The sequence below is a fragment of the Trachypithecus francoisi genome, unplaced genomic scaffold (assembly GCF_009764315.1).
Source record: "Trachypithecus francoisi isolate TF-2019V2 unplaced genomic scaffold, Tfra_2.0 Lachesis_group12, whole genome shotgun sequence".
NCBI lineage: Eukaryota > Metazoa > Chordata > Mammalia > Primates > Cercopithecidae > Trachypithecus > Trachypithecus francoisi.
The window spans coordinates 64,019,653-64,091,741 of NW_022681457.1; the positions used below are offsets into that span (position 1 = coordinate 64,019,653).

At 42.8% G+C, this 72,089-nt stretch overlaps 1 protein-coding gene and 1 long non-coding RNA gene across 2 annotated transcripts in view; both read right to left on the minus strand.

Annotated features, from left to right (window-relative positions):
* Nucleotides 1-6,236: 6,236 nt before the first annotated feature.
* Nucleotides 6,237-21,658, minus strand: ZNF599 (zinc finger protein 599). Its single transcript, XM_033225674.1, has 4 exons — nt 21,275-21,658; nt 17,876-18,002; nt 15,774-15,869; nt 6,237-8,720 (listed from the first exon to the last, which is right to left on the minus strand). Exons 1-4 carry the CDS (start codon nt 21,290-21,292, stop codon nt 7,195-7,197), a joined length of 1,767 nt encoding a protein of 588 aa, XP_033081565.1. The 5' UTR covers nt 21,293-21,658; the 3' UTR covers nt 6,237-7,194.
* A 42,414-nt stretch (nt 21,659-64,072) lies between these two features.
* LOC117092327 overlaps nt 64,073-72,089 on the minus strand; it is a 20,509-nt gene continuing 12,492 nt past the window's right edge. The window contains exon 3 of the long non-coding RNA XR_004440749.1: nt 64,073-66,865. This is a non-coding gene — a long non-coding RNA (uncharacterized LOC117092327). The remainder of the gene's footprint in view (nt 66,866-72,089) is intronic.

The window sequence follows — 72,089 nt, forward strand, 5'->3', positions numbered from 1 at the left end:
TGAAAACCTCTGTCCCCGTGGTGCCTATGGAGTGCCTCTCCTAAGGCATGCATTAAACATGGGATATTTATGCTTTTCTCCCTTGGATGTTAAAGGTTCTACTATGTTTCTGAACTTGCTGTCTGTCTAACCTATGATTCTCTGCCAAAATGTACACCCTACACTTCCATGTCTAACCGTAAATCTAGTAGAGGTTACTACTATCTATGCCATTCTAAAAATTAGTGGAAATTATTCCTTTCCTCAGGAGGCATCTGCCTCAAATCAGTCAACCCCTTCTCCCCCTACAAAGAGTACAGTTTACTCCCCGATGCCTTTTCCTACTCTCACCCTGTATCTCCTACTATGATCACTCTTTCCCCTTGATCACACACAAATACCACTAACTTTTACATATACCTTACTATCATTTCATACCCTCCAACATTACAACTGCCAAACCTGTCACTTTGACCTGAACGTGTTTCTAATGCACTTAAAACACTACCAAGACATTGCTAGTGACCCTAAAGATTTCAGAACTACTGTCTTGGATAATACCATATAAATAAATAAATAAACTCCCAAAGCGCCATTTGCTTAAATCCACCACCTGCCTTCATCCTCACCAGGGATGACTACATGTTATGACCAAGTCAACCTATTTGTGCCCAGGAGCCAGCCACCAGTGGCCAATTCCCTACCCTGAGGCTTTCACCCTCCTTACAATGATATTCTCATGGGTACAGCATACTCTGAATAATGGCACATTTGGGTTTTTTGGTGCCTCGAAATCACAGGCACAGCACCATATGTATTTTTCCTTGCCAATCACCCTGCGTGTTTTCCCTGATAAAATCTGGTAAACAGTGGTTACACTGGGGATTGCCATGGTTCAAAGACACAAGGCAAAATGGGCAGTGTTTATCCCTATCTTAATAGGACTTGCCATAGGCACAGGACCCACCACTGCTGACACCAGTACAGCAGCCTTTGTCGAATAAGATCAAATCATAACTGCCAAGCAGCATCATTAGGTGGCCCTTTCAGATCATATTCAAAGGCTGTACAAAGTACTGTCCTCAATACAACAAGCCTATGAGTCTCTAGCTCAAATGGCAATAAATAATAGGCTGGCTCTTGACTATCAGCCAGGGAAGAAGGAGTTTGTGCCATTCAGGATACCTCCTACCGTATGTACATTAATAACTCTGGACAGGTACAGGCCAACTATGAGGAATAGGTCAAGAGGTAAAGGTTTTTCATGACTTAGCCAAATATTCCAACAGATTCCCTTAATCCAAGGGTGCCTGGCCCATTCTCTTGGCTTTCTTCCACAAAGTAGGATGCCTTGTTACAAACTGGATACCAAACCCTCATCATATGCCCAATAGGACTGTTCTGAACTGTTACTTTTATTAAAGTTTACCTTCAGTGGCTAAGTCATGCTGTCCCGGGCACCTTTAACATCTCTGCAACCCACGTGGCAAGTGTTATCCATCTGATTAGTATTGTAATGATTAGTTCTGATTAGTATTGTAATGATTAATTCTGATGAGTATTGTTCTGATTAGTATTGAGGCACCACAGGGCAAACTGTAATGTAAATTTTAAAGCACTGTACTTTCCTGCTGCCTTGGTATTCCCACAGGCTGTGAGCCCCCAGCCAGCTATACCAGTGTGATTAGGCTGGCCCTGCCACAAGTTCTGTTCTCCCTATGGGGAAGTGCCTGGCTGCCAATAAAGGCACTTCCCCATAGGTCTTCATTCTCTTGGCTCCCTAACAGCTCAGTTGAGCCAGCCTCCTTGATGCTGTCTGTGCCCCCTTGGTTCCCTTGGTGTGCAATGACTGTCTCTCTAGGACCTGTTAATGTAATAAACTTTGTTCTTCGACAAGTCTCTCACGTGTTTCCTCCTTTGCCTACACCTGACTGACAGTCCTATGAGCACACAATTTAAATAGTTCTAACAACACAGGAATCATGCAAAATATTCAATCCAAAGGCAGAAGTGGGGTCAGGGGAGAAAATAAAGAGTACAGATTAAACAAAGAGAAAAACCAATAGCAAAATGATAAGTTGAAACCCAGCAATCACACTAAATTAAATGAGCTAATTAAAAGGCAGAGATTTTCAAAGTAGATAAAATGCAAGATCCAATAATGTTTCATACAAGAAAAACATTTTCAATATAATGACAAAAATTATTTAAAACTGAAAGGACATGGTTGGATTGGGCATGGTGGCTCATGCCTGTAATTCCAGCACTTTGGGAGGCCAAGACAGGTGGATCACCTGAGGTCGGGAGTTCAAGACCAGCCTGACCAACATGGAGCAACCCTATCTCTGCTAAAAATACAAAATTAGCTGGGTGTAGTGGTGGGCACCCGTAATCCCAGCTACTTGGGAGGCTGAGGCAGGAGAATCGCTTGAACCTGGGAGGTGGAGGTTGCAGTGAGCCAAGATTGTGCCATTGCACTCCAGCCTGGGCAACAAAAGCAAAACTCCATCTCAAAAAAAAAAAAAAAAATCAAAGGACACAGACACACCATTGTAATAGTAAGCAAAAGAGCACTAGAGAGGCTGTATTAATATCACACACAGTTAACTTCAGAACAAAGACTATTACCTAAATATATACCTAAAAGAACTTAAAAATGATAGATATGCAAAGAGAAATAGACCAATCCATAATTACAGTAGTTTTTTTAAAAAAAGAAAACACCATTCTCTACATAAGTGACAGAACAAGTAGAAAATCAGGACTCAGAAGACATGAGCAACACTCTCAACCATATTGACTTACTTGACATTTATAGAACACTCCACCCAACAAGATCAGAATGCACATTATTTTCAGTAATAATGTGTAAACATTCTTCCAAGATAGACCACATTCTGGATCATAAAACAAACCTCAATAAATAGAAAAGGGTTCAAGTCATGCAATGTATGTTCTCAGACCATAATCAAACTTCATAGATCAAAGAAGAAATCAAAAGGGAAATTAAAAATTATTAGAACTGATTGAAAATTATGTCAGAATTTATGGAATGCTACTAAACCATATTTGGAGTGAAATGTATAGCATTAAAGGCCTATATTAGAAAAAGAATGAAAGGTCTCAGCTTTAGAAGGTTGAGAAATTCTGACCCAAGTGTAAAACATACAACTGTTAAATTTTTAGAAAAAAGGAAAAAAAAATATTTTATGTATCTGCTAAAATTGTCCCATGACTTCACATAACAATTAGAATTAAATCAAAATTTCATGGTGCCCTGTCTGTGCATATGGCCTACTACTTCACTCCATCATTAATTTCTATTCTCCCTGTCAAGCCACACTACCATCCAGCTGTATCCTCAAGCTTTTGCCACCTTTGAGGTCTTGGATATGTGGTTCTCTCTTCTGTGCTCCTGCATGCTTCCTGGGTCTGCATATCACCTAACATACTGTACGTTCATTTTCCCATGTGTTTAATGTCCACCTTCCTTCTCTTACAGAGAGTAACACCACTCCACGGAGAAGTGCATGACCAAGGTCACCCAATGGGTCATGAAAACACCAAATGATCTGAAATCACAGTCTATCATCTAGGCTCTTAGCCACCAGGCTCAAGATTGGTACAGCCACAGCTACAGCATAGGTGGTCACTGTGAGGGAGGATGAGGTCTTCAGCTCTTTCCAATGAGTACAAAACTAAACTGCTGTCTGTATATATGAATGTGAATTCTGTATTTGAGAATTCACCTACTGAAATTTTGTTATAACTAACTCTCAAATCAATACTTTGAGGTTTTTGCATTTTTGCAGTCATTTACAGACATGTGCAGAGGGATGAAAAAAAATGATTCATCAAGCCTGCATGTCACCAGCTGAGGTCAAAGGTGATGCTTACTTTCTTGTTTTGGCATTCATAATATAGTGTCATTTTCAGTCATGTAGTGCACAATGGCTCACGCCTGTAATCCCAGCACTTTGGGAGGCTGAGGTGGGTGGATCACTTGAGGTCAGGAGTTTGAGACCAACCACGTGGTGAAACTCTGTGTCTACTAAAAATACAAAAATTAGCCAGGTGTGGTCACAGGAGCCTGTAATCCCAGTTACCTGGGAGGCTGAGGCAGCAGAATCGCTTGAAACTGGGAGGCAGAGGTTGCAGTGAGCCAAGATCACACCGTTGCACTCAGCCTGGGCAAGAAGAGTGAAACTCTGTTTCAAAAAAAAAAAAAAGATTCTTTTTTATACACTGTTGTCTGAGAGTTATACGCTGTTGTCTGCGAGTTCAATGTTTACAAATCAACAACACAATACAACCAGAAATAGGAGGAAATTCACCTGTCTGTACATGAGGCAGCTCCTAGAAGTATAAAAAGGAACATCTATAATGCATGATGAAGTTATAGAAAACATGAAAAAAAGGCTAAATTTATGGGTGAATCAGATGATGACCAATAAAAAATAGAGGACAGCATTATTGTGAGGCTTAAAGCCAAAGAAATTTATGGTCATGACACCTCAGTAAGGAAAATGCTAACCCTGCTCAGCTAGTGCTGGCTACTCACACATTTCAAAAGGCACAACAACATAAAAGGTACTAAACTTGCAGGCAAATTCTTCTGAGAGCTGTAGAAGAATTTAAATAATACCCACTAAATGTTATCCAGGAAAAGGGTTCTGAGAAAAGGCAGGTTTCAACACTGCTGAGAGTGGCTTGTTTTAGAAGGCAATGAATCTATATTGCACAAATGGCCTCTAAAGTCCCTTACTTTAAATCATTCAAAGATCCTGCAACCTTGCTACTGTGCATCAGTACCAATTGTAACTATAAGTGCAAACGACTAATGGTGTACAGAACCCCAAATCCATAGGATCTTAAAGAGAAAAACCTGAGCCATATTCCAGTCCACTGTAGGTGGAAAGAAAAGCATGGGTGACTTCAGAAATATTCTGGGATTGGTTTTACAACTGCTTCATCCAAGAAGTTGAATGCTATCTCCAAGGCAAAAACTTTGCCTTTGAAGTTTAGTTAATTTGAAATAATGCTCCAGTTCATTGCCATAAAGAACCTGAAAATTCCTACTGCTACCTAGATATTCTTTTTATGGCCACAAACACATCTGTCATACAACCCTTCAATTAGAGCATACTTAAAAGCTTTCAAGGTGCACAACATGAAGCACCTTTATAGCAAGGCTTGTGAGGCTCTCAACACCAACAAGGAAACCACGATTTTGGACTACTGGAAGCCAGTCACTGTAAGCAATGTTATTGAGGCATCAAAGTCAGTGATGATTAAAGATTGTGATGAAGGCCAGCCTAAGATTCCAAGAATTGTCCTCACAGCAGCAAAAATATCAAACTGAAATCCTGCCTTGGAAACATTTTCAATTACATGGAAGACTATGACCCTATACTCGAATGTAGCCTCAAATTTCAGCCCCTGACCTCCACTGCACTCCTTTATACTGGGACACTCAGGTGGGGCTGGGCACAGTGGTTCATGCCTGTAATCCCAACACTTTGGAGGCTGAGGAAGGAGGATCACTTGAGTCCAGGAGTTTGAGACCACCCTGCGCAATATAGTGAGACCCCCACCTCTACAAAAAACAAATGAGCTGGGCATTATGGCACATACCTGTGATCCCAGCTACTCGGGAAGCTCAGGTGGGAGGATTGCTTCAGCCCAGGAGGCAAGGCTGCAGTCAGCTGTGATCACTCCACTGCACTCTAGCCTGGGCAACAGAGTGAGACCCTGTCTCAAAAAAAGATAAAAACACTTTAGGTGAAAAGCCAGACAAGGCTGATGCCATTTTTCATGCCAGTTCAGGAGGGAAAACTGCTGATGCTGTCAACAAGTGGTAAAAGTCAAACTCCTGAAGTAAGATTGCCAGATGTTGATATGGCACCCTCAGAAACGCCTTCCTCTTCTGCAGAGTAAGTTGCATCAACCTCTTCCTTAGTTTTCTGGGGGTAAGTCAAAGTCAAAAAGTTTAACCATACAGTGTGCTGTCCCATCTTGCAGCTCCATCAAAAGTACAATTTTAATCTTTTTTTTAATCTTTAATGTTTTTCCCCCAGGACTATGTTTATTGGCATGACTGTACTGTATCGTATAGGTGTTCACAGTACCATTTACTATATGAGTACTGTACAGTGTACTGTGTTTATTGTATATGAATACTGTATATGTGTACTCTGTGTACATAATTAAGAGGTAAAGCAGTATAATAATATACTGAGTACATTACACAAACATGCTATAATTAAAATATTTGTATTATAAAGAATAGTAATTATAATTATTCAAGAAACACTGATAAGGTGTCTTTAAACAGACAAACAAACAAATACCCATAGAAGAAAGTTATATGTTGACTGGTTGATAAAAATATTTGGATCCAAGGCTCATAGAAGCTAACCCTGTATTTCCCCTAGCAACAATCATTCAGCATTCACTAATTCAGTGTGCACAGAAAATTCACAGAACCTAACTACCACGAGTAACAATTCACTGCATATACATATAAATGAATGTGTGTACATGTGCACATGTGTTACGTATTTCATGACTCAAGCCTTTATATTTCTCACAAAGACTTACACTCCCTCAAGGGTAGAGATGACAGTTTTGGAACAATGAATATTTCTAATAAATGTTGGCAGAGCTGCCCTCAATGGTCCAATTCTCCTTAGAGATATATATGTAAGACATACAAAGGGGATGAGACTTTTTCAATGTCTTATTCCCTGTTCCATCCCCCAACCCGCCAAATGACAAACTGTCATAAACAGGGAAATTGAAAACAAGTTATGCACGTCTTTTTCTTTTCTCTTCTAGATTGTTTCCTCCATCTCTCATTATTTTAAAATATGCTTGAGATGGATTTATAGTATTAATAAGAGGAAAGTTGTTGCTGACATTTTACCTAAATGCATGTTAACCACCAGGTCTCTCCTCTCAATTATTCTCAGGTACACTGACTATAAGGCTCTAAATTGGGTCAATCTTTAATATAATTCTTTGAATGATAAGTGATTACCTGCCACAAAAAGATTTCACAGGGACAATTTTGTTTCTTGTTAGTATAAATTCTCAGATACTAAGACATTTCTCTGGCCAAAAGATTTCCCTCAATAGTTATATTCAAAAGGAAAGGTATGTTACCACTGAGTTCACTAAAGGCGAACACACTTGTAAAAGTCCTTCCTGTATCTTTTAAACTCTGGTATGAATCTTTCGATGGTGAGTGAACAATGAACTGTGGCTGAAGGTCTTTCCACATTCATTGCATTCAAAGGGTTTCTCTCCAGTGTGAGTTCTCATGTGCTGAGTTAAAGCAAAGTTGTCACAGAAGGCTTTCTCACATTCTTTGCATTCAAAGGGTTTTTCTCCAGTGTGGATCCTATTATGCCGAACAAAATTTGCAGGTTGGGTAAAAGCCTTCCCACATTCTCTACAAACATAGGGCTTCTCTCCAGTGTGAATCCTCATGTGTCGAGTGAAGGAAGAGCTATAGTAAAAGGCTTTTGCACATTCTTTGCACTCCAAGGGTTTTTGTCCACTGTGGGTCCTGTTGTGTCGAATAAAAACAGAGTGGTGTGTAAAGGCCTTTCCACATTTACTGCACTCATAAGGCTTCTCACCAGTGTGAATCCTCATGTGTTGAATTAAGGAAGAGCTGTCACAAAAGGCCTTCCCACATTCTTTGCACTCAAAGGGCTTCTCTCCAGTATGGGTCCTCTTATGTCGGATGAAAGTGGAGCCATGAGTAAAGGCCTTTCCACATTCACCGCACTCATAGGGTTTCTCTCCAGTGTGAATCCTCATGTGCTGAGTAAAGGATGAGTTGAGGCAAAAGGCTTTTCCACATTCTTTACATAAAAATGGTTTTTCTCCCATGTGGGTCATATTGTGCTGGACAAATGTGGAGCGGTGCGTGAAGGCCTTTCCACATTCACTGCACTCATAGAGTTTCTTTCCAGTATGAATCCTCATGTGTTGAGCAAATGAGGAGCTGTAGTAAAAAGCTTTCCCACATTCTTTGCATAAAAAAGGTTTTTCTCGAGTGTGAGTCATATTATGCTGGATAAAAGAAGAGCGGTGGGTGAATGCTTTGTCACATTCTTTGCACTCATAGGGCTTATCTCCAGTGTGAATACGCTGGTGCTCTGTAAGGTGAAACCTGCGTTTGAAGGCTTTCCCACACTCAATACACTTATATGGCTTTTCCCCAGTATGAAGCCTCATATGTCGAATGACATCAGCCATATAACGACAGGCTTTCCCACACTCATTGCACTCATAGGGCTTCACTCCAGCATGAATCTGTTGATGCCGAACAAGGGCCCACTTCTTGCTAAAGCCTTTCCCACATTCCATGCATGTGTAAGGGTTATTCCTTGCATCAATTATGGGGTCTTTTCCTGGTCGTTGAGAGTCATGTTCATGGAGAGCATCTTGTGGAGTGACTCGTTCCTGTAAAACCCTTAAGCCCAGACTATCACCTGGCTCCAAATCATCATGTTTATAGCTCAACTTTCCAGGGCATATCTCTTTGTGCGGGTTTGTTCCTGTCCTAAAGTTCCCTTCCTGAATTTCTATTAGCTTTTCCTCATCTCTAGCTTGCCCAAACCTGGAATCTCTTGAGGATCTCTGTGCCAGAAGTTCCTGGAAAGAGGATTCCTCAGAGAAGGCCAGTTGAGAAACAGTAGGCTCTGTAGTCTTGGGTTTTGCTTTTTCACCTGAAGGAAATCCAATATAAAAAAATCAACATTAGTGATGTCAACATAGAACAAACAAAATCACCACTTTAGCAGAAGAATGAAGGTGACAACAGTGTCTCTGATGTCTACTGCATTTTTTTTTTTTTTGAGTCTTGTTCTGTCGCTCAGGCTCGAGTGCTGTGGCACGATCTTGGCTCACTGCAAGCTCTGCCTCACGGGTTCACACCATTCTCCTGCCTCAGCCTCCAGAGTAGCTGGGACTACAGGCGCCCGGCACCACACCGAGCTAATGTTTTTGTATTTGTAGTAGAGACGGGGTTTCACCATGTTAGCCAGGATGGTCTCGATCTCCTGACCTCGTGATCCGCCCACTTCAGCCTCCCAAAGTGCTGGGATTACAGGTGTGAGCCACCGCACCTGGCCGCCTTCTGCATTTTTACATCTCTCAAAACCAGGCTTGCAAATTCTTTCCTAATCCTTGGACTCTTGAGATCTTTAAAAGGAAACCCAAAGGAAAAGCAAGGGCAGAGGACAGAGAATCTGGAATGGAGACAGCTCCTCACTCTCCCAAATGAGGGAGAGTGGGTAGACTAATAATTACAATGTGTGTGATGAATGTGCTCTGACAGAGGCAGTCTCATGGCGCTATGACAATGCAGGGAAGGTACATTTAACATGGCCCAGAAGAGAGACAGAGAGGGATCAGAGGATGTCTTGGATCACAGCACCAAGAAAAGGTGCTATGTGAGCTTTCTTTAAAAAGAAGAGTAGGAGTTCCCAGATAGAGGAATTAGGAGGGAAACTTTGGCAGATGAAAACAGAGTGTACAAGGGTTGAAAGTCTTGAGAGAATGCTGATTGCTGAGTAATGTAAATGGAATGAGATGATGGAGATGAGGATGGAAAGGCAGGCAGAGACAGAGAAGAAACATATTCTCAGGATTCTTGCCTGTAAACGTGAGGAGGGTGAGAAGCATCTGGATGAACATAATGAGTCCACAATGTCTGAATAAAGACTAAATGAACATGCACAAAATAGGTAAGATCTACATGAAGAAAATTATAAAACTTAACACACTAAAGATCTATATGAAAAGAGATTAATCAATATAAAGTTGTCAGTTCTCCCTAAATTCACTTCTAAATTCAATATAACATCAGATAAAATCTCAATAGGGTTTTTCATAGATATTGACAAGCTGACTGTGGATAGAGACCAGTCAGCTGATACAGAGACTAGGATAACTCTGAAGAATAAAGCAGGGGACTTATTCTATGAGGAATTAGTATTATGATGAAACTATATGCATTCAGGCAGTGTGGTTAGGCATAGATATAAGACAAACAGTGAAAGGGAAAAATGAAATAGAGAACTCAGAAATGTATATATGTAACTTTGATATATGATAGAAGCAGCAGAGAAGGCCATTGGGAAAAGGAGGAACCATTCAATAAATGGATTTAGAAAAATTATTTGCCACATGGAGAAAAATGAAATAATATTCCTACCTCATACCACATACAGAATTACCTCCAGAGTGATTAAGATCCAACTGTCAGAAGCTAAACATTAAACACAAAATAAAAATGAATATCTTTTGAGAAAGATTTCTACAACAAGATATAAAAGCATAATCATAAATGAGTAATTTGACTAGAGTAAATAAACAAAAAAGCAAACAAACAAAAAAGGTAACATTAGTATCAGATAGCAAAGACCTAAGAAAATGAGGCAAAGAGTGGCATCACAAGATAAAGAGAAGACCATGGAACCAGGAAGAAAAAATCATCTTAAATCTGTATGCACCAAACACCAGAGCCTCAAAATACATGAACCAAAAACTGAGTTGAAAGGAGAAATAAACTCACAATTATGGTTGGGAACTTCACTCTACCCCAAAATGAAAAATGAACATATTATGCACTGATATTCCACAGAAGATATACATTGACCAATCAACATGTGTTCACCTTTCTTGGTAATGGGGGAAAAACAAATTAGGACCACAATGAGATGCCCTATTTTATACTCACTAGGTTGAAAAAACTAAAGGACCTGACAACATCAGCTATTGAAGAGTATGTTGTTCTATGAAATCGTTCAGATACGGCAAGGGAAGTGAAACGGGTACAACCGTTTTAGGAAACAACAGAGCATTATCCAGTAAAATTCTTCTTTTGCTTATCTTATAATCCAGAAATGCCAGGCCAAGGAACTTTACTAAGAGAAACTCCTATAGATGTGTCTGAGGACACATATATGAATTTATGGCAGCATTGTTTGTGAGAACAAAAAACAGTAAGCAATCATTTTTAAGCTCTCCCTGAAAATGAATACATTGTGTTATATTCATGCAATTGACTATAGCAGGAAAAAAATGAGTGAACCACAGCTATATGCATCATGAATGTTAGTAACTTACTGTTGAATAAGAGTGAAAACCCTAGAAGACAATATAAACCACAACACACTTTTTATAATGTTCAAAAAAAGCAAAATACACACACACAAGAATACAATGTAACAACCTTTTATTTTTTTAGAAGGTTTATCAGTTTTAAATGGCATTATAAAAAGACATATAGATATGTTAAATTTATTTTTCTGACTTTTATTGTGATAAAATATAAAATGTACCATTTTGAGATGAAACAATCTTAAAAAGTAATGGGAAGACAAAGATAAAGTGGGCAAATATTTTAAATCACTCAAATTACCAAAACTGACAAGCAAAAACAGAATATCTGAATAGCCTGTATTTATGGAAAAAACCTGAATCTTCCTACAGAATAAGCAATGGGATAACAAATCTTAAATTGGCCATGTATGCAAGGGAGGCAGCACAGGAATGGGAAAGGAAAGAAACACATCAACAGATGCAGGAAGCAGGTAATGTTCTTGTACTTGGCAAAAATTTGTAGGTGTTCATTGCGATCTTTTTAAAGGAGGATGAATAAATATATTAATAAAATGCAATGAAAGAAAATAAAACAAAAAACCAGGACACGCATTGACTAATGACGACAATGTGTCATAAATCACTATTTATCATTTTTCTAATTCTGCACACCTAGGGACAATTATGAAAGTCAGAGGGGGGCCAGGTGTGGTGGCTCATGCCTATAATCCCAGCACTTTGGAAGGCCAAGACAGGCGGATCACTGAAGGTCGGGAGTTCAAGACCAGCCTGGCCAACATGGTAAACCTCTTGTAAGAAGAGACACTAGAGAGCTTCCACTGTGTGTGAAGGCACTGAGGGAAGGCCATGTGAGCACAAAGTGAGAAGACAGCCATCTGCAAGCTGGGAAGACAAACCTTATCAGAACCCAACTATGCTGGTACCTTGCCCTTAGACTTGCAGCCTCTAGACTGAGAGAAAATACATTTCTGCTATATAAGCCATGCAGTCTATAGTATTTTATTACAGCAGCCAGAGGAGACTAACAAACACTTTTCTAAGACTCACTTTCCTCATCTGAAAAACTGGGATGCTCTCAGTTCCTGCCTACAAGCTATTACGAGAAAAAGCATATAAAACATTCGTTTGTGGCTGGGTGTGGGGGCTCACACCTGTAATCCCAGTGCTTTGGGAGGCTGAGGCAGGAAGATCACTTGAGGCCAGGAATTACCAGCCTGGCCAACATAGCAAAACCCCATCTCTACCTAAAATACAAAAAAATCAGCCAGGTGTGGTGGTGTATGCCTGTAATCGCAGTTAGGAGGCTGAGGCACAAGAGTCACTTGAACCCAAGAGGCAGAGGCTGCAATGAGCTGAGATTGTGCCACTGCACACTAGCCTAGGCGACAGAGTGAGACCCTGTCTCAAAAAAAACCAAAAACCAAACAAAAGTTCATTTGCGTGACAAAGGGTAAATGTTTGGTAAACTGTAGACCACTGTCTATTATCATTATTATAGTTGAATTTAGCAATCAGGATGGCAACAGTGACCTGGGTAAGAACACATTAAGTGCTGTGGTGCTGAGCAACACCACTGCCAGGCATCAAGGAGTAAAGGGAAAGACACCAACTGCTCAGGGTATGTGGAACAATGAAGGCTCTCATACATGGCTGGTGGAAATGTGAAATGGTGAGTTACTCTGAAACTGGTGGTTTCGATTAAAGCTAATCCTATGCCCACACTTGATCTGGCCAGTCTACTTGTATGTATATTCCCCACAGAAATATGGGTTTATATCCAACAAAAAATAAAATCAAGAATATTCGTAAGAGTAGTCTTCCTAATATTCCAAAAATGGAGACCAAGTCAAATGTCCATCAATAGGAAAATGGGTATATGTAGCCTATTCATTCAATGATGGTAATGAACTAACTCCAACTATATGCAACCACATGAATGAATCTGAGTCACAAAGATTATTGAAAGAAGTCAGGACAGAGTATATACTGGGAGATTCTACATATATGCCTTCAAAACTAATGTATGGTGATACAGTGTAAACACTGGCTACTTTTGTAGAAGGGGATACTGACAAAGAATGAGCACAAGGAGCCTGTTAAGTGCTGAAAAAACTGTATTTCTTGAACTGTGAGGTGGTTTCTCTGACTTGTACATATATAAAATTTTATAGAAATGAAACTTTATGATTTGTACACTTATTATGTATAAATTGCACCTCAGTACAAAAATAAGGGAAAAAATAAAGGAAGGTCTTGTGTAGATGTCTCTTCAAAGAATGAGAAGACTCCTCCAACAAGCTTGGCTGTTCAGGTGAAATAGAGTCAGCAATATTTAGATGCTGCTGGAGACGTAAGAGCATTAAAAAAAAAAGTTTCCCCCAGGTATCAGAAACATCATCATTTTTTAAAATGTTGAGTACAGAAGGGATGAAAATATAGAAGAGGTAGGAAATAAGTGAAGAAGCATGTTCCCTGATGCAGCAGAGAGATTCATGTATGGCTTCTCATGATCCCCAGTTCACACCCTTTTGTAGTCCCCCTGTAAGAATGCTGGCAGAACCTCGATTTGCTTCTAACGAACAGAAGATGGCAAAGACGATGGAATGTACATGATAAAATATATGTAATTTTATAAGACTGGAGCATCAGTTTTGCTGGAGTCTCACATAGTGGCTTGATTTGAAGAAGTGAGCTGACTGTGATGAGCTATGAGCTGCCTATGACAGTCCTGAGAGGACCCAGCTAAGCTGTGCCCAGACTCCCAATCCACAGGTGGGAGATAATAAATGAGTGATGTTTCCAGCTGCAGGGTTTGTGGTAATATTGTTACATATGAATAGCAGTAGACGGCTAATACACCTGAGAAGGCAGAAAGTGTAATCTAGATTCTGCTGGAGAAATTAGCCATGGCTAGGATGAGAACTCTTCCACAGAAGTGAGAAGGAAGTTGCAGGATGAGTCCGATGCACGTGAATCAGTAAGTGTCAAAAAGCAAGAAAATCAAGTGTGTAGGCTTTATTCATAAAGTAGGTCAGATGCTCTGACATCAGTGGCAAGGGAGGCGGTGATACACGGAATATGTGAGTGGATGCAGATATAGCACACAGGGCTGACCAGAGGCACAGAGCACATGTGGGGAAAACAGTGAGGAATATGGTAGCATTATGCAGGCGAGAGAGAATCACTTGGCCTGGAGTACTAATGCTGGAGCTGATGGAACTGGTGAAGGGGAGGGATTCAGGAGACATGGATGATGTAAAGCGGTCAAGGTTCAGGGATGGCTGGATATTGGGTATGAGGGAGATGGAGGTATTGAGGAGTTGTCCACGTTGGTTTTTAGCCTTCTCTACTCATTGAAAGGGGCATTAGCTGAAAGTGGGGAGGTCATGAGGTCCTTTTGAAGCATGATGAGTATGAGGTGCCTCTGAGACAATTCAAGTGAAGATGTGGAACTGGGGAAAGGGGTGAAAGCTGGCTGAGCAGGCAAGAAGGGCACTAGAGGGGCGAGATGGTGAATCTGCAGTGTCACAAATCCAGCTGCTTGATGGCTCCAACTCCCTTTGGCAGCCCAGATGTGGGACTGACAAAAGCAATCATCACCTTGAGGTTTTAGAAGACAGGAGGGCCAGAAAACAGTAGGGCTAGGGAGTGCTTCTGGGTATCTGATACACAAATGAAAGGATGGATGGATGGATGGATCAATAAATGATGGGGTGGAGGTGAAAAATGGTGGGATGCAGAGTGTAGTTTGAAATAGTAATCTGCAGGAAAAGAAAGGACTGTCTTCTGAATGCAGAAGAACATCCGAGCTATCACTATTCCTTATGACTAACACTACATGAATATTACTAACAGGTAACTTCTGTTGAGCCACTCTGGGTCAGGCAGTGTGCTAGGCAGTTTCCTGTTATGCAATCACATGCCCAAACAACCCAGTCATGCAGAAACTATCATCACTATCTTTCAAATGTAGGCTAAGTTTATCAGATAAGTGTATGTTCACTATACCCATGGGCTCTTCTCCTTGGGCATAAGAAAGCTAAACCACATTTCCCAGCCTGATACAACATGTATCCTAATACCCAGTTCTTGTCAATGAAATGTGAATGGAGGTGATGTGTGTGTGCAAATGGAAGTGACTACTGCCCACCTCTCCCATTCCTCTTGGCCGGGGCAACCTTAAAGCTGCATATTGATAACAGAATGCATGTGATCCCTAAATAAATACAGGTACACAGCTTTCCCACTGACCCACACTGGACTATGGCATGGATGAAAAAACAAAACTAAACTAAACTAAGCTAAATCTGTTGAGTCACCAGGATTTTGGAGTTTATTTTTCAGAGAAGATAATTAACTCAGCCTAACTTATATACCAAAGACACAGTGACATCACACAACTTCTCCAGAGTCATGAGGCTAGTGAGTGGCAAATCATTAAAGCCTAGAATCTGTCTCCTACTGAGCATATTCCAACCTGAATAAAGGTGAAGAGTGTGTGACGGAGTGGGAAGATGGGGGACCATGGGATCAAGGGCTCCATGACTGCTCAAGACCACAAAATAGCTGCCCATGGCATTTCAGACACAGTGATGCCTGGGTGGTCTGCAGGCTGCCCTGATACTCGCTGCCAGACTCTCAAAGTCACCAACCTGCACAAGTGCTTTGGAAGAGGCCTCTCTTCACTGTCCACAGGTCCTGTCCATGTTCCAGTAGGTAGATCAGCTCTGGTTTGGGAACAGGATGCCCTGTGCATGGAGAAACAAATGGAGTATGGTATATAGGTAAAGACAAAAAGAAAAGTCTGAGGTGGAAAGGAGTATATACATTTAACATACTGCAACGAAACCCCAGAAGGGGAACTCCCCTGCTTCACCAAAACTATTTCCTAACTAACCTAAGTCAGTAGGATTCAACCACCCTGTGCATCAAAACTACCTAGCAACACCCAGTTCCAAAAACAGAACAAATTAAACCAACTCTCTGAGCAGAAGGACTGAGCACTGGTAGTTTTTAAAGCTCCCCAGGTGATTTTGGTGCCCATGATGGTTGAAAAACACAGGACTAAATCGCCTGATGAATGGCATCTATTGATAGTCAGTTGTGTAAGGCAGGCCAGTGACTGAAGCTGAACATGGAGGCCTACTGCCCCACAAGGGTACTGGCCAGGGCCCTAGGCTGAGGAGAGAAAGCAGATAGAGAACTGGGTTAGCATGGATTGGCATCGACCAAGCCAGGAGCCAGCAGCACCTCAGGGCTTCTCATTAGGTGAAGTAATAAATTATTTTCAGGGTGAAACTGGCAGGAGGTGGTCTTCTTCCACATGCAGCCACACACATTTTGCCAACTGGGAAGGCTAAAAGACAGAAGACTCTGGAGAGAAGTCAGTGACTGAGGCACCAGGACCCAGAAGCATCGACTGGAAAATCTTGTCCTGGCATGCATCCAGCTGTCACTTAGCAAATGTTCACCATAGGATTACGCACACTTACATGCCACATGCACACTCAGCAAACGTTCTGTCATATGCCTGGCACTGAGCTGGGTGATGAGCAGTGTTAAAGGGGAATCAGGCCTGCCTTCATCTGTTAAGGAATCAAGCACCTGCTCCCACAGGGATGCTGCTCATGTTGGTCCCTCCTCCTGGAATGCTCTTCCCATACATCTCCTTTTCACAGCTAATCACAGTTGTCATAAAATAACACCACGTTTACTTCATTAATGACTCATCCTTTGCGGGGACGCAGGGCTGGGAGAGTCCTGTCGACAGTAACCATTTGAACATCTGGACGAAGCGAGACCTTGGGCCTCCATTAATTTCTACTCAGACCAACTTCTGGGCAAACTGGCCATTAAAGGTTTAGGTGGGAGAGCATTTGGTATTTATTAATTTGTTAAATGTAGCAAACACATGTGGAACACTTATTTTGTTTCCAGCTCTATTCTAAGCACTTTACGGGTATTAGTTAACTTGCTGTGACAGGTTACTATAAAAATGGCAAAATCAAAATGGTATCAGGTCCCAGCAAATTCCTGCTGCCTGCTCGAGGCTGGGAGTTTGAGGCTACTCTTTCTACTGAGGAAGAAATTCACTAACAGCTATGGGAATGTTAAAGATTCAGCCCTAAGCCAACACTCAACATTCAAGAGACAGGAAAGAGAAAAGAAAAAAAGAACAGCTTTCTCAGATAGCATACACCCATGCCATTTGAGAATGTGTCTATGCCCCCTTTACATAATCATCTGTAGCAGCAGAGGAGCAAGGCACAGGCCTTAGGAAATAAGGGTTAACTGTGCAGGTGCCAGGGGCCAAATAGACTTTTCAGCTGAGACTGTGTTGCTGAGAAAGATACCAGCAGCACTGAAAACAAGCACCTCCTTAGTACCTGTGTCAATCACCCGCTGCTTGCAGAACCTCCCATTATCCACAGGTCCTGCTAACTGGGCTGTGAGGACATTTGACTTAACCAAGCTGGGCCAATTACCTCTTGCGGCAGTCTGGGATAAGGATATCAGACTGAGGCCAGCTGTGCTAGACAGTGGGATGAAAGTGTTGAGGAGGACTATGTTCCTTACACAACAATCTTTGATGGACACGAAAGGAAACCCAGCAAGAGGAGGTCAGACCACAACGTGCTGAGGCTGCAGGGATCAGGGAAGGGTGGGTCCTGAGGCTTCCGGACCAGCCATGCCTAGAAAGGGTGGATTCAAAGAGGCTGTGGGTCCCCAACATGGGAGGGTAATGAGGTCTTACCCAGTGAGACCAGGAGCCTGCAGGTCTCCAGCATCACCTCCTGGTACAGGGTCCTCTGGGCCAGGTCCAGGTGCCCCCATTCCTCTCCAGTGAAGGTCACAACCACATCTTCAAATGATACTAATGCCTGGGAAGTCAAACAGAGGTGACAGGTGGCTGTGGAGCTATTAGGTGAAATTACAGCCCATTTCTTGGTTACTGGCAAAGGGTCCAGAGGCCCTGAATCACTGAGCAACTCCTCCACTGAACTCTGTGGAGGAAGATGGTGCCGCTGACAGAATACAAAGATGTGGGAGAGAAAAGCCTCCTATGTTGGAAACCACTGGAAAATGATACAAGACAATGATAATCCCATATGACTGTGAAGAGCAGACAGTAACATCCTAGGATGTTAGAAGAATGGGGAAAAATAAGAATTCAAACAATAATCACAGCAGCAGTAGCTGAGCCTCACTGGTCTGCACTGTTTGCCTGCACCTGAGGGCTTTACATGCTGTGTTCAAGCAAGTAAATGTCTCCAGGTCTGGAATCAGGCTCCTGAAGTTTAGATCCAGCCTCTTGAACCAACCCATGCCAGATGTGTGACCTTGGAGAAGTCTCTTAATTTCTTGGAGCCCCAGTTTCCACATCAATACATTAATAGTTCCCATTTCAACAGACTGTTGTGAGAATTAATGAGAAAATGTTCATAAAGCAAACATTGCAGTGCCCAGCATGTGTTACAATGTGTTTGTCAATTTCAGTAATCATCCTATAGCCAATGATGTAAATGCCATCATCATCTCCATTTCAGTCAGCAAACTGAGGCTCAGAGTCAAGTCACTCAGAGGTGCATGTCTAATAAGCAGAAGCAGGATTTGAACCCACATCCCTCAGGTCCAGGATCTATGGGTGTAACCCCTGTACTCCTCCATTACCACAGTGAATCCACAGTGACAAGGGCTAAAAATATTTCCTATAATTTTTACAATTAAAACAATTTCAGCCACTCCTGAAAATATTTCCATAGATATGGAAGGAAGAGCAGAGCCTTTCTTTGCCTCATAGAAGAGGTACCTGAAGAGGTGCCAACTGCTTAGGGCTTAGGAGGGCTCAAACAAGGTTTCCCTGCCCTCAGGCAGCTGGGACTTGCAGACTCCCTGGAATATCCCACAATGAGCACTAACCTGTTCTTTTTCTTCCTGAGCCACAATTAGCACATTTCCCTTAGGTACCAGGTAACACAAGTGGCCAAGGGCAATGCAGGCTGTGGCTCTAAGAACCTGGGCAGTTGTCTTAAGCACCTTGTCTGTCCTGGGTGAGAATGGGATGTTGCCATGATGACCATCAGATGATCACACAAAATACATGTCAGCAGGTGACAAGCCCTGGTGTCATTCTACGTCTCCTCATGCCTCTGCCTTTGACTATACAGTTCCCCTTGCCAGGAAGGTTCCCCTAAGACCCCTTCATTCCAGTGCCCACCTGCTAGAGAGAGGCCTGCACCTTCCCCTTGCAAAGTATACTAGCTGTCGCCCCAAGGGATCTCCAATCCACTGTGGGTGAAATATTGGTTAAAAATGTAAGCTTTTGGCTGGGCATGTTGACTCATGCCAGTAAGTACTTTGAGAGGCCAAAGTGGGAGGATCGTTTGAGTTCAGGAGTTCAAGGCCAGCCTGGGCAACACAGTGAGCCCCTGTCTCTACAAAAATTAAAAAATTAGCTGGGTGTGGTGGCACACACCGATAATCCTAGCTACTTGGGAGGCTTAGTGGGGAGGATTGCTAGTGAGCTGTGATGGGGCCACTGCACTCCAGCCTGAGCAACAGAGCTAGACCCTCTTTCAAAAAATAAATAAATAAATAATGTAGGCCTTTGTGCTCGATATACTGGATTGTTTCTGTTACTTGTGACCTATGCAACCTTGGGTAGTTAATCTGAGTCTCCGGTTCCTCTTCTGTAAAGAAAGGAAAATGAAAGAATTTTACTCTGAGAAGAAGGGCATTAAATAAGATAATACGCAGAAACTGCCTCTCAGCACATTATCAGTGTGCTCAGTGAAGACCAGCTATTATTTGTTGCTGTTAGTATTTTTCCTATTTGCTCCGGTAGCACCCTAGGAGAGATCAATGCAGCACACATCCAGGAGAAGGCTTGCAGAGATCTAGGGACAATGTGACAGGGAAAATTGTCCAATGAGCTTGGCAAGTGCAGGAGAGAAGAATGGGAGGGGAAGTGTCCTGGTGGACACTGCAGTGTCCACCCCCTGCAGTGACTCTGCAGCCATGGTGGGGTGTGGGGTGGGGTTAGGTTAGATTAAATCTAAGTAGGATGGGAGCCCCAGAGGGTAGAATCTCATTCATTAATCACTTATCGACTAAGTGGTACAGGCCCAGAACAGAACAGTTTTGGGGCTAGGGATGGAAAACAGAAGCTCACATTCCGGGGTTAGGGGACAGATCCTCAGCAATAAACAATCAAGATAAAGTCAGAAGACTCTAGAAAACAACACAAGAGTGAGCAGACCACAAAGACTGGGAGAGACTTTACATGATGAAACCAGGGAAGCTCTCTCTGAAGAGACCCTGGAACAAGGTTAGATGGAGGTTAGAGAACAGGCCAGGTGAGGAAAAATGAATAGACAACTCCTGAAGGTGATCAGAGTTATGAGGAGTCAACAGTGTGACATGCTGGAGAGTAACTTGGGGCCTGTTATGTGCTCACATTCCAAGAGACACACATTCACGTACACTGTCATTAATGAATATTGAACTGGATTTGCTTTTTAAATACAAGAGCATGTGTTAAACAGGAGCACGGATTCACTGCTGTTAGGCGGCATGCCAGATTCATCTGTAATAAACAGGGCATCTACAAAGACAAATCCAATGAGCGTCTTGTCTTCTAGCCTCCTGCCAAAAATGCTGCTCCCGCCTCACCTCTTGCCCTCGAGGCTCTCATTCCCTCTCCTAGCTTTTGGTAGGGCCAGACTTCCGCTGGAATGATTCCCTAAAACAACAGCAGGACCTGGGAAGTCCTTCTTCAAAGACGGCACCTAGAGTGATGCTCTCCGAGCACTGAAAGGGGACCACGTCACAAGCGTACCCGCTCCAGTTGCCTCCACAGAGAAAATTATTGAGACTCGCATTTTAGACCCGAGGGAATGGAGGCCGAGGGCAACGAGGCGACAGCTCAAGGTTAGAGCCAGAAACAGGAACCTCTCCTTACAACTCCTGTCCTGGATTCAGGACCCTGGGTAGGAAGTGATTAGACCTGCCCTCTCACTTCACCCTCTCCCGGGATCTCCATATCCTAGGGTATCAAAAGGGAGAAGCGCAGAGTCCCGGAATCCCCGGTATTACAGCCGATGGGTGCGGGCGGTGACCCGAGCGCGCGCGGGCTGCGGAACCCTCCACTCACCAACGCCGGCGCCGCCATGGGCCCAGGGGGCGGGGAGACGCCGTGAGAGTCGGCGAGTCCTGCTGGCTCGGCCGACCCCGGGCTCCGGCTCTGGACTGCGAGGGACCTTAGTCCTCGCCGCCGTATAAAATGCGCACAAGGTTCGCGGCGCCGCCTCTGCGCGCCGTGGGGACACAGGGCTGGCGCCAAGGCTCCAGGAAGCGCTTTGCAGACACTTGTGGGGGTGAGATCGCGGCTGACATAAAAGCGTGTAAGTGGGTCCTATCCTCCTCACTGTTCGTCTCTACTTGGTCTCGAAAAGTGGCCCCTGTCTGGCGCTGTGGCCGCTGTAGCGTCGGTAACAACAGCATCCTCAACCTAACGGCGTCCGAAGACTGGACGCCGGAAGTCCTGCCCACGCCGCTACGGGAAACGCCCCTCTGTACCTTCCGTCTATGGCTTGGGGCCGGCTTCCGTCCCTTGTAGCACTGCCTTCTGGGTAATGTAGTTTGACAGAATCCAGGTGGTACCTGGAGCGCACTCTCTGTTCTCGGTGACGCGGCTTCTCAAGGTTCCCAAGAAAGGGATTGGCTTCACCTCCTCTTAAAGGATAGGTACACAGATTTCCGTGGAAATTATCTGAGGCAATGACCCACTCTCAAATGTCTCTACCGGGTGACTCACGCCTTAACTTTCCTCCCTGTGTATCCCTGCGCCAACATTTCATCTCTCTGAGCCTTGAGATGGAGATTACTAAGGAAAATGAAGATAATTATTTAATATGATAATATTAAAATTTCCACTATCAGTAATTTTCAGATGACATCAGCATTACCTGGGAATTTGTTACAAATGCAAGTTCTCAGTCCTCACCCACTGAATCAGCTACTCTGATGAGTGGGACCCAGCCCTCCGCTTAACTTGTCCAGGAAAAGTGGATGCTCCAAAACATTTGAGAGCCAGACTCTTTAAATTCCAGTAAATAAATGAGACAAAGCCACCTGTTTGGTGGGAACTAACTAAGAATTGCTTACCACTGGGCCTGGAACATACCGATAAGAACATAAGAGTTATTGCTATCATTATTAATATTCCGTATTATTGGCAACATCATCACAATACACTGCTAGGGGAGGGTCTGAGAAACTTCTTTGCAGACTCTGACATTTGTCAAAACATAAAATACGTTGACTGATTCAACAGGAGCCTCATGAATACTGTTTAAATTTTTACATAATAATACTTTGCACCATTTGGCATATGCGTCTTTTTAAAACCATATATGCAGGAGGGTTCCCTAATATACAGGTAGACCTATTGCCCAAGGGATACTTTCTTACATGATTCAAAACTTAGGATCACTGAGACTAACTACCTGCAGCCCTAAGGTAAGAGTGGAGTTGACATGGTTTCTAGTTTGTGATATAAGATGGCATGTCACTGTTCATCTCTAATTCACAGCAACCAGGATCTGACCCCTCCCCTTCTGGCCCTCCAGCCCCCAGGGAAGCCAGAACCAGGCACAAACCAGACAGCCCAGCTTATGCCCAGCAGCTCAGGGTCACCAGATCTTGTCTCATCAAGACACTTTCAGCCCACCACCCAAACCTGTAGCCCACATGAAGAGGGCAATAATCCTGGACACTGTGAAAAGTGAAAGTATTACGTCCAAAGAGACGTCCCCAGGATGGAGCAGAAATGAGAAAACATAATGAAGACACAATTTTGCAATCACTTCTGCCCATATTCCATGGTCTACAACCCACTCAACTAGCTCTACATGTAAGAGAAGCCAGGATGTGCTGTCCTCCAGAGAATCCAGAAAGAGATAATGGGACTGGTAAGCCATTGGCCATTTTCTAGCAAAATCCATTAATTTAGTCATCAGATTTCCATTCTATTATTTATCCTATACATTCTACACTCTCACATGCTTCTTAATGTGAGAAGCCAAAATCTCCATCCAGTCTCTGACCTCATCTAAATGTTAAGATCTCAGAGTGATATGTTATGCATCTAGTCCAGATTTCGGGTGGGGACACAGCCAAACCATATCATATCACGGGGCCTGCTGGGAGGTGACTTGATCATGAGGGTAGATTTCTCATGAATGATTTGGTGCCATCCCCTTGGTGCTGTTCTTAAGATAATGAGTTTTCTCAAGATCTGACTGTTTAAAAGTGTGTGGCATCTTCCCCTCACTCTCTCTTGCTCCTGCTCTCACCATGTGATACACTGGCTCCCCCTTTGCTTTGCACCATGATTGGAAACTTCCTGAGGCCTCACCAGAAATTGAGCAGATGCTAGTGCTATGCTTCCTGTACAGCCTGCAGAACTGGGAGCCAATAAACTTCTTTTCTTTGTAAATTATCCAGTCTCAGGTTTTCGTTTACAGCAAAGCAAGAACAATCTAACACATTTACCAATGGATGAATGGATAAAAAAAATGTAAATAACAGATTATTCAGCCATAAGAAAGGACTGCAGTACTGATATATGATACAGCATGGAGGAACACTGAAAACATGTTAAGTGAAAAAATCAGCTACAAAAAACACATAGTATATAATTCCGTGTATATGAAGTGTGCAGGATAAGCAACTCTATAGAGGTTGAAGGTAGATAAGTGGTTGCTTAGGGATGGTGGGTAGTGGTGGGACAGCAGATTGATATCTAAGGGATATGGAGTTTCTTTGTGAGGTGATGAAATGTTTTAAAAATAACTGTGGGGGGATGGTTGCACATATATTTAAATATGTTAAAACCACTGAATTGTATATTTTAAATGTGTGATTTATATGGTAAGTGAATTGTATCTCAAGAAGGCTTTTTAAACAAAACAACACTGCTGTAACTTACATCAAACCAAAGTTTGTGTCAAATCCTGCTATGTAATATTGGTTAAATTTTATAGTCTAAAATCTAAGCTTTATTTATGAGGATACTCACTTCATTGCTGAGGTGTGTCAACAAAACATATTAGTAAATTTATAAGAACAAAATATTAGACCTATTACTGAGAAAATACAAAACTTGGAAATAGGAAAATTTCTTTAAAAAGAATCTTATTTAGAGTCAAGGAAGTTATGAAACATATAAATGAAATTAGTAGTTGCTAAATATTGAGTTAATATGTTATACATTCCTTCTCAGTGATTACAGAATACTTATATCAAATGAAATTAGATTAAATATATATTTGAAAGGTAAACGTCCAAAGTAGAATAAATTCATCATTTTGTATCCTAAGTAATATAATTTCTTTGTTGCATTTACTTTCAGTGAAATAGGTAAGTGCTCTATTGCTACTACTTTGATTTATTTCAAAACCTCTTTGTACATCTAAATGTAACTGTAATGTAAATTGTTTTTATATAAATTGTGACTCTTAAAATATTTGGACAGACTTTAGGCAATCATGCAATCCTAACTCATAGTTCACACAGAATTCATATATTTTATTTACACATATTCACTTCACACAAGACTAGGGCTAAATTTAAGTTAATGGGTTTGATTATTATTTTCCCACATTAAATAACAACACAATGTGTATACACCTCAGGGATATTCCCAGAATTTTAAACATGAGCTTGATATTCTTCAGCTCTTGAATCAAACAAAAATGTTCTGGAGTTTTATAACCTAATTAGCAAGGCAGAGGTTGTTTCTGTTGATTAATTCACTGCTATTCCTGTGATTCTAATAAATGATTGCAAAACAGGAAATCAAAACTAACCAAATTCCTCAGATTATTAGTAGGATAATTTATAGCTGTTTGTAATTATTATATTTACACATTCGTCCTATTCTACCAACCAAAACAACCCCCACCTAGACCTAATATCTTTTACAAAAGTTAACTCAAAGTGGATCACAGACTGAAGTATAAAATATAAAACTGATGCAGGGCAGGTGAGCCCCAAAGTGGGGCTCAGCCTGTGAGGGTTCTTGGCTTCACCCAGGAAAGGATTCAAGGGCAAGCCGGTGATAGAAGAAAACAGCTTTATTGAAAAGGCAGTGTTACAGCTCTGTGACTGCCTCTGCAGAGCAGGGCTACCCAATCAGCAGAGAGTAGCAGCTCAGGGCAGTTTTGCAGTCATATTTATACCCACTTTTAATTACATGCAGATTAAGGGGTGGTTTATGCAGAAATTTCTATGGAAGGAGTAGTAACTTTTGGGTCATGGAGTCACTGCCATGGAAAGAGGTAGTAACACCCAGGTGTTGCCATGGCAATGGTAAACTGACATGACACACTAGTGGGTGTGTCTTATGGAAAGTTGCTTCCACCTCATCCCTGTTTTAGGTAGTCCTCAATTTGGTCCAATGTCTGACCACGCCTCTGGAGTTGAGTCTTGCCTCCTATCTCAAAACGATAAAAGCATTATGAGGAAATTGTCAGTTCCAAGGGTGAGGTGAAGAATTCTTAGATATGATACCAAAGCACAAAGGGGACAAAAACATGATCAATTTTAAAAATATTTGCTCTGGATATATATAATGAAAATATTATTCAGCCTTTAAAAAAGAAGGAAATCCTCCCATGTGCAACAATATGGATGAACGCAGAGAGCATTCTGCTAAGTTAAATGAGCCAGTCACAGAAGAACAAACATTGTACAATCCCACTTACATGAGGTATCAAAAAAAGTCAAACTCATAGAGGCAGAGAGCAAAATGGTGGGCACCAGGGCTGGGAGGAGGATAAGTGGGGAGATATTGAACAGGTACAAAGTTTCAGTATGCAAAGTGAGTATGTTCTAGAGAACTGCTGAACAACACAGTGCCTGTAGTTAACAATATTGTATTGTATGTTTACAAATTTGTTAAGAGAGCAGATGTCAAGTTAAGCGTTCTTACTACAAAAAAAAAGGAAGGGGAGAGGTAGGAGGAGACCTTTGAAGATGATGGATGTGTTTATTACCTTGATTATAGTGATGGTTTCACAGGTATACACATATGTTCTAACCAACCAAGTTGTATACACTAAATATGTGCAGTTTTTTTTATATTAATGACACCGCAATAGAACTGTTAAAAAAATCTCTGGGACACAGCTAAAAGAAAAATTGAAGGGAAATCTAGAACATTAAACACCTAAGAGAAAAAATGAAGAGTCTCAAATCATGGGTCTTAGTTTCCACATTAAGAAATTAGAAAAAAAAAAAAGAAACAAAATGATTCAGAAAAAGGATATACTAAAGATCAAAATGGAAATCGATGAAATAAGCAGAAAAAACTTAGAGAAAATCAATGAAACTGGAAGCTTGAGATCAATGAAACTGATAAGCCTCTAGCAAAGTTTTGTTGCATGACATTGCCATAGTGTGAATATTTACACCAGGGAAATTGGCAAACACTACACATCAGAATTTTGTTGACTGTACAGCCTGAAGAAGGTAATGGAGAATATGTTAATAATGCAGATAAAATTTAAAAGTATGTTGTGTCTATAGCTTTACACTGTGAACACCACAAAATTTGAGAAAATATTCTTCTAGTATTCAAAAATATTTCTCAACTTAGCAAACAAGTCACTAACACCATTTGTGAATGACCAAAGTACTAACAAATTTCTTTGTTGTTTCATTGTACTCTTGTTAATGAAAACAGAACTATCTACCCAACCAACACTCATTTTAAAAAGGCAAAAAATATGAATGGATATCTCATGAAAATAGATATATGGGTGGCAAATAAACATACGAAATAATGTCCCAAATCATGAGTCATTACAGAAATGTAAGATACTACTTGGCACCTCCTATTGGAATGGCAAAAATTAAAAACACTGAGAACACCAATTGTTGGTGAGGATGTGGAGAAACTGGAACTCACCAACACTGCTGGTGAGAACAAAAAATGGCACAACCACTTACATTTTTTTCAGTGGTCTTACTCTGTCACCCAGGATGGAATGCAGTGGCACAATCCTATACTCAAACTCCTGAACTCAAGCAATCTTCCTGCCTCAGCCTCCTGAGTAGCTAGCTGGGACTACAGGTGTGTGCCACCATGCACACCTATTTTTTTTTTTTTTTTTTAGTTTTTGAAGAGATGAGGATCTCGTTGTGTTGTCCAGGCTGGTCTCGAACTTCCAGCCTCAAGCAATCCTCCTGCCTTGGCCTCTCTAACTGCTGGGATTACAGGTGTGAGCCACCATGCCCAGCCTAGACCTTTTCCCATATTCACTACACTCATGAGAACTTTCATCCGAGTGAACTCTCTGATGTTTACTGAGGTTGGGGCTTTGGATAATTTCTCATATTTGCTGTACTCATAAGGTTTTTCTCTGGTGTGAACTCTTTGGTGTTGAAAGAGATCAGAGTAGTAGCTGTCAAATTTAACCACTGCTCCAGATGGAAAGTCAGGGTCTCCAACTCAATCTCTTAGGAGATGCACTCATAAGGCCTTTCTCCAATGTGGATTTGCTGATGTTGAGTAAATCTCACTTGCTATTGAAAGGGTTTAATTTGCTGCACAGACTTTTCTTTCTTTCTTTTTTTTTTTTTTTTGAGACGGAGTCTCGCTCTGTCGCCCAGGCTGGAGTGCAGTGGCCGGATCTCAGCTCACTGCAAGCTCCGCCTCCCGGGTTTATGCCATTCTCCTGCCTCAGCCTCCCGAGTAGCTGGGACTACAGGCGCCCGCCACCTCGCCCGGCTTAGTTTTTTGTATTTTTTAGTAGAGACGGGGTTTCACCATGTTAGCCAGGATGGTCTTGATCTCCTGACCTCGTGATCCACCCACCTCGGCCTCCCAAAGTGCTGGGATTACAGGCTTGAGCCACCGCGTCCGGCCGACTTTTCTTTAGTGTGAACTCAGATACATATTGAGAGTAGAGGCTTGTCTAAATAATTCCCCATATTCTCTACACCCATAAGGCCTTTCCCCAGTGTGGACTCTCTGGTGCTAAACAACTGTGAAATTGTGGCTGAAGGCATTTCCAAGTTGACTGCATTGGTAATGCCTTTGCACAATGAGAAAGGCCGCTGCACATGGTATGCGCTTGTGTGGCTCCCCCATTCTAGGAGTGACCTGATGCTGGAGAAAGCCTGCTGTGGCTAGAAAGTCCCCATCCTCCCTGCATGGGAAAGGCTCTTCTGATGTGTGGTTGCTTCAAGTCTTCACAAGCAAGGTCCTCCCCTACTCCTTTCTGATGGACTTCTCTATATTCTCTGCACCTGTTGCTGGGGAAGGTTTACACTCACTCAGAATCTTCTCCACATACCACATGTGTGTGATGATTTCTGCCCTAGGTGTGCTACTTGATATCCAGCCAGGTGCAAAGTGTCTTTCAAGAGTAGACCACATGGCCAGGTGCAGTGGTTTATGCCTGTAATCCCAGCACTTTGGGAGGCTGAGGTGGGAGAATTACTTCAGGCCAGGAGTTTGAGACTAGTCTGGGCAACATGGTGAGACCCTGTCTCTAAAAAAAATTTTTAAAAATAAACTGGGTGTGGTGGTGTGCACTTGTAGTCCCAGTTACTTGGGAGGCTGAGGTGGGAGGATTGCTTGAGCCCAAGAGGTTGAGGCTGCGGCTGTACCACTGCACTCCAGCCTTGGTGACAGAGTGACACCTTGTGCAAGAAAGAGAAGAGAAGAAATTAAGGAAGGAAAGAAGGAAGGAAGGAGAGGGACAGAGAAGGAAGGAAGGAAGGAAGGAAGGAAGGAAGGAAGAAAGAAAGAAAGAAAGAAAGAAAGAAAGAAAGAAAGAAAGAAAGAAGAAAGAAAGAAGAAAGAAAGAGAAAGGAAGGAGAAAAGAAAAGAAAAAAGAGGAAAAGAAAAGAAAAAAGAAACAGAGGAAGGAGGGGGAAAGAAGGAAGGGAGAGAAAGAAAGAAAGAGAGAGAGAGAAAGGAAAGAAAGAAAAGAAAGAAGGAAATGAAATAAAAGAGAGAAAGAAACAAAGGAAGGGGAAAGAAGGAAGGGAGAGAGAGAAAGGAAGGAAGGAAGGAAGAAAGAAAGAAAGAGAAAGAAAGAAAGAAAGATGGAAGGAAGGAAGGAAAGAAAAGAAAGAAAGAAGGAAAGAAAGAAAAGAAAAGAAGGAAGGAAGGAGAAAAAGAAAAAATAAAACTTCACACATGGCAGGTGTAGGTTCTGGGTGAAAGGACCTGCCTGGGATTCCTGACACATGACACTTTCTCAACATTATGTTCAGAGAGAAAGCCCTCCCTTACCTTCCAGTCCATGCCAAAAAACTGAAAGCAATGAAATGCTGGTACAATTCTTGTTAGCTTTAGTGGGAGAAAAGAGCCCCATCACAAAGTCTGACCCAGGAATGAGCCTGTGGAATTGTCAGTAAGACAAAGGTGCTGAGGAAGCAGGAGGAAGCACCTGCTGTGCCGTAGTAAGACTCTCAAGGTGACAGAATAGAGGAGGTTTTAACAGTGCCACGATCTTGCCAGAGCCAAGAATACCAGGATGCAGTGCAGACGTGATAGAGGCAGGGTCTCCAGCTCACTTCTCCATAAGCACCCTCCAGCAGGGCTTTGGCTGCTGGTAAAACATGAGCCCTAAGGGTGTGTCCAGGCCCAAGAAAAATGCAATTGCACCTGAGTTGCTGGTGTTCAGGGACTTAACGGAAATGCATATTTCACAACCCAGGAATTGTAGGCCAGTGTTGGAGAGCACTCCAGAGTGAGCAGTGGAGAGGGTGAGACATGGAGACCAGGATGTGGGGGGCATCCTGGGGCCCAGTGTCAGAATAGAAATGACAAGTGGATAAAGTTTCAAGAATGGGGAAGGAGTGATATGGATGAGGTATGGCCATTAGCTTTGGAACCCAAACAATGGTGAGCAGGGACAGGTTACTGATAATGCGAACCCAGTCCTGATGTCACACTCGCCTCTTCCTACTTCCCAAGGCCAAGACCCCTCTAACCACCTCTTGTCATGGTTGTCATGGTGTCTGCTCTGTTCAGGCACCCAGGCCTATTCCTCCATCTCCAGCTGGGCAACTAAATGGTTGAGGCCACAGGTTCCTCATCCATGGATTCGACTAACCGTGGATTAAAAATACTTGGGAAAAAATGGTTGCCTTTGTACTGAATAAGCATAGGCCTTTTTTTATTATTCCCTGAACAATACAGCAGCACAACTATTTACACAGCACTTACATTGTATTGGGTATTGTAAGTAAGCTAGAGATGAGTTAAAATATATGGGAGGAGTCTATGTGTAGGCTATATGCCAGTTCTATGGCACTTTATATTAGGTACTTGAGCATCTGTGGATGTGGTATCTGTGCAGGATCCTGGAACCAATGCCCCATGGATCCCAAAGGGCGACTGTGTATGATTTCTCCTCCGCACTCAATACTCTTACCTCCTCTTTTATGTGACAATCCCATCCAGTCATTGTCCCCATCTCAATGTTAGAATTTTGGTTCATATCCTAACCTAAGATCTGAAGGCTATGAACAAAATGGTAACTTATTTGTCACCACTCACTCCCAAAATATAATTGTGACTCAGGGTCACAGTGAAAGGGACCAATTGAAACTGCTGAAGAAGTAACTGCTAGCCAAAATTTTCCACATAGCAAAAGTGTCTTTGAAGAAACAGCATAAAATAAAATAACTTCAGAGAAAAAATAAGAAATTTAATGGAAAATTAACCTGCATAAAATGAAATTCTAAAATAAAATTCTATTTAAGGATGATGAAAAGTGATACCAGGTGAAAGATCTGTGATAAGAGAAGAAATGTGGATCCAGAGAGAAGGCGCAGCTGTGGGTTAAAAAAATACTCATTATCTGTAGAAAATATGACAAATATTCCACTATGAAGTTAAGAAGATGGAATTATCATGTATAGCCTCAATAACATATATACTGAGATGGGATACAGTGATTAATATTCTAAGACTCTTTTTAAAACTATCGACAGATAAAATTGTATATATTGCCATGTGCAACATGTTTTAACGTGTATAGACATTAGAATGACTAATCTAGCTAATTAACATATTCGTACCTCACACAGTTACCATTTTGTAGTGCGAACACTTTACACCCTTCCTCTTAGCATTTTTTTTTTTTTTTTTTTTGAGGCGGAGTCTCGCTCTGTCGCCTGGACTGGAGTGCAGTGGCCGGATCTCAGCTCACTGCAAGCTCCGCCTCCCGGGTTTACGCCATTCTCCTGCCTCAGCCTCCCAAGCAGCTGGGACTACAGGCGCCCGCCACCTCGCCCGGCTAGTTTTTGTATTTTTAGTAGAGACGGGGTTTCACCGTGTTAGCCAGGATGGTCTCGATTTCCTGACCTCGTGATCCGCCCGTCTCGGCCTCCCAAAGTGCTGGGATTACAGGCTTGAGCCACCGCGCCCGGCCCCTCTTAGCATTTTTAAGAAGACTATATATTATTAACTATATTCACCATGTTGTACAATAGATTTTTTGAAAGTATTCCTGCTAACTGAAATTTTGTATCCTTTGACCAACTTTTCCCCAAAACTCCCATCCCCTAGTGACCATTCTACCTTTTAACCCTATGACTTTTTTAGATTCCATATATGAGATCAGGTAAAATTTGTCATTCTGTGCCTGGCTTATTTCACTTAATGCAATGTCTTCTAGGCTCATCAATATGTGCCACATTTTCTTTACCGAATCATCCCTCGATGAACAGTTAGGTTGTTTCCATAGCTTAACTTTCGTGAATAATGTTGCAATGAACATCAGAGTGCAGCTATGTCTAATGGGTTAATTTAATTTCCTTTGGGTCTATGTCCGGAAGAGGGACTACTGGATCACATGGTAATTCTATGTTTATATTTTGAGAAACTTCCATACTGTTTCCCACAACGGCATCACTAATTTACATTACCGCCAACAGTATGGAATTGTTCCCTCTTATCCACCTCCTCACCAACATGTGCTCTTTTCTCTTTTTGATAACAGCCGTTCTAACAGAGGTGAGGTGATGTCTCATTGTAATTTTTACCTGCATTTCTCTAATTACTAATGGTGTTGAGCATTTTTTCATATAGTTGTTGGTCATTTGTATGTCTTCTTCAGATGCTAAATGTCTATTCAGGTCCTTCTCACATTTTTAATTGAGTTATTTGTTTTCTTGCTATTGTTTCTGTTCATTATATATTTTGGATATTGACTCCTTATCAAATGTATAGCTTGAAAATATTCTCTCTCAATCTGTAGGTTGTGTAATGTAATGGGGAGCTGAGCAAGAAGACATGAGGCAAATGAGAACAGAGGTAGCCTTTATTGGGCTCGCAGGCGAGGTTCACCGGTCCCCCAGGAGGAGGGCCCAGGAAGTCGGGCTCGCGGCAGGTATCCGGGGGGCCTTTTATAGGGCGAGGTAGGCGGGATTTGTAGGTTTCGGTTTTCCTGAGTTAGGTTTCGATTTCTGAGAAATGACGTGTCCAGGAGCTTGCACAGAGCAGGGGTTTTTTGGCGGGCGTGGGCTTTTTTCATGCGCTGAGAGTCTTAGCAGGAAGTGAAGGGCAAGAAGTCCTAACAAAGGGCCTGCCATGCCGGGTGATACTGCCATGTTGGGTCTAGATTCCTGCCTAACAGGTTGTCTCTTCACTCTGTTGACTGTTTCCTATGCTGTGCAATACCTTTTTAGTTTGATGTGGTCCCATTTGACTATTTTTGCTTTTGTTGCTTGTACTTTGGGGGTCATATCCAAAAAGTCGTGACTCAGATCAAAGTCATGGAGCATTTCCTCTACATTTTCTTCTAGTAGTTTCACAGTTTTTGGGTCTTATATTTAAGTCTTTAGTTCATTTTAAGTTTATTTTTGTATATGGTGTGAGATAAGGGTCTAAGTTCATCCCCCTGCATGCAGATAGCCATGTTTTCCAACACCGTTTATTGAAGAGACTGTTCTTTTCCCATGGTGTGTTCTCAGTGCCTTTGTTAAAAATCAATTGGCTCTAAATATGTGGAGTTTATCTCTGAGCTCTCTATTCAATTAAGGATAGTTTGTCACAAAAGGCTTTCCGACATGCTTTACATTCAAAGGACTTTCCTCCAGTGTCCTATGATGTACCCGCATTATCATGATCATTGTAGCATTATTCACAAGCATCAACCTAAGTGTCTGTCAATGGATGAATGAGTACAGAAAGTACAATGGATGAATGAATACAGGAAACAAAGAATACAAAGTGAAATGAATACAGAAAGACAATGAAATATTAATCAGCCTTAAAAAAGAGGGAAATTCTGTCATTTGAAACAACACAGATGACCCTGGAGAACATCATACCAACTTAAATAAGTCAAGCACAGAAAGACAAACACTGTGTGATCTCATTTATATGTGGAATTAAAAAAAGTTGAACTCATAGAATTAGAGAGTAGAAGGCCTGGGGGGAAATGGGAGAGGAAGATTAGGGAAAGATGTTGATCAAGGGTGCAAAATTTCAGTTAGACAGGAGGAATACATTTTAGTAATCTATTGCACAGAACTGTGACTATAACAATGTACTGTATATCTTAAAATTGCTAAAATAGTAGATTTTAAATTTGCTACAAAAATTTATATTATATATGAGGTGATAGAATTAATTAGCTTGATGTAATCTGTCCACATTGTAAATTTGTATCAAAATATCATGTTGTACCCCATAAATTCATACTATTTGTCAATTAAAAATAAAATTAAAAGTAAAGAAATTGGAGATAAAAAGAAATGTATTATTATTCATTGCAGTTAATGTTGTTACATGCACAATACCAATACAAATAGCTAAGTCTTCTAGAGCCACTGTGTTTCAAGCATTACCTTATACAGTTCCATATATTATCTAACTACACCCTCAGACAATCCAGTGAGATGAAAAGTATTGAAAAGTCTTATTACCACCGTTTTCTAAATGTAGGCTAAGTGTACAGAATGAGATAGATGTCAACCAAACCCATTTTCTTTCCTCTTTGGGTACACAGGTAAACCACTTCCTGGCTCTGAGAATCCAGGTGCAGTCAAATGCCCAGTTTTTGTCAACAGAGTGGCAACAGCAATGTATGTGTGCAAGTGGGCATGACTTCTCTTTCTCATTTTTCCTCTGCTGACAGATAATGCCAAGAAAGCTTTAAATTGAGCCACATGTTGACAATGGAATGTTTCTTGTTCCCTGAATAACTGTGTGGTGCAGAGCTCCTTGCTAACCTGTGTAGACCTGTGTGGATCTTGAATGAGGAAAAGGAAAAGACAAAAGCCAAAAACTCTCCCTGTGCTGGGTTGCTGATATTGTAAAGTGTTTCTGTGTCACAATAGCCAGCATTAACTTAGCCAGCTTTTACACTGATGAAATCATGCAACATCTCACAAGGCTGGAGAGGGGCAATGTCAAGTATTAAACCCAAAGACACGGGGCTTTAGAGCTTGATTTTAACCTAATACAACCTGCTCCTCCCCCAGTAGCAGGGAAGCGTATAAGGGGGTAAGAGGATGGACAAAGGCCTGTAGGGATCCCAAGTCCCCAGAGAGGTCACAACAAGAGGCTTCCCTCTTCCCAAAAAGAGGTCCCCAACTTATCTATGGAGTTCAGGGACCCCCACCTGCCCATCTCTTGGTCACCAACCTGGACAGGAACTTTAGGAGAGGTTTCTCTTTACCACACAATAATCCTGCTCATTTTCCATCAAGTAGCTCAGTTCCGATTTGGGAAGAAGATGCCCTGATCATGGAGAAATAGGACAGCAATATTTGGGTAAAGATAAAAATGATGCTCTATATTCAGTATGGTGTTCAAGACAAGAGCAGGAGCCCAGAATGAGGCTGCTCCCTTCCACGCAAAGAAAATGTTGACCTGTAACCTGGAAACCAAAAGCACAAAAACCATCCTTGGGTCAAGAATCTATAGAGGGTCATGATCATCATTGATGTAACATTCATCCCCCTCAATCTCCATTCTACAAAATCCAACACTGTTCAGGGGCAAGTCCTTCCCCCTTTAAATACAGCCATGGGACCCTGGGAAAGTGACAGTACATAACAGAAATTATTTTATAATTAACTTAAGTCAGTGGGTCTCAACCTCCCTGAAAAAAAGAACCACGTGGGGGTGCCTTGACTATGGGCCAAATGGAACAAAATTGCAGGATGAAGCCTGGACATGAGCAGCTTTAAAAGTTCTCCAGGTGCTCAGGGAGAATTGAAAAGCGTGGGTCTAAAGCGTGTTGTGAGGACTGATGCCTGACTTTCTGCTCTGTTTCTGTGTTTTTGGAAAATGTTGGGTGTTCTGCTATTTTGGAGCTATGATTTGTGAGGGTGCGAGTGAGGTAAAGGGAATCTGTATAAACCAAGGAACAACTGTATAAACAGTCTCAAGACAGAAATTCATCCTTGTGTGGGGCCAGGCATGGTGGCTCATGCCTGTAATCCCAGCACTTTGGGAGGCCGAGGTAGGTGGATCACAAAGTCAGGAGATCGAGACCATCCTGACTAACACGGTGAAAACCCATCTCTACTAAAAATACAAAAAATTAGCTGGGCCTGGTGGCAGGCACCTGTAGTCCCAGCTACTTGGGAGGCTGAGGCAGGAGAATGGCATGAACCCAGGAGGCGGAGCTTGCAGTAAGCCGAGATCATGCCGCTGCACTCCTGCACTCCAGCCTGGGTGACAGAGTGAGACTCCATCTCAAAAAAAAAAAAAAAAAAAAAGAAAGAAAGAAAGAAAGAGAAAATCCTTATGCTATGACTCTCACAAACAGGATACCAAGTGAAAGATCCTGGACAAAAAGCCATGCACACCATGTGAATCCATATATGTAACCTTCAAGAAGAGGCCAATCCAATGTATGGGGAAGGAAGTCAGAACAGTGATGCCTTTTGGGGGAACTGACTGGGAGATGCAGAGGACACAGAGCCAAACCATATCACCACATAAGGTGGCTTCTGGGAGTTGCATGGCATTTGTAAACTGTCACGGCACTGGTGGGAGTTTCTTTTAGCATGTTAATGAGTTATAATTAATGTATAATGAGCAACGAGGGCAACATCTTGGTTTTAGCTGGTTTTGGCCAGTTTCTTTGCTACATCCTGTTTTGCTCAGATCCTGTTTTTATCAGCGGGGCCTTGTGACTGGTGCTCAGAAAACAAGTCCCACTGATCTTCATCTCATTCCTCCCTCAGAGATTATATACTCCTCCTTAATCTTTTTTTTCTTTTCTTTTTTTCTTTTTTTTTTGAGGCAGAATCTTGCTGTGTCACCCAGGCTGGAGTGCAGTGGTGCAATCTTGGCTCGTTGCAACCTCCGCCTCCCAGGTTGAAGCAATCCTCCCACCTCAGCCTTCCAAGTGGCTAGGATTACAAGCATGCATCACCAAGCTTGGCTAATTTTTCTGTTTTTAGTAGAGACAGGGTTTCACCATGTTGGCCAGGTTGGTCTCGAATTCCTGACCTTAAGTGAGCCACTGGCCTCAGCCTCCCAAAGTGCTAGAATTACAAGGGTCAGTCACCATGCCTGGCCCTCCTTCTTAATCTTAAGGAGTTGTAGAAGGGTAGAGGTCCATCTTCTGCAACTGCTTCCTGCTGATCTTATGGGCATAGGTCCTGCCTAGCTTTGGAGGAGTAAAAATTTCTGAATGCCTGATACAAGTGGCCCAAAGGCAGGATGTCTTTATTTTCTGGATCAGAAGATGGGATGGGTTGGAAGCCTTGTGACATCTTCACATGGAATTTATGTAATCTAGAAGACACAAACTTTACTAAGAAGTTAAACAAGCAAGGGCCGAAGATCAGAGGTAACAGAACTATTAAAGACCCTAGTAAGAGTAAAAACCATGTCATACTTGATAGGTATCCTTTGATGGAGTCTCAGATGGTTTGACTGGTGGGGTTAGTGAAATTATGTAGCCAGGTCGCCTGCTGGTAAATCTTTTTTTTTTCTTTTTTGAGACAAGGTGTCACTCTGTCACCCAAGCTGGAGTACAGTGGCATGATCATGCTCACTGCTGCCTCAATCTCTCAGGCTCAAGCAACCCTCCCACCTCAGCCTTCCAAGTAGCTGGGACCATGGGCGCACACTACCGTGCCCAGCTATTTTTTTAAATTTATTTTTCATAGCGACACAGTCTCACTATGTTGCTCAGGCTGGTCTCAAACTCCTAGGCTCAGGTGATCCTCCTACGTTGGCCTCCCGAAGTGCTGGCATTACAGGTGTGAACCACCATGCTTGGCCTTGGCAGATCTTTTGAACTTGCAGTTCAATTAACCCTGAATTGTTAACATAAGAACAACAGGTGTGACTTACTACTGCACATACTCCTCATTGTTCAGCCAGAAGATAGTGTAGAGCCAATCTATTGTCTAAGGCAACATTGGCTGGGGAGTACAGGAAGGCCTGGAGTCCACTTATGGCTTTTCCTGTACTTGCCTGTGTTTCAAGGGTTTGTGTACTTATCTGTGCATTTTCTTTCTTTCTTTCTTTTTTTTTCTGGGACACAGCTTCACTCTTATTGCCCAGGCTGGAGTGTGGTGGCTCAATCTCAGCTCACCGCAACCTCCACCTCCCAGGTTCAAGCAATTCTCCTGTCTCAGCCTCCCAAATAGCTGGGATTACAGGCATGTGCCACCACGCCCGGCTAATTTTGTATTTTTAGTAGAGACGGGGTTTCTCCATGTTGGTCAGGCTGGTCTCGAACTCCCGACCTCAGGTGATCCTCCCACCTCAGCCTCCCAAAGTGCTGGTATTACAGGCGTGAGCCACCACACCTGGCAATCTGTGCATTTTCAAAACAATAGCTTTAAGTGTTCTAGGGGTTCACAGTGTAGCTCTTGGTGTCCTCCTCTTGTGCCTGAGGGGACTCATAATAAATAGGTTTATTTCATCCTTGACAGAGGTATACCCAACTAGTGATTCCGTGAAGTTTAATAGCAGTGGGAGTGTTCAACAACACCTGATAGGAGCCCTTCCATTTTGGTTGTAAGTGATCCCCCAGAGGTCCTTCTTTCCAACTGTTTTGTTGTTGTTGTTGGGGTTTTTTTTTTTTTTTTTTCTGAGATGGAGTCTCTCTGTTGCCCAAGATGGAGTGCAGAGGCGCGATCTTGGCTCACTGCAACCTCCGCCTCCTGGATTCAAGTGATCCTCCTACCTCAGCCTCCCAAGTAGCTGGGATTATTACAAGTGTATGCCACCATGCCTGGCTAATTTTTATATTTTTAGTAGAGACAGGATCTCACCATGTTGGCCAGGCTAGTCTCAAACTCCTGATCTCAAGCAATCTGCCTGCTTCAGCCTCCCAAAGTACTGAAATTACAGGTGTGAGCCACCGTGCCCAGCCTTTCCAAGTTTTTAAGAGGGCTAAATATCCTGGGTGAACAGGGGAGCCATTCTTTCCCTCTGTGGGAAAGGGCAATACTTTATTTCCTTATTCTTGGAGAGCTTTTTGAACCTGGCCCAAGTTGATAGTAGGAGTAAGCATTTTATGCCTCCTCATCAAACAGGAGGTCTGAAGTTAAAAAGGACCTCCCATAGGCCATATCAAATGGGCTAAGATTTAAGGTTCCCTTTGGAACTATCATTATGCACAAAACGGCTATGGGTAGGAGAGGACCCCAGGGTCTCTGGACAAAGTTTTGCTAGTGTCCTTCTGAAAACATGGTTGGTTTTTTCTACCTTACCAGAGGATTGAGGCCTCCCTCTAGGAGCAGGGAAGTTGATAGCTAATGCCTAAGGCTGAGGAAACCTACTGAGTTGCCTTAGCTGTGGAGAAAAGTCCATGATCACTTTGCAAACTTTTTTGTAATCCAAACTTTGGGATGCTTTCTTTAAGTAAGAATCTGATTTGGCAGGCTGAGGCAAGAGGATCACCTGAGCCCAGGAAGTTGAGGCTGCAGCAAGCCATGACTGCATCACTGCCCTCCAGCCTGGCCAACAGAGCAAGACTCTTATCTACCTGGTGAAAGTTCCTGTAAGTACTAGCAAATATTTGGGTCCCCTCTAAAATGGCATCTGGGTGAAATCTGTTTGCCAGTCTTCCCCAGAGTATGTTCCTCGGCGTTGTACAGGTTTGAGTAGGAGGGAGGTACAGGGTTGCTCCCTGGATCATTTTGGGCACAGAGTTCACAGGCCCTGGTGACCCTTTTACAGTCTGGAACAGTCACTTCCTTAAGAATATTTGGGAAACCAATTTGAAGAGAGACTCGCACCCAAATGTGAGACGTCATGGAAATGCCAAATTGTTTTCCATGGCTCAGTCTTGGGGAGAAAGTTTGTTTTTTTCCTAGTAACTGCCCTGAGGAGTTCTTTTTCAAGCCTTTTTTGTTCAGCCCATTTATTATAATTTCCTTAGCTGTATAGTATGGGACCACTGACATGGGTGGAGCATTAGATATTAGTGCAGTGGCCTGTAGTATCCATTTTCCTTTAGCTGTGGCCTTGTTGTTCTGTCTACCAGGGCATTTCCCTTAATAATGGAGGAGTCTCCCTTTTGGTACCCCTGCAATGAATAACCACTATTTCCTTTGGGAGTTGATCATCTTTACATAAAGCCAAATCTGACATAGAAAAAGGCACATGTACTCTGATTGTCCCCCATCTCTATCTGCTGCCTAATGGACATAGGTTTGAATTTAGGGGCTGATGTGGGGTCCCAATCCTGGCAGTACTGATAAGGCTTACTTCCTCAGGCAGCAGGGATACAGGTGGATAATGGGGAGGGATGCCTGATGACCACGAGGAGGGATTTCGCACTGGAGAACTGGTGGGAGTCCCTCCCAGATCAGAGCTGGGGCACTGAGGAAGCTCTGGGGGTGGCGAGGTAAGGCCTCCTAGGGCAAATAGCTAGGAGGGGTCATCTAGGGTGTCTGGAGTGGCTTCTTGGTGCCTTAAAGTGACATGACCCAGGCACATTCTATAACTATCCCTTAAGTCAGGATCCTCATAGAGGGCCGTGAAAGCCTGTACATAGGGGATTTCTCCCCATTTTCCTTCCCTTTTACAGAATAAATACAATTGTAACAGTATTATAGTGCAAAGAATCATTTTTAGAGAGACTAAAATGGTCTCTCTAGACCTAGAAATTTTGGGGGAGAACAATTTTCTTGGTCTCCCAATTTGTATTGGTCCCAAATGGTGTTGCAATATAAAATTAATTTCTTTTTCTTTAAGCTGTCTAATTCGAATTTGCTCCAATTGCCTAAAAAGCACCCTGGCATCAAGTCCTCTGGGAGTCCTCTGACAAGGATCTATTACTACAGACAGAAGTTTTTCTAAGTCTAGCGAGAGCCCAGTTATTTTTTTTCTTTCAAATTCTCATCTCCCTTTTTCCTCAAGAAAGGGCAATTGCCACCAATCCGTGCAAAGAGGGCACGATTACAGTCAGCAAGGGTGCCACAAAGCTAAATTATGAGATATGGGCGGGCAGCAGAGTGATGACTGTAACCACTAGTAAATGGGATGCGACGAAAGAGGTGTTTTCATGGGCCAGAAGTATAGAAAGAGAAGGGAGAAGTGAAAACAGGGTGACAGAATTCTAGTACTCTGAATTCCACAAAAAGTTAAGAAAGCATCTTGGTTTTGGGCAAAAGAAGGATTAGAAGAGGTTACCAAAAATGGGCGGTACGACAAAGGCTAACAAGGTGCCAAAAGCCCAAAACCCAGAGCATCTGGGTATCTGTCAATGAAAATGCCTCCAAACCAAATGCTAAAAACCCTCAGAGCATCTGGGGGGGGGGCCAACAGCGAACTCCAAAGGCACAAGACCGAACACAATTAGGACCACAGAACAATGTGACTCTCGTGTCCCAGAGTCAGCACAATGGGAGAACCTCTTAAAATAACAAAAAAAGAAAGAATTCATAACAAACAAGGGAAGTGTCCTGCTGTACGCAGAATAGAAACAATTGCCCAAAGAAATAGCCGAGGCAAAAACTACAAATTCAACCACGGAATAAATGTCAGCAGGCATTTTGGCACTAAAAGTGGAAAAGAAAAATGGCCAGTCCTTAGAGACTAAAGAGAAAAGGTCTGAGAGAAAGGGCAGCAAGGCAGGTTACAAAAGACATGGCTGGCCAGGCATGCTGTCATCTGAGACCCCATTCCCATTTCCTGGTCCACTGTAAAAAGTAAAGAGAGAGAGAAGAGAGTGAAAGGGAAAGTAAATCAGTTAAAGGAAAGAGCATGATATTGAGGGGAAACAAAGGGGACATTCACCCATCTGTGGGGGCCAAATGGTGCCCGTTGGTCTTTAATTTGGGGTCCGGGTGAAAACCTCCCTCAAGTCCCCTCAGTTTGTTAGTCCCTTCGTGGTCACCAGGAAGGATGATGCAGGTGAACCCCAGAGCTGGAGCTCAGTCCAGTAAGGTTCTTGGCTTCACACTGGAAAGAATTCAAGAGCAAGCTGATGGAGCAAAGCGAAAGCAAGTTTATTAGTGCCACAGAGGGCAGGAAAATGGTTGCTTCATAGCAGCGTAGTAGCAGCAGCTCTCATGGAATTTTGGCTTGCTATATTTATGGCTGTTCCTGGATTATATGCTAAATAAAGGGCAGGTTATTAATGAGTTTTCTGAAAAAGGGGTGGGGAGTTCCTGGAAATGAGGGTTTCTCCCCATTTTAAACCATATAAGGTAACTTCCAGGAGTTGCCATGGCATTTGCAAAGTGTCATTGCACTGGCAGGAGTTTCTTTTGGCATGCTGATGCATTATAATGAATGTATAATGAGCAATGAAGGCAACTAGAGGTCATTTTCATCACGGTCTTGGTTCTAGTTTTATTTTATTTTATTTTCTGCATTCTGTTTTGATCAGATCCTGTTTTGATCAGCAGGGTCCAGTGCTTGGAGAACAAGTCCTGCTGATCTCCTACCTTACTATGAGTTGGGGACTACTCACTCTGCTTAAAAGCGAAATTTTAGGCCAGGCACAGTGGCTCAAGCCTGTAATCCCAGCACTTTGGGAGGCCGAGACAGGCGGATCATGAGGTCAGGAGATCGAGACCATCCTGGCTAACGTGGTGAAACCTCATCTCTACTAACAATACAAAAACTTAGCTGGGCGTGGTGGTGGGCGCCTGTAGTCCCAGCTACTCGAGAGGCTGAGGCAGGAGAATGGTGTTAAACTAGGAGGCAGAGCTTAAAGTGAGCCGAGATCATGCCACTGCACTCCATCCTGGGCAACAGAGCAAAAATCCGTCTAATTTAAAAAAAATAAAAATTAGGAGAGGCATCAAAGACTCATCAAACCAAGACTGACAATAAGCAGAAAGCAAGAAAGGGAAGGAAAAAAGGAATTGCTTTCTCAGGATATCCATTCAATATAATCTCCTGTCCCAAGGGGGATTGTGACCCTGACTTTATGAAGCAAGGGATGATGTGTAGGTATCAGGGAAAAAATAAGCCTTTTAATGGAGACTGGGTAGTATAGAAAGTTGCCAGACGGCCTGTTTGACTCACGGATTTTTTAGAGAATCATTCACAGCCCCTGCTAACTGGGTTGTAGGGACACCTAACTCATCAAAGCTTAACCATTAAGATTCCCTCTGGTGAGATCTGAGAATAAGGAACTGACATTGAAGCCAGCCTGTGCTAGGTATTAAAATGAGAGTGTGGGCTTGGTTTAATTCTCGGCTTGGTTCTTGATTTCAGTTCTTGTATTTGGACCCTCATGGTGCCTGGCTGGACACATGGAGACCAGGAAAGAGTAAGTAAGACAGAATCACAGAGGGAATTATGGGTAGAAGGCAGGGTGGTATCCAGAGGGCTTCTCTATCAGTGAGGCCTGGAGTGACAGCGTAAAAGAAGGCTCTCCCCACATGAGAGAGAGGTGAGCCTTACTCAGTGAGACCAGGAGCCCACAGGTCTCTACAAATACCTCCCCATACAGGGTCTTCTGGGCCTTATCAAGTTGCTCCCTTTCCTCCCAGGTTGCAATCATGGCCAAGTACTTGAGGATCATCAACACCTGGAAAATCAAAGAGAGATGGACACATTAGCCTTGTGGTTGTTGGATGAGATTAGAGCCTGCAGCCTGGTCACTGGTAAAGATGCAGAGATGCCCAAGGCCTGAATCACCTAAGTGATTACTGAGCACCTCTAGTAAGCTGAGTTCTGTGCTGTGCTCATTATAGAGGCAGATGTTGCCTTTGGAACTAGTACAATTGATCTAAAGAGAAAAGCCTTCAATGGGGAAGACACTGGAGAATGACACACGGTTAGAACAAGCCCATAGGCACTGCAAGGTGTAGACAGTCAGTGCTCTAGTATGCCAGCGAATGGGGAAATAAAGATTAAAATTCCAACAATAATAGCAGCAGTAGCATCTCAGCCTAACTGGTCTTCATTATGTGTTGGCACCTTGCTGAGGGCTTCATGGGTTGTGGTTAAGTGTTTGAAAGTCCTAGCTCTGGATCCAAACCTCCAGGCTTCAATCCAGCTTCTAGAAACTCAGACCTGCAGGGTGCATGATCTTGGGGAGGTCACTTCATTTCTTTTAGCGTCAGCTTCCCCACTGATACAATAATAGTTCCTACTTCACCAGGTTGTTATTAGAATTAAAATGTTTCAAAAGCAAACACTGGAGTGACTGGCTTATGTAAGGACTCTGTGTGTGTGTGTGGTGTGTGTGTGTGTTGTGGTGTGTGTGTTTCTCTTATTTGTAATCAGAAGACATTTTTTAGAACAGTTTCAGATTTACAGAGGAATTCAGCAAACACAGAGTTCATGTATTAGCACCCTCCCACACATACAGAATCATCCATTATTATTAATAGCTTACATTAGTATGGTACATTTGTTACAACTAATGAGCCAATACTGATGCATTATTAACAATTAAAGTCCATAGTTTATTCATATTTTCTTTGTATTTATCTTATGCAATTTTTCTATTTTATGATCCCATCTGGGATACCACAGTGAATTAATTACATCTTCATAGGATGATTTTAGCTGTGATGGTTTCCCAGACTTAGCTTATTTTTTTTTAAGATTTATTATATATACTCAAGTTATACAACATGATCTTTTGATATATTGATACATATAGATAGTGAAATGTTATCTATTCTTTTGCTTACTATAGTCAAGCAAATTAAAATATCCATCATTGCACATAGTTGCCCTTTTATTGTTGTGGCAAGAATATCTAAAATCCATACTTTTAGCAAAAATCCCAAACACACTATGGTATTAACTATAGTCCTCATGTTGTACATTAGATCGCTAGACTTCTTCATCCTACATATCTGCTACTTTATATTCTTTGACTTACATCTCCCCATTTTCTTCTTTACTGAATTCAACGTAGACTGGGGCAGCCACTGTGGAAAACAGTTTGGAAGAAATTAAAAATAGAACTACCATATGACCCAGCAATTCCTCTTCTGGGTATCTAGCCAAAGAAACGAAACCATCACCTTGTAAAGATCTCTACACTCCCATGTTCATATGCAAACAACTAAATTGTCTGTTGATGGACAAATAAACTGTGGTTTACACATACACACACACACACAGAGAGAGAGAGAGAGAGAGAGAGAGGGAGAGAGAGACAGACAGAGAGAGAGAGAGAGAGAGGGAGAGAGACAGAGAGAGAGAGGGAGAGAGACAGACAGAGAGACAGAGAGAGAGAGAGAGAGAGAAATATTACTCAATCTTAAAAAGAAAATCCTTCCATTTGCCACAGCATGGACATTATGCTAAGTGAAATAAGCCAGGCACAGAAAGAAAAAATCATACTCCAAGATATCACTTAAATGTGGACTCTAAAAGAGGTAAGTCAAATAGAGAATAAAACAGAGATAGAGAATAAAACAGTGGTTACCAAGGGTGAAGCGTGGACATGGGGATATGTGGTGTTCGCTTGTTTTTGATGATCTTAACAGTTTTGAAGAGTATTGATCAGGGATATTGTAGGATGCCCTTCTACTGGAACTTGTTAACGGTTTTTCCTCATGATTATAGGTTTTTCTCATGGGGTTATGGATTCAGGAGAGATAGTTGAGAGAAGAATAATAGAGTACCATTTTCATCACATGATATTAAGAGTACATACCATCAACATGATTTATGACTACTGATGTTGAATGATCACCTGGTTGAAGCAGTGTTTGTCAGACTTCTCCACTGTAAAGTTAGTCTTTTCCCTAATTGTCCATATTGTGCTCTTGGAAAGGAAGTCACTATGCACAGTCCACATTTAAGGAGTGTGAGGTATACTCCCATCTACCTAATTTACTTGGAATTCTTCAGCACAGAAGACTTGTCTCTTCTTCCCCACTGATTAACTTATTTGATCATTTATTTTTATCAGTATGGACTCATATACTTTTATATTTTATACTTTGGATTATAATGCAATACATATGTTAATATACTTTGGCTCTGTGTCCCCACCCAAATCTCATCTCAAATTGTAATCCCCACGTGTTGTGGGGAGGGGCCTGGTGGGAGGTAATTGAATCATGGGGCAAACTTCCCCCTTGCTATTCTCGTGACAGTGAGTGAGTTCTGATGAAATCTGGTTGTTTGAAAGAGTGTGGCTCTTCTCCCTACGCTCTCTCTCCCCTGCCAACATGTAAGCCATGCCTTGCTTCCCTTTTGCCTTCCACCGTGATTTTAAGTTACCCGAGGCCTCCCCAACCATGTGGAACTATGAGTCAGTTAAACCTCTTGTCTTTATAAATTACCAATCTCAGGTAGTTCTTTATAGCAGCGTGAAAATGGACTAATACAATGTATAGATACATGAGTATGTATACTCACAACACACATTTATTTTTCTCAAACGACTCTATTTTTGGCCATTAGGAGCCCTTTCAGTTGGCTCCTGTGTCCCTTTGATATGCCCCCATCATTGTGGTTTTCTTTATTTATTTGCAGCTCTTCCTTATTTTCTGGCATTACCAGTTGCTCCAAGCTCATGTTGTGTATTTTCTTTCCCAGTCCTAGAATCAGCCATTTCTCCAAGGGACCTTGGTTTATTTTATATTGTGGGATCTGGCCAGGAGCTCACAATGCAATGGGGTTTTTTCTTTGTTCCCAGGTGGATCAGCAGGTCGAGAAATAAAAGGCACACACAAGATAGTGAAAGCTGGGTCCAGGGGATCACCACCTTCTGGTTCTGTGATGCCACCAATGCACTGGATGTACCAGCATTTATTATTAAGTTCAGTCAGGGCAGGGGTAGGTTAGTGAGGGATTTAGGATCATTTGATTATGAGGTGAGATGGTCACATGGGGATGAACACAACATAACATCGGTATGCAGAAGTACAGTATACAGAGATAAGAATTTACAATATAGTGCGTGCATCAGCAATTTCTAACAGAGCCTTAAAACAGAAACACAGTCTATCCATAACCTATGTTTAGTAAGATACTAATCAGTAGTAATAATTGCAGCAAAAGCTGGTTGCAAACAATAGAAGCAGGACGTGAAACTAGACAACCAGTTAGACCACAAATTCTCAGAAGGGAGTATGTCTTAACCCTAAAGAGTCCTAGAAGAGCCATGGCAAGATAAGGGTGTTTATAGCCCTATCTCATCCATATGAACAGGCGCCCCTTGTGCATCTGTTTATAGGCTCTCCACAAGGGTCACATCTCATTCCCAGAGCTATGAACATCTGCTTTTCTGGAATAGGAATCTTGGTGATGTGAAACCTCCCTGACTCCCCGTCCGTTTTTAGGCTTTCTGCAGGGGGAAGCACATCACGTGCTGTTGGCTAATTCTGGCGGCCCAACCTTGCATTGTCTTTACACAATCCTGCATGCAATTTTGTTTTTACAATAATCAGGAGCATTTCATCTTTTATTCCATAGCAATAGTTTCAGTGGGTCTCCCTACAATTTTATTAGATAAATGCATTACAATCAAGATTGAGGCATCAGATGTGCTCATTGCTACTGAGGTACAATTTCTTTGAGGTCTTCTCAGTGACAGAGCAAAGAAATATATGTGTATATACTAACCATGCATATGCCATCTGTAGCTATATTAACTTAAACATATATTCTTACTCATGATTCCAACTCTAATCTGGTACCACATAGATCATTCTAGCATCCTCCCCTTGCTAATCTGTAAATTCCTACTCCAACAGTGAAAACCTGGCTCCCACTGTCCAGCGTCCATTTATTTAATAGTTCAATTCCAGTATACATGTATAGCCATATCAGAATTGTTAATCTGTACCCTCATTTGAAAAACTTTATCAACGAGTGTACACTGCATATTTGTAATTTATTTTGCCTTTAGTCTTACAGACTCCATTCATTTCTAAAGTTACTTAGGTCAGCACCTTTCCCTCTACTCCCTCTGTGAAGTTGCCTCATACATTTGTAATACAGATAGATTCTCGTGTGACAGCCTAAATTATTTTCTGGGATCCCCTCAGCGTCTGAATTTATTACATTAATTTGCATGCATTAAGATTCACTCTGCATTGGGCAGGTCTATGAGTTCTGACAAATGCAAACAGTATCACAGGGAGTAGCCTCATGGCGATAAAAATTCCTTGAATTTCACCCATTCAACCCTCCCCCAAACTCCTGGCAACTGTTGATCTTCTTACTATATCTACAGTTTGTCTTTTCCAGAATGTCACATAATTGGAATCATAGCACTATACATAGCACTATTTTTTTTTTTTTTTGAAACAAGGTCTCACTCTGTCACCCAGGCTGGAGTTGCAGTGACATCATCTCAGATCACTGCAACCTCCACCTCCCAGGCTCAAGTGATCCTCTGAACTCAGCCTCCTGAGCAGCTGGGACCACAAGCATGCACCACCCCATCCTCCTAATTTTTGTATTTTTGGTAGAGACGAGGTTTTGCCACATTGCCCAGGCTGGTCTTGAAGTCCAGAGCCCCAGTGATCCTCTTGCAGAGCTCAAGTGATCTTCTCGCTTCAGCTTCCCAAAGTGCTGGGATTACCAGTGTGAGCCACCATGCCCAGCCTCATACTATACATAGCATTTTCAGACTGGCTTATTTCACTTAGCAATATGTGTGTAAGAATTCTCTGTCTTTTGGTGCCTTGATAGCCTATTTTGTTTTATTGCTGAATTATATTCCATTGTGTGGATGTACAGCCAGTTTTTATTTCCTTTTTATCCTTTTATCCGTTCACATACAGAATGACATTTTGGTTGCTTTCAGTCTGGGGAAATTATAAATAAATCGGCAATCATCATCCATATGCAAGTTTCTCTGTGATCTTAAGTTCAAAATACAAAGCCCTAATCCCAATGTGACTGTTATTTGGAGAAAGGGCCTTTAAGGAGCTAATTAAGGTTAAATGAAATCGTAAGTGTGGTGCTCTAACCTGCTAGGACTCATGTCCATATAAGAAAAGGAAGAGACATCAAAGATAGAGGCCTCGCCTTTTACTTTCTCTTCCCTGTCTATCCCACAGAACCATGTGAAGTCACAGCAAGAAGGCAACTATCTGCAAGCCAGAAAAAGAGGATGGAGGGCCAAAAGAACAGAGCCACTATTATCTACTGAACTGGGAGAGACACGATTCAGTTGGTAACAATGGCTATACTACTTTGCATTCCCAGTATCAATTATAGAGTTCCTTCACTCTACATACTTGTCAGCATTTGGTATTGTCAATTTTTAAGATTTTAGCCACTTTGATAGATGTGTAGGCTAATGTCTTGTTAATGTCTTCAGTGTATTCCCTAATGACATATGATGTGCATCTTTACATATTTATTTGCCCTTTGTATATCTTCTCTGGTATTTGTTCAGATCTTTTGACCATGCCTTGAGTTGTTTTGTTTTCTCACTGGTGAGTTTAAGTGTTCACTTCACATATTTTGATGCTCTGTTATGTACATACACATTAAGGATTATTATATCTTCTTGGAGAATTGACCCCTTTATCATTATGTACTGGCCCTCTTTACCCTCGAAATTTTCCTTGCTCTGAAGTCTGATACTAATATAGTTACTCTTGCTTTATTTTTTATTTTTATTTTTATTTTTATTTTTTGAGACAGAGTCTCACTCTGTCACCCAGGCTGGTTGTGCAGTGGCATGATCTCAGCTCACTGCAAGCTCCTCCTTCCAGGTTCACGCCATTCTCCTGCCTCAGCCTCCCCAGCAGCTGGGAATACAGGTGCATGCCTCTACACCTGGCTAATTTTTTTTTTTTTTTTGTATTTTTAGTAGAAACGGGGTTTCACCATGATAGCCAGGATGGTCTTGATCTCCTGACCTTGTGATCCACCCACCTCGACCTCCCAAAGTGCTGGGATTACAGGTGTGAGCCACCACGCCCAGCCTACTCCTGCTTTATTTTGATGAATGTTAGCAAGGCATATCTTTCTCTACCCCTTAACTTTTAACCTACCAGTATCTTTATATTTAAAGTGAATTTCTTGAAGATTGTTGGGTCTTATTTTTTATTCAATCTGACAGTTCATATCTTTAATTTGTACTAAGTTTCTACTTACATATCTTCAAGCTCATTGATTCTTTTCTCCACTATCTCCAGTCTACTGATGAGCCTTTCAAAGGCATTCATTTGTGTTAACAATGTTTTTTATTTCTAGCATTTCCTTTTTTTTTTTTTTTTTTTGAGGCAGAGTGTTGCACTGTCACCTAGACCGCGGTGCAGTGACGCGATCTTGGCTCACTACAAACTCTGTCTCCCAGGTCCAAGTAATTCTCCTGCCTCAGCCTCCGGAGCAGCTGGGATTACAGGCATGCACCACTGCGCCCTACTAATTTTGCGCTTTTAGTAGAGATGGGGTTGGCCAGGCTGGTCTTGCACTCCTGACCTCAAGTGATCTGCCTGCCTCAGCCTCCTAAAGTGTTGGAATTACAGGCATAAGCCACCACACACCTGGCTTCTAGCATTTCCTTTTGATCTTTTCTTAGCAGTTCTACTTATATTACCCATCTGTTCTTAAATGTTGTTTACCTTTTTCCAATGGAGCCCTAAATAGAGCACTTGAGGAATAGTAATCAGTTATTTTGACCCAATGTGTTTTTGCTACTTTTATCAATCCTGCCACATCCGTGCGGTAAACATGAGCACCTTCTCCATATCACAGTCAGTGATCTGAGGACGTTGTTGTTGTCCAGAGTATCTCAGTCTAACAAGCAGGGGCAGGATTTGAACGCAGGTCTCTCTGGTCCATGATTTATGTGGGTAAACCTCATACCCTTCCACTATCACAGTAACAAGGATGTGAAGCATTTCTAATATCTGTTGCTCCTAAATTCATTTAATCCATCCCTGAAGATACTTCTGTGTACATGGACAAAGAATTTTCCATTTTTGCTGCATTCATAAGACCTTTCTCCAGTGTGAATTCTTTGTTGTTCAGTAAAACTGGAACTTTGGCTAAAGGATTTCCCACGTTCCCTGCACTAACAAGGTCTTTCTCCAGTGTGAATTGACTGGTGAGGAACAAGTCCATATTTGCAGCTGAGGGTTTTCCCTACATTCACAGAACTCATAAGTCCTTTCCCCAGTGTGGGCTCTTTGGTGTTTGACAAGTAAGGGTTTGTATTTGGTAGCTTTCACATATGTGATACACTCATAAAGCCCTTCTCCACTGTGGACTCTTTGGTGCTGAACAAGTGTGTGTTTGCCGTTCATGGCTTTCCTGAATTTGCTGCACTTCTCATGACTTTTTCACTGTGAATGGCTGCCCCACACTCAGTGGTGCTGTGTGGCTTTTCCTGTTATGTGTGGCCTGGTGCTGGAGAAGTCCTGAGCCAACCAGAAAGTACCTTCCAACCTTCTCAAAGGTAAAGGACTTCTTTGGCACAAGAAATCTGCCGCCGTTCACGAACAAGCTCCTGTCTACATCTCTTTACTGAAAGGATCATCTCCCACATGCCCCTAAGTATATGATTTCTTCCTGGGATATTTTCCCCTGCCAAAAGGCAAAATGTCTTTCAAGATCAAGACATACATATCACAGAGGTGGGCTTTCTGAGGAAAGGGCCTCGGGGGGCTCTGACCTGTGACAATTCTTTTACAGAACTATCGGCTGAGAAGGTGCTTCCTCATCTTTCACTTCACGCCAATAACCTGAAAGCAATGACATGCCCATGAAGTGCACATGGACTTTGGTGAGAAGGGGCACTGCCATCACAAATGTGTATCTGCACACCAATGCATGAGTCTGTGTGAGTTCCCAGGACTGTTTACAGGAGGAGAGAGTTGGGGTCAGATTGAGGAAGCAGCTGTTGTGAACTCATAGTTTTCAAAAGGTCACAGCATGGGGGAAGCCTCACCAGGCAAAGGACACAAGGATGAGGTGCAACACAAAGAGGAGAGGTGGGGTCTACAACTCCCTCCTCTGCCAATGGTTTTTGGTACTTATCTTTGCTGATGACATGAGAGGTGTGCAGAAAGGTATGTCCAGGCCCAAGAAAATCCAACTGCAACAGAGTGGCTCACGTTCAAAGACTACTTAAGAATATGTGTGCATCTCACAACACAGTATGTGCGGGCCAGTGTTGGAGAACACTTTGAAAGAGAGCAGTGGACAGGACTGGGCAAAATGTGCAATACAGAGAGTTGGGGATTAGCCCTGGGACAAAAGTCTGACTGGAAATGGCAAGCTGCTAGTGTCAAGAATGGGAAAAGAAAGGTAGAAATGAGGTGTGACCACTGGCATTGGTGCCAAAATAGTAGTGGGAACAGGCCTGGTTCATGGTATGATTTGAACACAGCTCTGATGTCATGCCCTCTCACCTGCCACTTAATAGGACCCCAGCTGAGAACAGTACTCTGTCCCCAGCTGAGAATAGTATCTGGATGATGTAAGAACTAAAGGGAAAGACTGAAGAAGGGAGGAGCCAGCACTGGCCCAGGGCAGCTTGGAGCAACAGACTACAGGTAAGAAAACCAAATGTCACAAAAACAACCTCACAGGAGGACATAAATAGTGACCATGTTGGTAACTGCAATTCCTGGCATAGGAAGACATGGAGATATATTAGCTAGAGGAAGAGGGGAGAACCTGGGGCAGAGATGTCACCTGGCCAGGGAAAGGGAAAAGTGGGCTTAAAACGGCTGATGGCAAGACTCCTGATCCCCTTCCAGGTAAGGCTTGGGACAGCAGGTATTGAGGCTGGTTGGGAAGAGGATAGGACAGTACAATGGCTCAGCCCCACCAACCAGTGAACCTACCCAGGAAACTGAGGAAAGAAGTAGAGTCCATTGTCCTAATGTGAGAAGGATGGATCCATCCTTGGGGAAAAGGAAAGGCAGAGTCTAGTCTAAAGCATCTGGGTGGGTGTGAGGGTCTCACCTATTGAGGTGAAAAGTTCTCCAGCATCACACTGCAGTATAGGAGTTTCTGAACATCATCAAGGAGACTCCATTCCTCCCAGGAGAAGTGCACGGCCACTTCCTCAAAGGTCACACTGCTCTGCTATGATAGGGACGGATGAAACCATGAACAGCCTCTCTCTTGAGGACCCCCAGTGCATCTTTCTATAAATCCACCCCCTATTCATACCCCCTCCCAAGCTCCACAACCCAGAGGATGTATCAGACCTTGGTGTCATTTGTGCCTACTCCCTCCTATCACTCATTAATCGCTGTGTCTGTGCTCAACAAGAAGAAGCAGGTGGGCAGACAGACACCATTTAAGTTCCAGGCCTGCCACGCCGGGCCCCACACCCTCTTGCCAAGAAATTACCAGGAAGTTCCCTAGATGGTACCTTCCAAACACAACCAAACTTGGGCTCACTCTTCATCCTTAAGTCCCCAATACCAAGGCCCTAGGACACACTCCCTCTCCACGTGCATATCATTCTTTAAACTGTACCTCTCTCATATCTCCAGATCCCATAGATACTGCTATCTTCCTATCCCAAACTATAGATCCCTCCCTAGCCTCCCTACATACTACTCACCACATGGCAACAAGAACGTGCCTGGCAATTCAAACAAAATCTAGTACTTCCCCAGACCTCCAATGGCTTTCACTGCCAGGGGCAACCCTTAATCCTGCTATGAAAGCCTCACCTTCTGGCTCTGTTTCATTAGTCAATCTCAGTCATCCAGTACAATATGCAGGTTTTAGATACCTCCCCACAAACCGCTGCCCTCCTAGTGCCTCTACCAGACAACCACATTTGCCCCTGTACTAATCCACTAGCTTGGTGAGTCCGTAGAGCTGTGAAGTAAAGGCCCTGGCCTCAGTATCATCTTTCTTCAACTACTCCTATGCTTCTGTATCCACATGAATGTCTATTCTTCCCTTAGAAGCCCTGGCCTCCTGCCAGACCCTCCTTTCCCCAAACCCGCCCTTCAGGCTCAGTTCTCTCCCTTCAGATGTGCCTGTGATGCCCACCACACCCAACCAGGTGCTCAAGCAAGAGATCTAGTCCTCGGCCCTCATTCTCTCCTTGGCCAGCTGAAAGCTGAAGATCATGACCTGAAGATTTCTTCTTCTAAATGTGATGCACAGCTTCACCTCAAGTCTACAAAGTGGCCACCACCTTTTGGATGTCTCTATTCTGAATGACTTCCTAGAGTTCCAGACCTTTGTGTCTACCAATCCACTTGATGTCTTCACTCAGTGTTCTCTGAAACATCTCACTCTTCACATGGCTAAAACAAAACTCCCACATACCCACTGAAAATTACTTTTACTACTAACTTCCCCTTCATTCCTGTGGAGTCCTAATTAGGCAAAAGGAGTCAGGCTGGCGGGACTAGGAGAAACCAAAAAGAGAAAGCAGATAAGCTCTGTCTACCTTTCTTCATGGTCCAGGACACACAGCCCTCCTGCACAAATAACTCACAATCTTCCATGCCCAACTATCACCAGACACCTGCATGCTAGCTCACTGCAACCATAGCGTTATCAGTATTACACAAAACCCTCTTCAGCACACAGCATAAACACTATCCTATAGAATCTCAAGCAAGCCTTTGTTTCTTGGCAGTCAGCTTCTCTTCTGCTGATCCTGCCTATTGCCTCCCTGGCAATGTATCTTCCTACTTTCTCTAATAAATCTGCCTTTATTTACCTACAACTGTCTTGGTAAGTTCTTTTACTCCCCACACCACTGGCCCAGATAGTCACTGCTCACCTATGACACTTCCTTCCAAAACTTTGGAGTAATCCCTAAATGCCACCTTTTTTTTTTTTTTTTTTTTTTTGAGACGGAGTCTCCATCTGTTGCCAGGCTGGAGTGCAGTGGCACAATTTCAGCCCGCTACAACCTCTGCCTCCTGGGTTCAAGCAATTCTCCTGCCTCAGCCTCCCGAGTACCTGGGACTACAGGCATGAGCCACCACACCCAGCTAATTTTTGTATGTTTAGTAGAGACAGGGTTTCACCATGTTGGCCAGGATGGCCTCAATCTCTTGACCTTGTGATCCACCTGCCTTGGCCTCCCAAAGTTCTAGAACTACAGGCATGAGCCACCGCGCCCAGCTGCTACCCTTTTTCTCTCACCCTCAACATTAGAAAATCCAGCATTCAGCCCTATTTTAAAAAAAGATCTGGAATCCAGATACCAACAACACTTACCTAGACTATTGTAGTAGCCTCATCCCTGATCTTTCTGCTTCCTCCCTCACTCTCAAAATGTGTTCAGTCTGCAGCCAGAGGGAGCCTATTAAGACCTGAGTCATGTCACCTCATTGCTCCCATGCCATTGCTCCCATCATCTCCAGAAACCACCCAACTTCTCAGATTGCCATTCCAGATCTGGCCCCTACTCTCCTGCTAGCGACAAAGAAAGGAGATCTGTGATTCTCTGAACACTCCTTTCTAATCCTTACCTTCAAGCATTTGGAGATGGTGGTACCTGTGCTTAGGATAACCTTCCACACCTCATTCTATCGGTTGCTAGATATACACAGGAACTATTAAATATACTCCCTCTGGCCCAGGACCCTGGGCTTGGGGTTTCCCAAGCATCCCCAGGCTCAAGGGCTAGAAGAGTCACACACAGGCTGAGTCCCAAGGCACCACAATCCCATAGACACGTGGATGGAAGGTCGGGACCAGTGAGGGCTCACTCACCTGTGTATGATCCATAAGCATTTCTGTGGCCACAGGAACCTGTGGGAAGAGGCAGACCTCGAGAAGCAGGCAACTATGGGAGGGCCCCATGGGCTTAGGCCTCTCTTGAACATCCGCCCAGTGGTGGAAACACTGGACTGACAGTACAATCTCTGTATTTCAGTCCTCAATAATGCCTTTTACCTGCTTTTAACTTTGAACAAGTACTCAATCTCCCTGTACCTCACTGTCCTCCTTGCACCTCATCCAGTCTTCTTCCTCCAAGCAGCTTTTGGGAAACTTTAAAACCCTTAACTTAGACCGTGTTCCTCCTCTGTTCGCAACCCTGCATGGCTCCAAGCACCATCAGAAAGTGAAACTGTGCCCCAGGGGTAGAGAATTTGTTAACCAGCAACATTTCCTGAGCTTGTTTTGCAGAACAGTGGAGAAGTAAATCATTTGTTACAGTCCCCTCTGTTTGCAATAAAGTTGGCTGATGAGCTGAGACTGCTTGGGACCAATATGGCTGACTGGAGTCTGCACAGAATAGACTTGCTCATCAGATGAGTGACATTTTGAGTTTAGAGGGCTGAAAACACCTCCAGATCATGCTACCACCATTTTCTGAACATATGACCCATAAAGCAGCATGTAGGGGCAACAGTGCATGCCCAAGGGACTCTCCAAACCTCTTTTTCTTCCAGCCAATCACTGTCCAGCCCAAAACCCCACCCGCAAAATCTCTCCCTCAAATGTATGGCGGCCAAGCTAGTACGAGGAGACAGACTGGCCTCCTGTCTCTTTGACTCTTAATAAACCTTTATTGCTGCAAAAACCCAGTGCTTTGGTGTTTGGGTTTCTGGTGTTTGGCTTTCCTTTGTATATGGGCAAATGGGCCCAGTTTGGTTCTGTGACAAATGAAGGTACACCTCCTTGTCACTGTAGATGTGACTTCTCTTCACACTCTACTCTGTGTACACAAAGCCCCCAGGCCAGCCCAGTTGCCCCTCCAAGCCTTTGCACATCCTGATACCTCAGTCCCTAAATCTTCTGTGACTCAATACACTGGCCTTCAGAAATGGCTTCATCACCCATGAGCTCTCCCATTTCCCCCAAGCCTAAACACCAGGGCCTAGACTGAAGTGACCTGAACAGGCTCTCATAATGTGGGGCTTAAGTTTTGAAAGTAGGAGTCGGGCGGGTGAGGGCCCAAGGGACACAGCACCAACTTGAAGTCACAGTGATGCAAGCCTGTGGGTGAATGGTGCCAGAAACTGCAGGTGACTAGGATGGGGACAGCCACATGGCAGCCTCCAGCCCAGCACTGACACGAGATCACAATGGGTGGCACCTTGGCCTAGCTTCAGAGCCTCAGTCTTACCTCTGTGTGGTAGGGACAAGGCTTCCTGTTGCCTTCGCCTCCTTTTTCCTCAGACCTGACCCAGCCCTCCGCAGTTTCTGAACAGGTGAAACAGCCACAAAGTAGCCAAAATGACCGCCACAAAGCGAGACAGGAAACCCTGCCCCCATCTTCACCCCAAACCCGGAATCTCCCATCTTTCTGTGCTTTCACTGGATAAGCACTGCTGCCACTCAGCAGAGCATTCTGGGTAAGGGTGACATAGATCTCACACCTCCAAGCCATGAAGAGCTTTCCCTCTGCAGCCACGCCGTCTTGAATAACCCTCATTCTCAGGCTCCGAGGTGGGGAAGTAGCTACATCTCTCGACGTGTCCAGCAATGATCACCAAAGTTTTGAGACATTATTTCAGACTCTATGAAGCTCAGCATGTTCCCAGGGCCATATTTCTGATGTTCCCAAAGATTACAAATCCAAATGGAATGATCATTCCATAGTGTTACTGACATCCAAAGTATGGCCATGCATAGCTGGAAATTGATTACCTTACTGATCTTCAAGTGACTGTGGCCTGAACAGTTAGAGTCAGTTCTGTGAATTTCAGTATGCTCCGTTAGGGAGAAGAGAAAAAAGCCTCCAGATAGGGCCACGATAGGGAAGACAGAAGAGTGATATTGGGCTGCCCAGAATCAAGTGGACAAGGGTGGCGCTAAAATTTTCTGGTTTTCTTGGGGAGTTGCCCAGCGAGATCCTCTGCTCTCCAACCTTTAGAGTGAGAATCTGCTGGAGAAGCCATGGGTGGAAATCTCCGAGGTTAGTGAAACCACTCCTATAAACTTTTAAAACTGTATCAGGGAAGAAGGGAGAAATGAAAATAAGCCAAGATTGCAGCACATTCAACATTAACCATTCCATCATCTTGCTCTCTGACATACTTTCTTATAGTTTTGTGCTGATTGTCGTCAAACAATGGGAGTTCAACCTTTTGGCTTCCTGGGCCACATTGGAAGAATTGTCTTGGGCAACATGTGAAATACACTAACACTAATGATAGCCGATGAGCAAAAAAAAAAAAAAGGAAGAAGGTCCTTGCATGATTTTCGTGATATCTGCCACCATTGATAAGCTAAAAATTCCTTGCATTCAAAGGCTCGGACACCTGTGAACCCTGTTACAAGATTATAATTCCCCTTAACTACTCCATAGATAACAACTTGAACATTAAGAAACATTAAGTTTTACCCTTTGAGATATTCCTTGAGGTCCTGCATACCAATGAAGCTACTGACTCAGCTGGTCTGAAGGATGCCACAGGAGCTGACTCACCAAAGAATGCAATTTCCACATCCTGATGATTTTGTCTCCCTAACCCCAACCAATCAATGGCCCCAATTCTCCAGCCCCTTGCACTCCATGGTCTTAAAAATCCCAGCCCAGAACTTCTAGGGAGGTGGATTTGAGAGTCTCCTCCCATCTCCTTTCCTGGTGCCCTGTAATTGATAAACTCTTTCTCTGCTGCAAATGCTGCTATCTCAGAGTAATGGGGCTGTTACTGTCCAGCAAGCACATGAAAACCTCTTTGTCCTATAACACTAGTGAGCCTGCAAGTTCATGGCAGCTGCTTGCAAAGGTTCTCCTTGGCCAAGAGAGTACACAGCCTGTGAAGGGAATAGTGGAAACCCAACCTCTGGAGTGAAAGATCAAGACTTAGTCCTCTGGGCTGAGATCCTGAATGACTTCCTGAGTGAATGGTAGGGACTAGACTTTTGGGCAGGAAGTGGGGGGCTCAAGTCCAGCCTGGGTCAGCACCAGATCTCTGCAGTGTTGTGGATAGACATGCATTGGTGAGAGCATAGGGGCCCCTTGGTTCTACCTGGGCCACCCTGCACTCACTGTGGGCTGCCATCAGTTGTCTGGCCATGTGTAGTCATCAAGGGTGCTGTATCTCTCCTTGCCACCATTTCCAGCCAGACTCATACTTCCTTTCTTTCTCTCTTATGGTCCCCTATGAGGTGTGACCTCAGATCAGATGTGGATAGAACCTAATGGTCAACACCAGAGTCATGTAACTCCCCATTTTGCATGTGCTTTCTTTAAACTAGCCAATTCACAAACCCCACAAGAAAGCATAGGGATAATGGACCTGATAGGGTTTGGATTTGTGTCCCTCCCTGACCAAATCTCATGTCAAATTGTAACCCCCAGTGTTGGAGGAGGGGCCTGATGGGAGGTGACTGGATCATGTGTTGGGGGGGACTTCCCCCTTGCTGTTGTGAGTGCTCATGAGACCTGGTTGTTTCAAAGTGTGTGGCACCTTCCCCTTTGCTCTCTTCCTCTTCCTCCTTTTCCAGCAATGTAAGGTAGACCTGCTTCCCCTCCACCTCCTGCCATGATTTTAAGTTTCCTGAGGCCTTCCAGCCATGCTTCCTGTACAGCTACAGAACTGTAGGTCAATGAAACCTCTTTTTTTTTTTTTTTGAGACAGAGTCTTGCTCTGTCGCCCAGGCTGGAGTGCAGTGGCTGGATCTCAGCTCACTGCAAGCTCCGCCTCCCGGGTTTACACCATTCTCCTGCCTCAGCCTCCCGAGTAGCTGGGACTACAAGCGCCCGCCACCTCGCCCGGCTAGTTTTTTGTATTTTTTAGTAGAGACGGGGTTTCACCGTATTAGCCAGGATGGTCTCAATCTCCTGACCTCGTGATCCGCCTGTCTCCGCCTCCCAAAGAGCTGGGATTACAGGCTTGAGCCACCGCATCCGGCCCGAAACCTCTTTTCTTTCTAAATTACCCAATCTCAGGTAGTTCTTTAAAGCAATGTAAGAATGGACTAATACAGGACCTTAGGCCCAAGCACCTTGGCAGAGGTCTAATCCCACAGGTCCTTCTCCCCTCCACCACCCGCCCCCCACCCCCAGCACCTGGTAGTTGAGCTCCTTTTGCCTCCAGACATCCTGTTGCCTCTCCCTCCCCTGCCATTGGCAAACCTAATGTTTCTGGGACCTGTGCATAATAAATTTATTGTGTTTCATGCGTCTTGGTTTCACTTCCTCATTGTGTCTCACCTGACACACACCTGAATGTAACTTCCACCTGGTCAGGGTTCTCCTAGAGAGTAGCTATCTTGGCCAATAGCCACTCCAACAGAGGGATCTCAAGACCAAATAGAAATAAACCATAACAAAAATCATAACAGAGGTAAAGATGTTGGATCTGTAATGTCTACTAGATATCTAAAAATAGGTCACAAATATAATATTCTTTCCCTTTAAAATTTTTTTCTTTTATTTCTACACAAATACAAAGAGAAGACAAGAAGAAATACAATATTAGATAGATGACCATGGAGTTTGGAAGACAAGCCTGGGATGGAGATATACATATAATTTTGGGCTTGTAGTGGTATTTGCAGCCATGACCGTGGATGAGATCACCAATAGAATATTTGTAGATTGAGAAATAGATCAATTTGGAGAGAATTGGTATTTATGCGTGGCGTCTACTATCTCTACTAAAAATACAAAAATTAGCTATATACAGTGGCACACACCTGTAATCCTAGCTACTCAGGAGGCTGAGGCATGAGAATTGTTTGAACCAGGAGGCAGAGGTCAGTGAGCCGAGATCATACTACTACACTCTAGTCTGGGCAACTGTGTCTCAAAAAAACAAAAAAGGTTCTATCTCCAAATGTGGTCACATTCTGAGATGCTGGGGGCTAGGACTTCAACATATACATTTTGGGGAGACACAATTCATTTCATAGCATTAGGAAATATAGCATATATATAGAAAATTATTACTTATGTAGATTTTAATAAATTTTTCTTAAGTTGATACTGATGTAACTACCACTGAAGGCAATACAGAGTATTAGTGTGCTCAGAGTCCTGAGTGCTCTGTCTGGATCACAATGTGCTCCTCCTTCAACACTCAGATGAATTCAACATCCCGATTTTTAAAATCAGTATTATCTTTTTAAATAGTTTTTTCTATTGTGTATGAATCTCCAAAATGTAGTTTATATGTGGCTGTTACTGACCTTTACATGAATGGAATAATATGTGCTCTGTTTGGTTTGATATCGTCCACAAAATAAATGTAAGATTAACTCAGGGTATTCCATGTATCCATGTATCTCTGTAACATCCATTTTCATTGCCATTGAAGGAACAATTTATCTGTCCAATCTTTTGCTGATGTGCCTTTGTATTGCTTTCAGTTATTTGCAATAATGATGCTGCTGTGAAAGCTTTTATCCATATATTCTGATGTACATAAGAATGGCTTTCATTTTTTACACTTTTCTTTAGCATCTCTCGGGAAGAGATAAATACCTTAAATGTTTATGTTTTAATAGCAGAATTTCAACAGGCAAATACTGACCAAACTTAAAGATAACAGTCAAATTACAATCACAATTGGAGATATTAACACTTCTTTCTCACTTATTGTTAGAACAAACAGGCAAAAAACAAGAGTGCAAAAGATTTATCTTGATTTAATGGCATTTGTATAACACTATATCCAACATTATTTGAACACACATTCTTTTTCTAGTGAATATGGAATGCTCATGAGGGCAAACATACACTGGGCCAAAAAATAAGTCTCAAGAAATTTCAAAAGATTCAACACATACAGTGTATTTTCTCTGACCACAATAAAATTAAAGTAGCAATAAATAACTGAGATATCTAGAAAGTCTTCACATATTTAGAAATAAAGCAAAATGTACCTTTATATAACCAATGAGTCAAAGAAGAAATGACAAGGAGCATTAGAAGTATTTTGAACTGAATAGTAATTAAAACATGACAAATAAAAACTTGTGGAATGCAGTCAAAACAGTGCCTAACATAATATTGCAACTTTAAGTGTTTATATTTAACAATAAAAATGTCTAAAAATAATGATTGAATTTTAAATCCTAAAATTCGACAAATAGAAAAATGGGCTAAATTCAAAGTAGAAATAAATAGTAATCACAAAAGTAGAAATAAAAAGTATGTAATAGAGAAGATTAACAAAGCTAAATATGGATTTTTAAAAGAGATTCATAAAATTGATAAATGTCTGCCAAAACTGATTAAGAAATAAGGGAAAATTTAAATTACCAATACCAGAGAAAAAAGCACTGCCACAGATCTGGCAGACAATGAAACGATAATAAGTGATTATTAACATCTTTCCAGGAAGGAACTTGTAGGTACAAATAATTTTCCTGGTGAATAATGTCAAACATATACAGAAAATATTTTACCAGTGCCACACAGAATCTCAGAAAACAGAGAAGGAGGCAACTTTTCCTAATTCATTCTGTGAGACTAGCATTACCACAACACCAGAAAATAGTAATAAAAATGTACAGATTAATATCCCTCACAGACATAGATATGAACATCTTTAGCACCACTTCAGGAAATCAAATCTAACCAAATACAAAAGGTTGTTCTAGAATGACCAAATGGAGTTTGTTCCTGGAATTCAAGGTTGGTTTAATATTTAAAGTCAATCAATGTAATTTACCATACTAAGAGAATAAAGGAGAAAAGCCAGGTAAGTATCTCAGAGAAATGGGAAAAGTGATTGACAGGATTTAATTAACATCCTTTTCAAAAAACAATATCTCAGCAAAGTAGGAGAATTGAAGGAAATTTCTTTTGTCTCAAGGCAAAAGCAGAGCTATGAAGTAATCATAAGGAATTATGCCTTGAGACACACAGCTTTTATACTAGAGTGGATCCTGCAACTGATGAGCAACTTGTGTTCTTGCATCTGGGAGCAGATAGATTATAGACAGTTGTGTGGTTTGCTGCAAGGCTTAGTGAGAAGATAAATGCCTGATGGGGTTCTGCTGACAATTGTTGATTGTCCCAGATCTTTTAAGGAGACTGGAGCCCAGTGTGGCCTGTGGGTCCCTTAAGAGTTGAACCTTTATACCTCCCAGTAGGCAGTGGCTGTACTTATTACAGATGTGCGTGGTGCTAAGTACTCTGAGAACTATAAAAATGATAATACTTGATGCACATGTGATGAGGAGGCACCACAGTCAGGTGGTTAATGCATGAGCTCTGGAATCAGACAGAATGGGTTCAAATCCTGGCTTCTCCACGACCTTAGGACTGACCTGAGAAAGGTTCTAAAGTTGCAAAAGGAAGTGAAACCAAATTTGCCAAAGGAATTTAAGAGAAACCTGTCTGCCAGGAAGAGATGTTGTGGAGTATGGGATCTGGGCAGGAAGGCACTCTGCCACCACCTCAGAACACTTTGTATCCCAGGTGATGCTGGGGACTCAGGCCTTTCCGAGGTGGCCACAAAGAAGGCTCGTTTTGCTTCAGGATTTGGAAAGGTGATAGACAGATCCTGTTTTGTTTTTTTATTTTTATTTTAAAAAACAGTATCCCCAGACTATATCTACCAGCATGGAGGTGGGGTAGGGTATGGGGGTAAACAGATATCCTCTGTGGTGGCTGCCTAAAAGGAAGAGGCCGGGATAAGTTGCACCCATGCCACTTAGTCACTCTTTCCCCACTTTAGCACATGCCTTGCTGCTGCCATTCTGGGCCTCTGGAGTGCCTCAGTATCTGCAAGAGACAGAGCAAAACCCTGTTTCTTTCCATCCCTGACTCTCTTACTCTGACCTCCAGTGAGCTGGGCCCTCACTCTGGCACAATCCAGGTTGCTCCAGCCCTCTGACTTTGAGCAGATTCTGCCCTCAAGTGACTCAGAGAGAAAGGGCTAGTGGACTCCCAGGCACTGGTTGCTGAAGCTGCCCCTCCAGGCCAGGAGTTGAGAAGCCTGCAGATCTGGTGCACTGGTGGAGCCAACTCTGCTGGAACTAAGTACCCACAGTCCTGAACAGTTCCCACATAGCATGGGGCCCCATCCAGTGGCAAACATCTGCAACTAGCAGGTGGAAGTTCCAAAGGAACAGCCAGAAAGTCTCACTGGGGAAAGGCCCCTGGGCTTCCACCTTTGCGTGCTGGTGACTTCTTCACTTTCTTTCCAGTGCACCCTCTATAATGTAGCCCAGTAGTGCATCACAAACACCAGGCTGAAGAGTGTATGGTTTTCCTTGGAAGAGTAGGTAGCTAGGAAGCATCTCCAAATTGCATTCTACATCCTCAATATCAGATACGCATGCCCTGCTTTTCAACAGCAATGCTTTTAGCAAGCTTCTCCCCCAGCCTCACTGAATGCCAGTCCCCTGACTATCACTCCACTGGTTCATCCAGACCACTGTGCTCCTCCCTCACTTCTACAGGTACCTCAATCTTCACTGACTAACTGATACAGTTTGGCTCTATGTCCCCACCCAAATCTCATTTTGAATTGTAATCCCCATGTGTGGAGGGAGGGACCTGGTGGGAGGTGATTGGATTGTAGGAGTGGTTTCCCCCATGCTGTTCTCATGATAGTAAGGGAATTCTCATGAGATGTGGTGGTTTATAAGTGGCAGTTTCCCCTGCACTCTCTCTCCTGCCGCCAAGTAAGACTTGCCTTGCTTCCCCTTTGCCTTCTGCCATGATTGTAAGTTTCCTGTGGCCTCTAGCCATGCGGAACTGTGAGTTAATTAAACCTCTTTTGTTTATAAATTACTCAGCCCCACATAGTTCTTTATAGCAGTGTGAAGACAGATGAATATACCAACCCATCATTAACTGGCCAACCTTATCACTTCCCCTGCCCAGTCAGCCCATCTGCAGACTTGACCTTCCAGCCTGCTTTGAACTTTGAGATGACCAACATAGACACCACTCGCTATTCCCTGGGTCTCATCTCCTGGTCCCCCCAAGATTCAGGGTTAGCCTGAAAGACTCAAGCTCTGAGTAGGTTTCCTGTGGTCTTGGAACTCCCATTTGAGCGGCTCATTGCAGTGTGGAGCGGACAGCCCCCTGCAAAAGGCAGTCTCCACTAACCCACCTGTGTTTATGGTAAACATCCCTACCCCACTTTGAACCTTTCCTTTAGCCCAGAAGCCACCTCTCAGTCACATTCAGAGCTCCTAAAGGGCAGCAGCAGAGAGTCAGTCTTCCTAGGATCCCTGTCTGCACTAGCATACTTATCACTACTTCAGCAATTGTCTGTTTTCTAGTAGTTAGGACCTTGGCCAATGGGGCAGTCAAGCTTGCCTTTGACTCTGATGAAATCAATATGGCTACCATGTCGCCTTTCTAGCCTCCCCGTGGCAGGATCCCCTGACATATTTGATAATATTTACCCTTTGAGAAACGTAAAATCTCAGTACAAGCTCTAAACTGAGCCTCTACTGCAGCCCAGACATCCAATGGGAGCATAATGCCATCAGATTTTGCATACATGGTACCCCCATGTCCATCTTTGATATCTCTGTTAGCACCCACCCAACCTTGGGTGGCACTTCAGGTCCTTTTCCCATTTGCACAACCACTACTTCTAGCTCTGGAGCCATCACTGGATGCGCAGCACCAGGCACAGTTCACCTTTTGCTAACTCCTCTTCCGACCCATTTCCATTCATGGACTCTGGGGCTTCTTTGGGTCATGACAGCTCTAGGACCAGTGTGTCTGCCCCAGGCCCAGCTCCACATCTGAAGCACTCAGCTTTACAACAGTGCCTAGAGGGGCACGCAGCACCTTAGCTTATGTTGGGGAGGCTTACACATGAGCACCAGGGGTCCTGCAAGCCTATAGCACCTCTGGTATAGTTGGAGAAGGCAGTACTACTGAAAGCAAAAACTCCTGGGAAACACTTTCCTCCCTGCCTACAGTCAGAGCAGCTGGGGCCTGTCCTGCCAAAGCACACCTCTTAGAACATCACTGAGAAGAAACATGTTCCAGAAGCCACCTCTGTTCCTTCTTGTGTTCATAGCACCTGAAAACCATCTGGCCAAAGCACACCTGTTGCGGCTGGAGGAGCCTGCACATACCAGTGCTTGGGACACTTCTGTCTTGCCCACAGACAGACCACCTGGAACGCAGCTGGCCACAGTACATCTGCATCCCTCAAAGGGAACTAGAAAGCAGCACATTTATGCTGGGAGGCCCTTGTGTTTCCATCACAAGCAGAGCACCCTGTGTTCCATCTTTCCAGGCACCTATGTTGCAGTAGTGGGGGACAACACACTACCTGAGACTGAAAGTCTTCTCTTCCTGCGTCCAGTCAGAGCGCTTGGGGCCCATATGGCCAAAGCAAACCTGTTACTACAGGAGAAACCTGCACAACAGAGAAGAAACATGTGTCCCAAGATACTTCTGTTCATGACTTCTGTCAAACACCTGCGGACCACTCAAGCTTGAGCACATCTGTTTCTCTTGGAGGAGCTGGTGCCATATCTGTGATGGAAGAAACTATTGTTTATGAATACAATCAGAGCATGTGGGGGCCATAAGTCCAGAATATGGGCAGTGCAGTGCCTGCAATGGGAGGAGATGGCACCATACCTGTAATGGGAGGAGATGGCAGCATATATGGGTTTGTTTGGGGGGACACTTCTATTCACGAACACAGCCAGAATACCTGGGGTCCACAAGTCCAGGATTCAGGTGGACAATGGGAGGAAACAGCACCCTACCTGTGCCTGCAGAAACTTCTGTCCATGAATAGTCAGAGAGCCTGAGGTCCACAAGTCCAGATTAAAGATGGTGCAATGGCAGGACACAGCCCCACACCTATGCTTACTTGAGAATACAGCCAGAGTGCCTGGGGTCCACAAGTGAGGATTCAGGTGGCAAGTAGAGGGTACAGTACCATTCAAGTGTTTAGATACCCTTCTCACCATCATTCAGAGCAGCTGGGACACTGGTGGCTGGAGTGCACTTGTTGCTCAGATGGGAGAACATGTTGAAGAAGATAATTCTATTCTCACCTTCAATCGGAACACCAGGGGCCTAAGCCAGGGTACTTTGCCCCTTTAATTTTAGAGAAAACAACATCACTGAGAAAATATCTGTGCTTCAGGACCTTTTCCACCTGCTTTTGATCGAATCAAATGTGCTACTGTGGTGGGCACGGCAAGCACAGCCTTGTCTTTGGGGCACCCTCGGCACCTGCACAGGGATTCTTTGGGGACAGAAGCACACGGCATCACCCGCATTTTCTTCTCGTGTAAGACTTAGGGTCCTCAGTGATTGAAAGCAAAATCTTCCTCTAGAAATGGCAGGTGACCACTGTTCCCTTTAATTTGATCTTGTTCTGCTGGGAGTACTTTCTGCTCCTTCTAGTTACAGCAAACAAGCTTCACCTGCTCTGTGTCCTTCTAGAGCAAACTGGAAACCCAACACCCTGGGGTGTTTGTGAATGTGTCCAAGGTCTTGGGTTCAGATGAGCCAAGTCAGAAGTTGACACACTGGCCTAAGATGTTCCCCTGTAGAGAGAAGAGAGAAGTCAGTGAGTATCAGCCGTGCAACACTATACTCTGGTTTCAGTGTTATCCTGGAAGACCTAAGCTCTGGGCAGGTTTCCTCTGGTCTTGGAACTGTCAGGACACCCACTGCTGTCTATGTCTGCCACGTTTCCTCTGCTCATGTGTTTTTGCTCTAACTCAATGATGAAGAAAATATTGACTTGTATAAGCCATGATTGTTGAGCCAGGCTTAACTGTGCAAAGTTTCTGTGACCCAGGGCCCAACATGGAGTTTAAATGTCTTTTTTGTTTGTTTGTTTAATTTAGTTGTATGCCAGTAATTCATACACATTCACAACGTTTTTTTGGTTGCAGGGGATTGTCGGGGAGACATGGGGTCTCATCATGTTGCCCAGCCTGGTCTCAAACTTGGCTCAAGTAATCCTCCCGCCTTGGCCTCCCAAAGAGTTGGGATAACAGGTGTGAGCCACCACATCCAGCCACATTCACACTTTCACCTATGGATGATTGACTTGGCAATCAGGCTTTTGGGCCTGGAGGAAAAAAGGAAGAAAAAACTCAGGTATGACTGCTCCGTCATTTTTTAAAAAATTAAATCTGTTAGGATGTAATAGATTACATAGATATTAGTATCATGTTGCTTTGACAAATTACAAATGATTATCTTTTAAGGTAAATGGCAGGATAGGTTCTATTTGGAAAAATAACTGGTCTATCTTGAATCCTAACCACAAAAATATCATCACAAAATTTCTAATTTCACAGAGACTTGGCTGACTTTGGAGTTGTACTGTGCTGAAAATACAATCTTCTTAAAGGTATTTTACAAATTATGAAGGTATCTTAAGATGGTGGAAAGAAAAATAAAGTACAAGCATTTCCTTCAGCTGCCTACAGATTACAGTTGTCCCTTGAAAAATGTGTGGGAGTAAGGGGCTCTGCTTCCCCCACGCAGTCCAAAATGTCTGCATGACTTGTGACTTCCCCAAAACTTAACCACTAATAGCCTACTGTTGACTGGAGATTTCACTGATAACATGAACAGTTAACACATTCTGTATGTTATATGTATTATATATGGCATATTTACAATACAATAAGCTAGAGAAAAGAAAATGGATGAGTGGATCATCATAAAGGTTTCATCCTTGTCATTTTTGTGTTGAGTAGGCTGAGGAGGAGGAGGAGGAGGAGGAGGAGGAGGAGGATGAAAGGGAGGGATTGGTCTTGCTGTCTCAGGAGGGGCTGCAGTGGAAGAAAATCCACATGTAAGTGGATCTGTGCAGTTCAGACGCGTGTTGTTCAAGAGTCAATGAATTATATTAAACAGTGCTAGGTATTGGTGATATAGAATTCAAAGATTTATCTCTTGCATCCCAGCAATTTACAGTATAGCAGAGAGAGACAGATAAATAAACCAAATATTACTCCTGGAAAGATGGTGATGGTGATATGGGAGTAGGTAAGAAGGACGTAAAACTAGGTGAGACCAGTTAGAATGGTGATCATTAAAAAGTCAGGAAACAACAGGTGCTGGAGAGGATGTGGAGAAATAGCAACACTTTTACACTGTTGGTGGGGCTGTAAACTAGTTCAACCATTGTAGAAGACAGTGTGGCGATTCCTCAAGGATCTAGAACTAGAAATACCATTTGACCCAGCCATCCCATAACTGGGTATATACCCAAAGGATTATAAATCATGCTACTACAAAGACACATGCACACGTATGTTTATTGTGGCACTATTCACAATAGCAAAGACTTGGAACCAACCCAAATGTCCATCAATGATAGACTGGATTAAGAAAATGTGGCACATATACACCATGGAATACTATGCAGCCATAAAAAAGGATGAGTTAATGTCCTTTGTAGGCACATGGATGAAGCCGGAAACCATCATTCTGAGCAAACTATCGCAAGGACAGAAAACCGAACACCGCACGTTCTCACTCATAGGTGGGAATTGAACAATGAGAACACTTGGACACAGGATGGGGAATATCACACACCGGGGCCTGTCGTAGGGTGGGAGGAGGGAGAGGGATAGCATTAGGAGATATACCTAATGTATATGATGAGTTAATGGTTGCAGCACACCAACATGGCACATGTATACATAGGTAACAAACCTGCACATTGTGACCATGTACCCTAGAACTTAAAGTATAATAAGAAAGAAAGAAAGAAAGAAAGAAAGAAAGAAAGAAAGAAAGAAAGAAAGGAAGGAAGGAAGAAAGGAAGGAAGGAAAGGAAGCTTAGATTGGACCTTGAAAGATGGACAGAAATTGAATAGGAGGGAGGGAAGAAGGCATTTTAGGCAGCTTGAGCACTAAAGTAATAATAATAATGCCTTTTGAAAAGAAAGGAGGAAACCAGCTTATCTAGAATAATAAGCAAATATGATTTGTGATGGAGAAACTTGCTTTATTGCTAAGTTTATTTCATAAGATATCTTTGATACATTACAAACTATATTTTTGTATACTTGAGCAGATCCTAGAAAAATATTTTGTAATTATTCTGAATATGGACTCTAAAGTGATATAAAAACTATGACTACTGTGAAAATTTCATTATTTTAATATATTGAGGACAGAAGATTTCAGTACATATACTCTGTAATAGTATCATCTCTGTGCACAAGCTTGTTCTCAAGTCAGCCAGTGGCTTTTTGTATAGTCTTATAATTTGTGGTTAATATGTTCCTACACTTTTCTTCTTCTATTAAAAAAATCAAATTAGCCAAAACAAACAAACAAACAAAAAAAAAAACTTTTGGGACACATCGTGCCTTGGCTTCCACATTGTTTTGGAGTCTTCCAAGCTATGCAGCTAATATTGTTAGAAGTAAAGTTTTAAATATAACTCTATTTGATAACAACAACAACAACAAAAAAAAAAACTAGGTGTGAGAGAGGTGGAAAAAGATAAAATAAAATAAATAATAAAAAAAGGAAGAGGAGGAAGTGACCAGGCAGAGAAAGGTTATTTGGAGGTCAAAGAAATAGCATGTTAAAAGTCAGAGAAGACTAATCTGTATAACAAACCTGCACATGTATCCTGGAACTTTAAATTAAATTAAATTAAATTAAATTAAATTAAATTAAAAGTCAGGGAAGAAAGAGATCATGACCCTGTGGGACACTAGGCAAGTAGTCAAATGTGGTTGGAGAGTGAAACCCAAGCTGGGAGATGTGGCTGCTGTGTTCAGCAAGTGCAGATCATGGACAAACAGACATACCATGAGGGTGCATTTGTCCATTATCCACAAAGTATGAGGAATCATGAAAGGATAAGCAAAGAAGTTACATGATATATATAGATTTTAGAAGCACTCTATGCCTCCCTGAAAGGAAGAATTAAGTAGATGCCAGAATAGAAGCAGATAGGCTTAAGAAATTTTTTTGCAGTGACCCAATGCAAAAATGAGCCACTGAGCTCCCAGTCTAGAGGAATTGACAGTGGGATAGTTGAAGAGATAAGGGAGGAGGCAGGGGAAGTAGGCGATGCCAACAAGACCAGGGCTATTTTAGCCGTCTGGTTTAGATAAATGGACATTGGTAGTTTTGGAAAACATACAGTAAGTTAACTTTCTAATAGTTTGGCATGGCTGTGGAAGACCCAGGTCTGTTCATTTACCCATTTAGTCATCAGTTGGGCATATATATTATTATTTGAGACAAAATGAGTAGTCTAAGGAATACTTTAGGTAATAGCATCAATTTTTAAAAAACAAGGATAAAAATCTTATGAAACCTAATTCTAGTTGGAGAAAATAAAATAAACAACAAATATAATAAATTAGTAAATTATTTGATAGGTTCCAGTAACAACTTCAGGGAGACGAAGGGCAGCCAACGTAGGATTGAGTTTGGGGCTAGGGAGAAGTGTGAGTTTCTATTTATATAGACTGGAAATGGTAAACCTCACTGGGAAGGTGGAATCTGAGCAAAGTCTAGAAGGCAACAATTAAGCGAACCACACAGTTATCTGAGGGAAAGGCATTCCAATTAGTGGGACTGGCCACTGTAAAGCCTCAGAGGAAGGACGTCTCTTGCCCACAGGGAGCAGTGAGTAACTTAACAGGGGGCCAGAATGAAGTTCGCACTTTGCAGAGTGGGAAGAGGGGAGAACAGAGATGGAGAGGGATGAAGAGACTAAGTGGGGCCTTGGAGGATGTGATAAGAACATTGCCTTTTACTCATAGATGGAAATCATGGAGGGTTTGGAGCAAAGGATGATATGATCTGACTGAGGTTTAATAGGATCATTCTGATTTCTGGGGATGAGAGACAATTTAGGTGGCTATGGCCATAGTTATGAAGGCTTGGACACAGTGGTGGTGGTGCAGGTGATGAGAAGTAAAATTTGTATATATTTTGAAGCATTTTCTGTTGGCTTGAATGGCAGGGGCATGTGTGGAAAAGGAAGAAGGAATCCATAGACTTGCTATTTGAGTTTAGAAAAGGTTTTGGCCTCATCAAGGTATACTCAGTCACTGGGTATATGAAAAAAGATGGCTGAGGGAGAATTCCTAGAAGGGGAAAATAGGGAGTGAGGACATGGGAGGATAACAGACTCCTAAATACATATGGTTGAGTTCATTGGTTGTGCATATGGAAATTACCCCAACCTCAAACCATCACACAAATGATGAATTTAAGATATCAGATAACAAGAAACATGAAAAAACTAAATCCAGGTACATCATAATCAAACTACTTAGTTACTAGAAGAAAATCAGAAGACATCCCAATAAAAAGCACACATTATGTGTTCCAGTGGAACACATGCATTGTTCTAATAAGAAACAAAAAAAGGAAGAGTAAGATGTAGCTACAGATGAATGAACAAAATTTGAATATATTGTTATCAAAAGTTCCCCCCAAACAGAATATGGCACACTTCTCATTGGAAATATACAAGCTAGAACTCAATGGGTTAGCATTTTTTTTAATTGGAAAGAAAACAATACTGTGAACCTATACCCTGTGAACCTGCCAGAATGTGGAGAAACAGGTGCTAACACTACACACAGTGAAACTCTTTTAAAAGTGAAGGTACACACACACACACACACACACACCCCTCAACCTTTTTATACACATAAATGCTTCAATAATTTCTCTCTAGCATACCTTTCATTAAAAAAAAGTTAAAGGAAGTCCTCCAGGCAAGAGAAAAATAGTGCAAGTTAGAAATCTGGATCTACACAAGCG

What these genes read in the sequence shown, in the direction of transcription:
- ZNF599 (XM_033225674.1), bottom strand. An exon ending in CAGGCTCCTGGTCTCACTGG is followed by an intron (nt 15,870 to 17,875) that starts GTAAGACCTCAT and finishes CTCCATGCACAG; the next exon opens with GGCATCCTGTTCCCAAACCA. An exon ending in CTTCCAAAGCACTTGTGCAG is followed by an intron (nt 8,721 to 15,773) that starts GTTGGTGACTTT and finishes GATTTCCTTCAG; the next exon opens with GTGAAAAAGCAAAACCCAAG.